General features: G+C 33.9%; 9 protein-coding genes across 11 annotated transcripts in view; 3 read left to right on the top strand and 6 right to left on the bottom strand.

The window, feature by feature from the left end:
* Positions 1 to 415, bottom strand: part of LOC116341110 (proline-rich protein 4) — a 4,385-nt gene extending 3,970 nt beyond the window's left edge. The window contains exon 1 of the mRNA XM_031767982.1: positions 310 to 415. Coding sequence (XP_031623842.1) covers positions 310 to 318 — 9 coding nt within the window. The 5' untranslated portion in view covers positions 319 to 415. The remainder of the gene's footprint in view (positions 1 to 309) is intronic.
* Positions 416 to 12,843: 12,428 nt separating this feature from the next.
* On the bottom strand, positions 12,844 to 15,054 carry LOC116341448 (major heat shock 70 kDa protein Ab-like). The gene has a single exon (XM_031768557.1). The coding sequence runs from the start codon at positions 14,890 to 14,892 to the stop codon at positions 12,985 to 12,987; it is 1,908 nt and encodes a 635-aa protein (XP_031624417.1). The 5' UTR covers positions 14,893 to 15,054; the 3' UTR covers positions 12,844 to 12,984.
* A 1,567-nt stretch (positions 15,055 to 16,621) lies between these two features.
* On the top strand, positions 16,622 to 20,286 carry LOC116341446 (prolyl endopeptidase-like). 2 transcript variants are annotated; one of them, XM_031768555.1, is made up of 8 exons: positions 16,622 to 16,735; positions 17,183 to 17,522; positions 17,587 to 17,857; positions 17,923 to 18,062; positions 18,125 to 18,284; positions 18,357 to 18,476; positions 18,547 to 18,627; positions 18,773 to 20,286. In XM_031768555.1, exons 1-8 carry the CDS (start codon positions 16,687 to 16,689, stop codon positions 19,832 to 19,834), a joined length of 2,223 nt encoding a protein of 740 aa, XP_031624415.1. In that variant the 5' UTR covers positions 16,622 to 16,686; the 3' UTR covers positions 19,835 to 20,286. The 2 variants fall into 2 exon arrangements, with proteins under 2 accessions (XP_031624415.1, XP_031624414.1); XM_031768554.1 differs by having other exon boundaries at positions 16,646 to 16,735; positions 17,153 to 17,522.
* A 398-nt stretch (positions 20,287 to 20,684) lies between these two features.
* Positions 20,685 to 23,571, top strand: LOC116341447 (prolyl endopeptidase-like). The gene is made up of 8 exons (XM_031768556.1): positions 20,685 to 20,804; positions 20,892 to 21,228; positions 21,298 to 21,568; positions 21,636 to 21,769; positions 21,833 to 21,989; positions 22,055 to 22,174; positions 22,268 to 22,348; positions 22,408 to 23,571. Exons 1-8 carry the CDS (start codon positions 20,756 to 20,758, stop codon positions 23,464 to 23,466), a joined length of 2,208 nt encoding a protein of 735 aa, XP_031624416.1. The 5' UTR covers positions 20,685 to 20,755; the 3' UTR covers positions 23,467 to 23,571.
* Positions 23,572 to 23,827: 256 nt separating this feature from the next.
* Positions 23,828 to 27,757, top strand: LOC116341449 (4F2 cell-surface antigen heavy chain-like). Its single transcript, XM_031768558.1, has 3 exons — positions 23,828 to 24,827; positions 25,590 to 25,906; positions 26,158 to 27,757. Exons 1-3 carry the CDS (start codon positions 24,570 to 24,572, stop codon positions 27,476 to 27,478), a joined length of 1,896 nt encoding a protein of 631 aa, XP_031624418.1. The 5' UTR covers positions 23,828 to 24,569; the 3' UTR covers positions 27,479 to 27,757.
* A 761-nt stretch (positions 27,758 to 28,518) lies between these two features.
* On the bottom strand, positions 28,519 to 29,785 carry LOC116340691. The gene is made up of 4 exons (XM_031767309.1): positions 29,654 to 29,785; positions 29,200 to 29,598; positions 28,968 to 29,134; positions 28,519 to 28,909 (listed from the first exon to the last, which is right to left on the bottom strand). Exons 1-4 carry the CDS (start codon positions 29,705 to 29,707, stop codon positions 28,819 to 28,821), a joined length of 711 nt encoding a protein of 236 aa, XP_031623169.1. The 5' UTR covers positions 29,708 to 29,785; the 3' UTR covers positions 28,519 to 28,818.
* Positions 29,786 to 30,155: 370 nt separating this feature from the next.
* On the bottom strand, positions 30,156 to 60,069 carry LOC116340689 (protein expanded). 2 transcript variants are annotated; one of them, XM_031767307.1, is made up of 8 exons: positions 58,714 to 60,069; positions 58,084 to 58,581; positions 39,025 to 39,158; positions 38,766 to 38,911; positions 35,374 to 35,453; positions 32,677 to 35,267; positions 32,008 to 32,543; positions 30,156 to 31,923 (listed from the first exon to the last, which is right to left on the bottom strand). In XM_031767307.1, the coding sequence occupies exons 3-8, from the start codon at positions 39,114 to 39,116 to the stop codon at positions 31,436 to 31,438; spliced, it is 3,933 nt and encodes a 1,310-aa protein (XP_031623167.1). In that variant the 5' UTR covers positions 39,117 to 39,158; positions 58,084 to 58,581; positions 58,714 to 60,069; the 3' UTR covers positions 30,156 to 31,435. The 2 variants fall into 2 exon arrangements, with proteins under 2 accessions (XP_031623167.1, XP_031623166.1); XM_031767306.1 differs by having other exon boundaries at positions 58,084 to 60,069.
* Positions 60,070 to 61,939: 1,870 nt separating this feature from the next.
* LOC116341200 (tetratricopeptide repeat protein 8) lies at positions 61,940 to 65,173 on the bottom strand. Its single transcript, XM_031768123.1, has 6 exons — positions 64,980 to 65,173; positions 64,767 to 64,912; positions 64,170 to 64,712; positions 63,970 to 64,103; positions 63,691 to 63,865; positions 61,940 to 62,265 (listed from the first exon to the last, which is right to left on the bottom strand). Exons 1-6 carry the CDS (start codon positions 65,167 to 65,169, stop codon positions 62,053 to 62,055), a joined length of 1,401 nt encoding a protein of 466 aa, XP_031623983.1. The 5' UTR covers positions 65,170 to 65,173; the 3' UTR covers positions 61,940 to 62,052.
* A 3,906-nt stretch (positions 65,174 to 69,079) lies between these two features.
* LOC116340595 (monocarboxylate transporter 1-like) overlaps positions 69,080 to 71,269 on the bottom strand; it is a 7,668-nt gene continuing 5,478 nt past the window's right edge. The window contains exons 5-10 of the mRNA XM_031767174.1: positions 71,251 to 71,269; positions 70,789 to 70,851; positions 70,485 to 70,593; positions 70,041 to 70,353; positions 69,386 to 69,625; positions 69,080 to 69,290 (exon numbers count right to left, since the gene is read on the bottom strand). The exon at positions 71,251 to 71,269 is cut by the window's right edge and continues 290 nt beyond it. Coding sequence (XP_031623034.1) covers positions 69,080 to 69,290; positions 69,386 to 69,625; positions 70,041 to 70,353; positions 70,485 to 70,593; positions 70,789 to 70,851; positions 71,251 to 71,269 — 955 coding nt within the window. The remainder of the gene's footprint in view (positions 69,291 to 69,385; positions 69,626 to 70,040; positions 70,354 to 70,484; positions 70,594 to 70,788; positions 70,852 to 71,250) is intronic.

The raw sequence follows: 71,269 nt of genomic DNA on the forward strand, positions 1-71,269 counted from the left end.
CAAACAAAAATTGCATAAAATGCACATATTCCATACGCTTGAATTTGATAAAGTGAAAGAAAACAAACAACACTTTTCGTATCCGCATTTTTTTTTTCAATTTTTTTTCAAAAACTTGAGAATAATCCACTGACTGATACACACGATCTTTTTTTCTCTAATTTTTATTTTTTGCACTTGAAAATTCAGTCGGCACAGCACAATCAAAATAAAAATTGAAGATTTGAAATTAAAAAAATGATTCAACGCTTTGTGTTAGCAAAAAAAAAAAAAAAAATAATCCACAGGCAAAAATCAATAAGCACGTACCAATCGCATTTTCGATTTTTCACTAGAGTTTTTTTAGGTGTTGTTTAATTAGAAAAACAAACGAGCGACCAAAAAATCGGTACTAATTTGAAAACGGCTCCACACTTCGCTTATATACCAATGTCGATTTCCCCTTCTATCCAAATAGAGCGAACCATTGCAATCGGTGGCAGAGCTGTGAGTGTGCGCGCGCGCGGTAGCAAACAGCGTCTCTTTTCATTATATGTTAATGCAATAAAACAGTTTTTTTCGGTGTGCACGCGGACATCGCAAACGATCATTCCGTATATCTGTGTTCATATGGATGTGTGCGTGTGTGTGTGAGTGTGTATATTTCGAACGAAACCGAAAGTGGTTTATTGTTAATGTTGGCTTTTCATTTTCACTGATCCAATTATGCTTTACTTTTCTTTTGAGATCAACAGACGGTTCTCCGATGTGATAATACATTCACTCAACGATCGCTCAGCTGATGAGACTTTTAATGAACAAATATGCGACGCGAGAAAGAGATACGCATATGATAACGAACTACATAGCTATAGCGACACATAAAACGTATACATAAATTGGGCATTTTAGTGATTATGTGCGCCGAGGTCTGAAAATCATTTCAAGTCGAAAACAACGAAAGAAGCAGAAAAATATAAAATCTATGCATTCGACCGATTTATCTTGTTATGAGCTCATTCGAGCTTGGCGAGAAGAGGCAAATTACGTTTCGGATTGCAACAAAACAAAACGTTGTTTGGCACACAAATCTAAAGTAATGGCACCAATTTTGATGACTGATATTACATATTTTCGATCACTCATCAAACTGCAACAGAACTATCTAATAAATTTGCTAACGACTCTCCATTGGAGACACTTACCCACATATTACATACATGTTTCATTGGTAATGTGCATTCGAGCTTGCCGTTTAGTTGTTGTGTTGTATGTGTTTTTTTCTTCTTGTATGTATTATTGGGGTTTTTTTTCGTGTAAAGTGCATAATTTTAATTGAGTGTATCATTTGTTTCCTGATTTTTCCTACTTATTGGCTTTAATGCAAGCAAACGATAAATAATGGAATTGAAATACCGTCTACAATATGGTTTAGTTTCCGTTGCATATCGATCTATTTCATTCGTTCGCACTCGTTTGCTCATTCACAAAAATTACTTACAATTCGCTCGGTCGATTGCTCTGAATTGTGCATGTTAGATGCGATCGAATAGTGATTGTCCTGCACTCGTTCATGCCACAACAATACGCATGCGTAATTCAAACAAATTAATTCATTACATAATACCCAATGCTTTGATCTGCTTTTATTCTTCGAAAAAAAAAACCAAAAGCAAAAAGCATACGAGTTGTGAAATTGTCAACTGTCGCTTTTTCAATGTAACTGATTGCACAAATTCGATGATATTTTGTTTTATTTGTTTTATTTCTTAAGCGTTTACGTTTCTTCGGCATTATTATTATTATTATGATTATTATTTTTGCCTGTTCGTAAATTGATTCAGATTGCGTTCATTTTGGCGGGAGACACACACAAATACATATCTAATACATAATTAGAGAACAATTAATGGTGTGTGCCCGATTGGCACTTCGCGCAAATTCAATTTGCCGGATGGGATTCAAGCCATAAACATGGAATTTAATGTTCCATGAATGACTCTCCTCGTACGAAAAAAAATGGAAAATCTTGCACATTTGCTTGGAATTATGCCACAATCATCAGTGTTCATTGTAACAGCAATTAAAACACCAAATGGCAAACAAAAAATAGATATAATCACAGCAGTAGTTGTAGTAGCAACAATAATAGTATTAGTAAGAAGATCATGGCATGTTTCACAGCCCAAGTGGTCTAAATGTGGCAAAAAAACTTTATTTTAAATTCAAACATAACCGTTGTGAGTATGTAACGTACGTGTGTTTGAATAACGTACTCAATGCAAACAAACGATAAATCTCAGAGGTCAAGCAAAAGTTAACCATTTCAAAGGTTGTGTTCTTCGATGAGTGAACGCGAGAGTGAACATGCTGAAATATTATTATGTGAAGATTATGCATCTGTTTTGCGTTCCATTACAGTTGATTCTTCTGTAATGGCACACAATTGCCATTCGAGCGAATACCACAAAGTCTGACGTCTGATGGTAGTTCCAATTTTTTTTTTCTTTATTTAAGTTTTTCGTCTAAACCATGATCCATTTATCTATTCGGTTATGCAGACAATCACAACAATATAATTTCTGTGACACACTACTCGACTCTATTTGATATTCATTATTGTTGTTGTTGTTGTTACTTCTGCTTTTCTGCATTTATTTCATTGCGCACAACGACAAACCGTACACATTGCACAATAATAATGTTCATGCGACATGATTTTCTATATATACATTATATTATATGTATATATCTCTCTCTCCAATTGCTTCAAAACTTACAACAATATTTATGCTGCCGGTTTGCTTTTGTCGTTCACTGTGCAAAAAGTCACAAGTCATTTGTTTATTTTTAAACTCAATTGAGTGTATAAGCTATGTATATTAATAACACAGAGATGAAATTGAAATTTATAGAAAAAAACCGTGGTTATACTCTAGTTTGCATTGATTTTTGTGCACTGGATTCATTTCATCTGTTACCGGTGGGAGCTACCAAGAGCAAAGCCATTTCGATGATCGCAATTAAAAAAGCGTTTGTACACATTCTGTCTCTTGTCATTTCTGATCGTTGTGTATATTTGTGCACATAAAATGTTGGTAATTTGTTTTGAAAAAGTCACGGTGTTTGACGGTGATGTGGATTGCATCAAATTGCATTTTGGGCCGACGGAAACGATGAACACTGAACGGCCCAGCCCAAGCACAGTGATAATATGATGTAATCGAACACAAAAAGTCGAGAAAGAGAACCCGAGAAGAAAAAAACACAAGCAACGAAAAATAAAACTGATATTAACGACTCGAGTTGGTTCAACACGGCTATAACAAACCATGATGCTTCGGTGCAACAACAATTTTCCACATCTTTCACGATTACGTGGCATAGCAACGGTAAAGTAAGACACATGAAACTTGCAAATCGGTTTTTTTGTTGTTGTTTTTCGTGCTGCAAAAGTAGAAAAATGGTGGAATAATCAAAATAATTTGCATTTTACAAAATAAAATCGATTTCAATTGCGCAAAAACTGTGTCTTTCTTTGCAAATTCCATTCAGAAAACGAATGGTATGTTGATTGAAAGTAACAAAGTGAATTCTCATCTACATTTATTCACACATTAAATTCCAAATGCATCAATTTCAATGAACATCAAATCATCGAAATGAGTAAGAACATCGATTTGTTTTTTTCAATTTCAGTTGAAAATGTGTGTCTATCGCTTTGGAGAATATCTATATTTGCCATTGCTTAATTTTCTCATTTCGGTTCATCATATTTAGTTGATTCGGTTTGCGGTCGTGCAACAATATTGATCGCGATCGACACAACTTGTGTCACCTTTTTATTCCATTTCAATGCAATCAATTCTAAGGTGGCTAATCGATGAAACTGTGCTCTCGAGGAGATTGTGGTATATTTCGACGAAAGCTACCGTTGTTTCAAGCATCAGGGCTTAGAAACTTTAATCTATTTACACATCTCATTTATATGCAGTATGTCATTCGTGTAAAAGAGACAATTACAATGACAACACTGGATTTAAATTACAATAGAAGCAACAGGTAGGACCATTTATCAATCAAAAATTGCATATTTATACTTTCAACAATACATGAGACATTCGTTCAATGCATTGAATCGCCATTGTCATTGAAATTTACTTTGCGGACTGTGTCGAATGGGAGCTTTCCCAAAGAAACCTAAAAGAAGTATACCGACAAAACAAAAGACTTCAACGCTGAATATTAGCAAACGGCTTCCTATATCTTGTTCAAAACCAAATGGCATAATTTCAAGTATTTAAGTAAAATTTGTGTTAATTAAATTCAACGTAATTCATCATGTTATGCAAAATTGCCTTCACGTTGACAGCTTAAGAAGCTATTGACGCTATGAGAGTTCTGTTTCCATCAAGAATGAACTGATTCATATTTTCCTTACCTTAGTATTTACATTTGTAATTAATGCTACAAACATAACAATTACCCGACTGAAAATATGAAAATTCAATTTAAAATTTATGTGCATTCATAGAGAGAGAGAAGGAAGAAGAGAATACCCTTCACTTTGTTGTATACGATTGGTCAAAATGATTGCTTTATTGCGCAATGGATGTAAACTATCAATGCAAATTATCCACTGTAAACGATGTTCGGTGCTCATATAAAGCAATCTATACCTTGTTCCTTGTATGACATTTTGGTGGTGAATAAACTTTTTTGTTGAATGTTCGCATTTTTTCGCTGATCACTGCATTCTCTTTATTCAATTACAGTCTGGTAGATATGCGATCGAAAAGCGATCGTTTTTTCTTAACATCGTGAATGAAGTGTGCAATAATGTAATAAGTAAGACCGACTGGAGATAATCAAATACTTACTGTATGTTTTTGCTGTTGTCGATGTTTGTCGTGCCTTTTTTTCGACAATCCGATAAACGTCAAATTAAACCGAATTGATCTCTTTTGATATGTTTTTTTCTTTAATGTGCATAATGCAGATCGATTTCATATTTCGAAGACGCATGCTGAACGTAAACAAAACTTTACGATCGCATTCGAAGACAAAAACACCGACTGAAAGGTGAACGGAATGAAAGAAGAATTAAATTGAAATCTATTTCAAGGTTCAAAAATGGTGTTAATATGTGCTCTCCCCTTCGTATTCAGACAACATACGTTGAGACGAATTGACTGTTGAATTGTAATGGCGTCGATCGATGACGATCAATTTAATTCAATTGTTCCAATGTCCCAAAAAAATTAGCTTTGTTGTTTTTTTCTTCATTCTTCGTATTTCTCTGTTTTATATTCTTCAACATGGTCTCAACATGAGATTAGTACGAAATCAAGTCTCTCGTGACACCACCAAATGACTCAATCTAATTATAAATTATGTGTTCGATTGTAGTTTATCCCTTTTGGTGTCTCAAATGTTTGTCGTTGTAACATCGTGTGCACGGCTAATTCAGGGTAAAATGTGTAATTTTAAGATCGACAGAAGAATTAGTGAAAAAACAAAAACAAAATGTACTTATATTACTTTGTTTTCACCGTCAACAATCGATTTTAGAATCGGTCGCGTACAATTAGTTAACTATTCAGCGCCGTTTCGTCAATTTTCTATGATTTATTATTTCGCCACTTCCAAACAATGAACCGAAAAATTAACCAAATTGAATCCTTGAGGTGAAAAAAAAAACAACGAACTTGTCTGGTTGGACTGGTCACAGCACGCGCGCCTCTTTGACGAAGCTCACGGTATTTCCACTCGTGATTATCGAATCAATTTACTTAATGGTATTGTGTCAAAAGTTTTTTTTTCCTTCTGTTTATTTGACAAATGTCGGAAGACAGTTCATCATCATTGTTATTATTGTACGATCACAAGGAGAAACGTGTGTTTTGCACAGCAAACAATAGACACAGCAAATGACTCTCATTTAAGTGTACACTGTGTTTGTGTTGCTTTTTTATTCGTCATTAAGATCAAACACAATTCATATCCGAAGACATTTGAATTGATTGATGAAAATTCCGATGTATTTCCAGCCACTCTATTAACTATTTGAATAATTTAATGCAAATTGAGCTATCACATCGATTTGATCGGCGTCACAGCAAAGAGGAGCAACAAACCATTTGCTATTTATCATCCATACATATTTGCACGTTAGTACAGCACACACACACATGATGTTTTCGTTCCGTCGCATGATAATGCAGTCGCGCGTGCAAAAGATGGTGAAAAAAAAGATAAGAGCCAAATAACGTGCAAGAAAAAATGATAATAGACAATGTGCAATGGTAAACTACTGCATTATGAATTGGCCGGATTGTACAAGCGATGATGTAGTAGTCAAGTCATAGTTAAGGCTTGAATTATAATTTGCTGACTTATAACCATCGAAAAGAGTTTTAAATCATTGCCTTGAGAATGAACGTCGAAAATGCTTCTGAAAAAAGAGAGAGAGAGATTGAAAGAGAGAGGCACTATTCGACTGTTTTTAATTGAATTCATCGCATTGAATTGAAATAATAATGAAGTGTATATTCATGCATTTGCACTAGTTGGGAGACAGCTTTTGATTTATCGCTCACAAATATTTTCACTTTCCATCCATTGTTTTTGTGTTGTCTTGAATCTGAATCTACAAACGATAAATGAATTCAAGTTTTTCTATGGCATAATGTGCAAATGATATGGAAAATGCACAAGAACACCGCATAACACCAATTTGGATTTACACTATACACCAACATTACAATTTCCAGTTGGCAATCGATGCAACGAGCAACAAGAAAAAAATTAAATTAAAAATACCATAAACAGTCTTATTCAAATAAAGGCAATAGCAGCGAGAGTAAATGAATAAAAAAATCTACGGAAACGAACACATTTTTGTACATTTCTGTTAGCTGCATTTATACTATTAAAAACCGAAAGGAGCTCGCGAGTATATTTCATTTTTATTTTGTTTATTTTCTCTATAAAATATTTTGCTTGATTAAATTATTCGAATCACTTCCCAATCACACACACACACTTTGGACAAAATAAGCGATTAGTAAAATTACGATATAGCAAAGTGCCGGCAGAAGAATAAACAGAAAATCACAAAATCGATGGAAATTTCCCAAGAATTGAACAAACTTACAGAAAGAAATTTTCAGCGTGAAATCTTGCAATTGAGTTACATAAAAAATAACAAAGAGAAACATTTGATAGAAATTCGCCAAAAAAGAGAAGCACAACTAAATGGTAAAATCGATGTAGAATTCATTTAAAATGGTAGTTTACGTATTTTTTTGTTGTTTAATTATTGCAAGACATACGAACAAAAGCAAAATGTAACAGAGCGAAAAAGTCAACCTGCACACAATTTCCATGCACATCGAACCGTGCAGCCGAAATAAAGGCGAATTGAAGACGTTGTGCAAAAAACAAACTAGCATCGAAATCAGAGACGTTGAATGTGCACATAAATAAGGCAACTAACATATAATGTGCACTAGTTAATCGAAAATCATACATGATAACCAACAACAACAACAACAACACGATACATATGTTGCGCATTCAAATTGAATGATTCAATGCAAAGTAGAAAACCGACAACAATGTTGTTCCTTTTATTGAATCGGCTCATTTGATTGAATTTATTGAAAATACCATCAATTTGTTGTTGTGCATTTTTACTTTCTCACTGTGTTCGATATATATTTTGAATATTTTCATTTTTTTGCGCTGTTTATGAATATAAAATTGAAAACACACAAAAATGAACATTTCTCCGTTTTCGATTCCTGCCCCAAAACAAGTAAATGCTGTAATGCGGTTGTATTTACTTTAATGTGTCTTCCTTGAGCATATTACATCATTTGACGTCACACGCTTGCTTGCTTGCCTGCCTGTTCGTGTGGTGTTTGCGCCAATTTTTGCTGTACAGAGATGGATCGCGTTCACCAGTAACTGAATAAACGAGTGTGAATAAAGCGTTTCATTGGTTTTAGGCCTCCAGCTGCCTTTCGTTCAATATTTTTCCTCTTCTATTTGCATTGGCCATGCCATCGCAAAAAAAAAATGTTATGATAAACCTGTGCACCAAAACTGTGTTAGTATTTATTTATAATAATCATTACCGTCGGTTGCATTATAAATCCAATATGAATTTCGGCATACCTCAATAAAGCCTATATAATAAATGTAATCGAAGCAAATCACTAATAAAACTACACCATGCACACAGAATTACTAGGCGTACAGCAATAAATTGTGCGCTACACCAAATGTGTGTAGGCAGTTTTTTTTCTTTTTCTTTTTATTTGACCAGAGACAGTTCCTTTTGTGTGTGAGCGCGCGTGCACAAAAACATACCATCAAATTATGCGCAAATTTATTATTAACAAAACATAAAAACAATATAATAAAATGAAAACCATTACTTCATAGTCATTTTTATGGTCCGCTTTGGATCACCTGTTTAATCTGGCTACATGTACTTGTACATATATGTTCGTTGTTCGTTCGTTGCTGTTGACCAAAGAATTGTGTAATTTGTTAAAAACTGCGCACGTAATCCGTGTAATGAATTTATGCATATCCCGATCATTATTTCATTGCTCTTCACTTTTTTGCTTTGTGTGTGCATATGTAATTTTGGCTGCGTTCTTTTTCTGATCTTGGTAAAAATCATAGCCAGAAAGTGCGATTGGATTTCCTTTCCATTTACTAGCTTACACAAGGTATGTTCACACATATGGTTCCAAATTACAGAGAATCACACTTCAAAAATTAAAAAAAAAACCATTTATTGGCTTAAAACCGTTTCTTTTTGCTTACAATACATTACAAAATCTCTGCATACTTTCAATAATAATAATTAAAGTGAATTCAATCCGATTTTGGAATATAGACTGATTAATTTCCTGCGTTATGAACTATAAATAAATGAAATTATTTACATTGGGCCACATTTTTTGTTTTGTTTCTGTTGCATATTAATTTATGGTTATGAAAATGAAATCAATTACACTTTGTTACGGCCAATGGTTGTCATTTTATAAATAATTACACCGCAGAGATAAACGTGACAAAAAATATTTTTGAATATTGTATTAGGTAGCACTTGTGAATGTTCATCAACTAGCTCATTATTTAATGGTGCGCTAATAAAACAAAAAATTACTGTCAAATTGTCAGCCATAACAATAACCACAACAACAGTGGTAGCGATGACAATAAAATATAAGACACTGACAGACAAATAAAATAGAAATAAATGATAGCGCAAGTGCTAATAAATAGCTTGAAAGCGCAAGTTTGAGCAGGCCCAATTATGCTGCGGATGAACATGAAGGTATTTTGGTTGGAATAGCTTCGTTGGTAAAAAGACATAGTTACACAAACGTATGTCATATTAGATTGTATATTTTTTTTAAACCTGAAGCGAAAGCAAGTTGAGATATTCTGTGGTAATAATTGGGAGCAATCGACAGACGTCCTCAAAGGCCACAATGGCGAAAAAAAAAACAGCGAAGAAAATCTCACGGAAAAATGCGAGTCGTTTGAAATAAAATGTAATCAATAACTCAATCGCAGGGAGTAAAAATTCAACGGTGATTGTTTACAGTTCCATTCCATTCTCAATGAGCTATTATGCAATTCGATTGTTAGTTCAGTGTTTCCATTAGAAATTCACTTAATTATGATGTTAATATTTTCACGCATCGCTGTTCTTAATTGTCCATGAGCTGTGCACAGTATACATGTACGCTAACGTACTCCATATATGAAACAATTTACTCGTGCTCACGCTTGTCGATTGCCACACTTATTATACCGATGTATAAAGCGGTACGGTGTCGATTCACATAGAATCGAATGCATAAAAGGTGCAATTCGAATCAGTTCAGAAAGAAGAATTGCTTCATTGGTGTTGCAATCGTTTTTTGGCTTTGTATTCGTTCATGTTTGTGATTTGCGACAAAAAAAAATCCATAGCATGAAACACTTGTTCACCAATATCGAAATTGAATTAAACTTTTTAAATGCCACGAAATTCGTTGGCGCATTGACCGATCACATTGATTCCAACGTAGAGTCTTTACTTCTAACGAACATTAGCAGACGTGATGCAATCGCAAACGACCTTTGCCCATTATAATTATTTTTTGTGTTCAGGCTATTACACGGTATTTTACGTGTTTGATTAGAAGTATTTATTTCATCTATCACGATTTTGGCATCACACATACACACACAAAAAAAAAACTCCCAACATCTCTAACTAAATGATGACTAATGAGATAAATTTTATGGCCATGAGTGCAATTTTAACTAGTCTGTTTTTATTTTCGTCATGGAAGACGTACTACTTTTCACACGGTGTGCGTGGCCAAAAATATTCCCACATCGTTTTTACGAATTCGTCTGGGTTGTTTTGTGTGTGTGTGCGAACGATATTGTCTTCGCTCATTGTACGCACACTTCGTATTTTCAGTAATTGTCTTAAATAATTCAGCATGTGTCGATGGTTTTCAAAGGCGGCCAAATCGAATTTGCAAACAATTGTTTCAACCTTTTGGAAAACATTTGTCCATTCATACACTCATTGTCAGTCAGCACACTCTGGAAATTGGCTAATATTTGGGACACAATTTAAGCGCTTACATTGTACAGTCCAACAATTCGATTTTTGTAAAAAATATCACACCCACCGCGTCCAATTGAATTACCATAAATCACGTTCAGAAATCTTCAACAGCGGCCAAGGGCATGCGGAATTCAGTGTGTCTTCAATTTATTAATTTATGACCAAAGGAAATTATATCACTGAACTTGAATGTAAATCATATTCAAAAATTTAGTAGATGCGTAATTTGGTCCGCATTGTGGGTTTCCCGATTTGTATAACCCAGCGCGGTCGATTGAAATGTCAGACTCATTACATTTCATTTCCATACAAAGCAACACCTGATATCAGATCGCGTCAACATTTTCACTGAATCATTCAATTTGCACTTTTTTCAGTCCCATTGCTTCGGTTGCGTAATCCGTCATTTCAAGTTCAAAGATCATGATTCATTCAATGCATAACATTCAACGGGGCATGCCGAACGCCATCTACTGCTAAATAGGAAAATTAAAATTGGAAGCTCGTCACGTTTCAATAAAAAAAATTGCTCGGGTTGTGTGAAGCTATATGTTTCTTAAGCATTATTGGTGAAGCATAAAAATGCGATAAATCTCATCATTGAAATCAAAACACACTTTCCGATAAAAAATGTGTGCGTAAAAGTAAAAATAAAATTTAAAAAAAAAAATAATATAAACAAAAATGTATGGCATGTACAAGATTAGATTTGTCAGACGAAAGTAAACATGGGATTTAATGTACCGTGAATCACTAGAGACCAACCTCTAATTATACCACAATTGCCAATGCTCATTGTAATAACAATTAAAAAGAGGAGCACTTGATCTATGCCACAATGTGTCCAAACACAACATAATACAATTTTCAAACTGAAGCTACTATTCGACCACAATTTGATATTCATTACTAATTTATTTTTGTAAGGACTGTTGGACATTGCATAATATGTTCATGCGGCATGAGTTTAAATCATACAAAAATATTTAATTTTGTTTTGAATGCAGACAGTCAAAAGTGATTTGTTTATTTTTTAAACACATCGAAGTGAACATGTATATACTCCAATTTGCATTGAATTTTGTAAAGTGAATTTTATTTTATCTCTTAACACCTGCCAAGCGCAAAGCAATTTCGATGATTGCAATTAAAATGGAATTTATACATTTTATTTGTTTTTGAACGCTGTATGTCTGTGCGAAAAGTGGTTAATTTATTTTTTAAAAGACACGGTATTTGACGTGATGTGGATTACATCAAATAGTATTTTGGGCTAATGAAAATAATGAACAGTGATCAGCCCAGTCTTGGCACACTGATGATATGATGTAATCTTAAATGCAACAACAACTTTCCAGATCTTTTACGATTACATGGATGAAGCATGCAAATATATTTTCTTCGTGCTTCAAATCGATGGTGAATCAAAATAGTTTGCATTCCATGAAATTGTTTTAAATTGCACACAAACTCTGTCTTTCTCTATAAGTTCCCACGGCAAATGTTGCAAGTAACAGAGCAAATTGTAAATTGATTGTTACATTCTTGATTTCTGAATCACCGATTTTTGCATTTTAAATTTTCTAATATTTTATAATTATGTACTATTAATATCAAATTATTCTTTGTCAATAAGCATTTTCCCAAAGTATTTCTTTTTGAATAATATATAATGGGCTGAAAGGTCTATAAGAAATTGCAATCATCATTATTTCTTGTAAGTTTGTATTAAAAAACAGATGCAAATAATACTCAATTAAGTAGATGAAAAATTGAAGTTAATGTGTTGTTTGAATTCGTCGAAGATACTATCCCAAAATTGAGTTCGTTCACGGTGTGAATAATATTTCACAATAACACCATAGTAATTAATCAGTTTTCTGAACTCGAGTGGCTCGTTCCTAGAAATCGAAGTGCTAATTCAAACATGAATTTCATCAACAATAGTATTTTATTAGAGTTTTTTATGAATCCTCTGCTCTTTTCATCCATTTCACCGACTTTGTAAAAGTTTTCTATGAGTTTTGAATGGAGTAATAAATATGCCAGCTGTTGGTGAAATTGTGTTCTTGGAAAAAAAAAGCCCCCGTTTTGTAATTATGAACCAACATTTACTACTTAAAATCAACCAATCAATGATTTATAAGGTTCGCATTTGGTTGAAAACTCTTCATAATAAAACACATCGGTTTTTAATTTTCAACATTTTAAATGTTTTTAATTAACATTCTTAGCCTATTAACAATTTAATTCTTAATCGCTAGTCTTATCTAATCTCTTATAAGAGACGAATTAAAATATTTTCACAAATCATTCAAATTGAAATCATATACTTGTTATTACTTGACTTTTTAATCGACTTCTTCAACAGTCGGACCATTCCGGGATTGATAGTTGTTGTTGCCGGCCTGTTGACCACAGCTACTTGCTCCGCCAGTATGAATTTTCGTCATGATTGGTGAACAAATTTTGCTGATTTCTTGCATTTTGTGTTCAAATTCGTCCTTTTCGGCCAATCCATTGGTATCAAGCCATTTGATTGTTTCCTCGCAGCAATTGCGTGCTTTTGTTTTTTCTTCTTCGCTTAATTTATCGCCGGCTTGCTCGATTGCTTGTTTCACACTGAACACATAGCCTTCAAGACTATTTCTGGCGGTGATCTTTTCACGTTGTTTCTCATCTTCTTCGCGATATCGTTCGGCTTCGGCCAACATTCGATCGATTTCTGATTGTGATAGGCGACCTTTGTTATTTTTAATGGTGATATTCTTTGATTTTCCGGTGCTCATTTCCTTTGCTGTTACATTAAGAATACCATTTGCATCCAAATCGAATGTCACCTCAACTTTTGGAACGCCACGTGGTGCTGGTGGTATGCCGGTCAATTCAAAGCTACCCAATACGTTGTTGTCTTTCGTCATTGCTCGCTCACCTTCAAACACCTGAACTGAAACGCCTGGCTGATTGTCAGCGTAAGTGGTGAATGTTTGTGTTTGTTTGCATGGAATACGAGCATTTCGTTCGATGAGTTTGGTCATCACACCGCCAGCTGTCTCGATACCAAGTGAAAGTGGTGTCACATCGACCAATAGCACGTCTTGAATCTTACTGTCTTTGCTGCCGGTGAGAATGGCTGCTTGAACTGCTGCTCCATAAGCGACGGCTTCATCGGGGTTGATGGAGAGATTCAATTGTTTGCCGTTGAAGAAGTTCTGCAATAATGATTGAACCTTTGGAATACGAGTCGATCCACCGACCAAAACAATTTCATCGATTTTCGATTTATCCAATTTGGCATCGGCCAGTGCTTTCTCCACGGGTTGAAGTGTAGCTCGGAATAAATCGGCGCACAGTTCCTCGAAACGGGCTCGAGATATTTTCGTATAGTAATCAACACCTTCGAATAAAGCATCGATTTCGATGGTGGCCTCAGTACTTGCCGATAGTGTTCGTTTGGCTCGTTCGGCAGCTGTTCGTAAACGTCGCAATGCACGTGGATTTGTTGTAAGATCCTTTTTGTATTTGCGTTTAAATTCATCGGCGAAATGAGTTACCAATCGATTGTCAAAGTCCTCTCCACCCAAATGTGTATCGCCGGCTGTTGAACGCACTTCGAATAATGAACCGTCGTCGATCGTTAGAACTGACACATCAAATGTACCGCCGCCCAAATCGAAAATAAGTACGTTCTTTTCACTCTTCAAATTCTTATCCAATCCATAGGCTAATGCAGCCGCCGTTGGTTCGTTGATGATACGGAGCACGTTCAAACCGGCAATCACACCGGCATCCTTTGTTGCTTCACGCTGTGCATTGTTGAAATATGCCGGAACGGTTATGACAGCGTCCGTGATAGTCTCGCCCAAATATGCTTCGGCCGTTTCCTTCATTTTTACCAGAACCATCGAACTAATTTCTTCTGGTGCGAATCGTTTACGCTCTCCTTTAAATTCGGCCACGAGTTTTGGTTTTCCATTCTCACTTACTACGGTGAATGGCCAATGTTTGAGATCGTCTTGAATTTTAGCGTCGTCGTATTTGCGGCCAATCAATCGTTTTGCATCGAAGATGGTATTTTTCGGATTCATTGCGACTTGATTTTTGGCCGCATCGCCAATCAAACGTTCCGTATCGGTGAATGCGACATAGCTTGGTGTTGTTCGGTTGCCTTGATCGTTTGCAATAATTTCCACTTTTCCGTGTTGAAATACTCCAACGCACGAATAAGTTGTTCCCAAATCAATTCCAATAGCAGGCATTTTTAATTGATTTTTTTTACTTTCAACTTTTCTCAATTTAAATAAATTATTCACTTTTCAACTCTGGTAAATTACTCTTTATCTTTAAACTTTTGCTTTGAAATTCACTGGATGAATATTCTTCGCTTCTATCTTTTACTTTGTTGTTCTTGCTTTGCTTGTAGTTTTATGACTGACTACGCTGTGTACGCTGCACGGCATTTATACTGTTTTCAAGTTTTCTAGAAAATTCACCGTAGAAACGTTCGAATGTTGTAGAGTTTCACGAACCATCTCGAGTGTTCTATTTGTTTCGCGTTGCGTTCAACGAATATACAAGACACATTTGGAAGGTTCGATTTATACAAAACCTTACACATATTAATTGAATGAAAATTCAGTTGATAGGTTTTCTGGAAAGCTCGTGAAACATTTCAAATGTTCGAGCAAATAATACTCTTTTTATGTGATTCAATGGTAAATATACAGCAATGGTTATAAGCATTAACAAGAAACTTAAAACTTCTTCAATTAGGTTGAAACATTAAATTATTCATAATTGGAAATGTTAACATTCAAGTAGGAATTTCTACTTGTCTTCGCATAAATAAATAAATAACTGTTTTCAACAAATTCATATAATTCATTTATAGTCAAAATCCCTGTCTCGAGAATAGTTTAGGCTCAAACAATGTCGATCAATTGATATCAGTCAGTATCAAATTCGTATTCAAATAAAACCAAATACACTTTTGAAAATATTTTTCACTATTTCGTGGTGAAGGTTAACAAGTTCACAGAGAGTCCGTATCACTGTTTCAAAAGTTCTCGAATGGCTTGGGCAAATTTAAATATATTTGCGTATAAACGCCGCGTCTGAACGCAATCGAGAATTTATCTCATTTCAGGAATTTTACTTTCGGTAAATTATCCGGTATCCAGACGTCGCAGTAGACCTTGCAAGTCATGCGTTGTGAATCATCCAATTAGCTAAATTCATTACTACTTTGTATATATCAAATCGTACCTGGAAGTCTATAGACTCTATTTTTATGAAGCACCGACATTAATTAAATACATCAAAAAAATTCTCTTGAGTTTTATTTCATTTGAACTGGATGAATTGTGCTAAATCAGTGGAAATGAAAACTCTATCCATTTTTCTTTACATTTTAAAGATCAAGCTTGCTGCTAACAAATTTCAAGTGACCAAAAGTGCGTTTAAGAGAAGGTTACATTAAGCAAAATATTTTTTTTTGAAAAGTATAGAATTGCTAGTATTTTTAATTCTTTTAATTAAATGAGCATCGCGAAAAAGCCCAAATGGTGTTAAATAAATCGAAAGTCATCATCGAGTCACTTAGGTTCGAATATGTTAAAATTTAATATGAATTTAAAGTATTTTCGTTATTGCAAAATGTATGCATATATAGTATAGATTGCTTGTCACGCGTCGCGCCATTTTTAGTTTTATTAGCAACAAACCATAAACATGTGATATTTACATCTAAACTCTGATGAGTATGCTCAACAAGATTTGCATGAGTAAACAATATATTTTGACATAACGTAATTTCGCTATATTTCAATGTTTGTAAATTTCAATTTATGGGTCATGTAACACACTTATAAGTTCATTAAGAACTTTCTTCTCCAAACTGGTATTCTATCTATTAATTTCCCACTCCGGCACGCTTTCGGATGGTTGAAATATTGGTACAACATATAAAGCTGTGAGTTCTGTTTGAAATTTCAGTATAGTTACAGCCGGCATTACAGCCAGATTAATATTTTCGAAGTCAATTCATATAAAAAATGAAATTCACCACATTTTTTGCACGTTGCCTATTCATAGTTTTGTTCGGTAATAATTTACTTGCGGTTCGTTTATTTTCTGTTTGTTTTTTATGTTTGTACAAATATTCTTGATTTAGAGCAAGATAATGACAGTCATTTCCTTTAATTTCACGTCATTACTTTTATTTTGAAATTTTAAATTACATTCACTAACCAAATTGAACGTTGATAAATCTAACTTAATTTTAAATCAAAAAATTTGAACAGACCTTGAAAGTTCAAACGCGAAAAAGATATCTGTAAAGTTTGTCATACTAAATGAATTGAATAATTACAAACGAGTAGAACCATATGTTTGTTTATAATAGTTTTGCAGAGTCACTTAATAAGTGGTTTGCAAATATAAATATGTCACATGTATGATAAGTGTGTTTTACAGATTTATATTTTCAAATAATAAGTATGAATTTTGAATTTGGTCTAGTTTCTTTTATAATTTTTTATGCGTCGAAAGTTTTTGCAGTGAAAAGTTTTGTGTCTGGCAACAACGTCCCGAGTGTTTTTCGTAATTATACATATCCCGCTGCTCGACGTGATGAGAGTGTTGTCGATGATTTTCATGGAACGAAAGTTTTGGACCCATATCGATGGCTCGAAAATCCCGATTCTGATGAAACAAAGCAATTTATCAATGCTGAAAATGAAATATCTCGCTTGTTTTTGGAAAGTAACGATATATGGCCAAAAATTAAGAAGAAATTAACTAATTTTTGGAACTATCCAAAATACACTGCACCAGTACGGCATGGAAATTATTACTATTTCTATCAAAATTCGGGCCTTCAAGATCAAGAGTTCGTAAATACAATGTTTGATCAAAAATGTGATATTTATTAAAATAGTTTTATTCGTTTGCAGTGTTTTGTATAGACAGAGTTCATTGACTGATGACCCAATTCTATTTTTGGATCCAAATACATTCTCAACCGATGGCACAATTTCATTACAAACTGTGGATTTCTCCAACGATGGCAATTTATTTGCATATGGTGTCAGCGAATCAGGTTCAGATTGGATAAAGATCAAAGTTCGCAATATTGAAAGCGGTGAAGATTTTAAAGATTGTTTGGAACAAGTGAAATTTCCATCGATTGCATGGACACGTGACAACAAAGGCTTTTTCTATAATGTGAATTTTTGCCACTTTTCCTCTGAAGTACTGCTGATTGATCATTGACGAATTATTTCTTACAGCGTTTCAATCAAGAAGGAAAAATCGACGGTTCTGAAACTGAAATGAACCAAAATCAAAAATTATATTATCATCGCATCGGGGAGCCACAAGAAAAAGACTTACTTGTTGTTGAGTTTCCAGAAAATCCATCATGGACAGTGTAAAATGTTAATTCTGATTACGAATACTTGGAATTTTTCAATTTTTTTCTCTTCAAAACAGCAACGCAGAAATAAGCCACTGTGGAAAGTACTTAATTGTAACGAGTACCATTACAACAAGTGATAATTTGGTATTTTTTGCTGACTTAGAGCAGAATGGCCCGATAAATGGAAAAATTTCACTCATACCAATAATTACGAAGTTTGAGGCTGATTTTATTGTAGATTGCTTAATTTAATTTCTAATGAAAGTTTTTATTCTCATATTATTCCATTGAATGCGTTGATTTCAGTATGTAACCAACACTGGATCAAAGATGGTGTTCCATACGAATAAGAATGCGCCAAATTTCCGACTTATTACAATCGATCTCAACAACTATGCGGAGGAAAATTGGAGTACTCTTATTGAGGTTTATAATCAATATAAAATTTTCTTAATTTAAAGTTTTTCATTAAATTTTTATCATTCTGAAAGCACAGGAGCATCAAAAAGATGTACTAAATGCGGCTTATTGTGTAGATGGAGATAAAATCGTCATCGAATATTTTCGCGACGTTAAGGTATACTCTCGTGATGTTTTCTCTACTAATTTACCGTTTGCAGGCAGTCCCACTTGATTTACGTGTGATCTTTTATGCGAATCATATGTCAAATTCTTGAAAATACTATGCATCCATTTCATTGATTTATTCCATCTACCCACAGAGTGTGCTACAAGTACATTCCCTTGAAACGGGCCGATTGATTCGAACATTGCCGCTTGAAATCGGTGAAGTTGTTGGTATTAGTGGAGATAAAAAGCACTCGGAAATCTTTTATCAGTTGGTGTCGTTCTTAACGCCTACCGTAATCTATCGATATGATTTCTCAAAACCACACATCGAACCTTCTGTATTTCGTGAAGTAAAGATGAATTTAAAGGGATTCGACAAAAATAACTTCAAAGTAGAACAAATATTTTACCCCAGTCGTGATGGCACCAAAATCCCAATGTTCATTGTTCAAAAGAAAACTATATCAAAAGGTCCGAAGGCAGTTTTATTGCATGGATATGGTGGTTTCAATATTTCATTGTTGCCAACATTCAGTGAACTTATATTGTACTTCATCGATGCATTTAATGGCATGTTTGCAATGCCAAATATTCGTGGTGGTGGAGAATATGGAAGCTCTTGGTATGACAGTGGCCGTTTACTCAATAAACAAAATGGATTTGATGATTTCCAAGCAGCTGCCCAGTATTTGATCGATCACAAATACACGGAAGCCAAGAAGATAGCCATTCAAGGTGGTTCAAATGGTGGATTACTTATCGGTGCCTGCATCAATCAACGACCAGAGCTATTTGGTGCGGCTGTAGCTCAAGTAGGCGTGATGGATATGTTACGTTTTCACCAATTCACGATTGGCCATGCATGGATTTCTGACTATGGCAATCCGGAAGAAAAGGTTCATTTCGATAATCTGTATAAATTCTCACCAGTACACAATGTACATTCACCGAACAGCACCGACAACCAATACCCATCAACATTGATTTTGACTGCCGATCATGATGATCGCGTCAGTCCATTGCATTCGCTGAAATTTGCTGCTGCTTTACAGCATGCTGTTAAAGACAATGAATTTCAAAAGAATCCAATCTTATTGAGAGTCTACAGCAAGGCTGGACATGGTGGTGGTAAACCCACCACAAAGATAATTGAAGAGTCCACCGATATTCTAACGTTTTTGTATCAAGCTCTTCAAATCAGTACTGATCATTAGGTATTATGGTGCGGCTAAGAGGTTTTCGCTGCTTTATATATTTATATTTTTCAGTAATCTTTATTAATATTTATTAAAAGGAAAGTACTCTGAAGGGTAGAATTCAATATATTTATTAACATGTTTTATTTGGTAATTTTAATGCATTGACATTAACAGTAACAGTTTCGAAATAAATTGCAAAGAATTTCGGAAATGTGCTACAAATCACTAGAATGTACAATAACATTTTAGAAAGTATTTGAAAATAAATTCTTTGTGTCTCAGTGTCTCTAGCCTTCATTTTTGTACTATAGGAAGGAGACAGGAAATGCGGCTTTTACAAAGCACTATTTGTAGTTTTTATGAATTCATAACATTTTTTTTGTTATTCACTTCATCAACCAGATCCTAAAGAGCGATAAAGCAAATCTAATAAAATAAATAAAGCAAAAAAATCAAATCACCAAATATGCCACTTTTGTTTTGTGTACTAAAACAAATTTCTTTGGGTTAATAAATTAAATATTTCTCTGAATGATTCATACTGAATCGATTCGAAGTTGAAAAATGAAAATCGCAATGTTTGTTATAAAAAATGTGTTTTAATTTCTTTGAAAAAAAATAAATAAATATTAAAATGTAGGTCGAAGCTTTGTCTTCTTCTTGTTTGTAATTGAAATCAATACAAATCAATCCACATTAAATAAAATCAAAATGAATCCTATAAATCGGTGTCTAGGTCTACCCCCTAACTCAATAAGAAGAACATTATTATTGATAAGATAAGGTTTGTTAACACAACCATTTGGCATACATTCGAACACTTTTTTTCGAATTCTCTCTCTAATACTTCACATGACGGAACAATATAAAAGTGTGCATTAAAGCCAAAACATTTTAGTTATTTTACAGGTCGCTCGTTGACAAGATAGGAAAAAAATGAAACACTTCACGTTGCTTGCATTGTGTTTAATCACAGTTTTGGCTGGTAATTAGTTATTATCGATTATTGAAAGTTTTCTTCAATTCGAAGTTCAATTGTTTTGTTTTTCTAAATTATATTTTTTTTTTTCAGAAAAAGTTAATACGCTTAGCGTGGGTAAAAATCGTAACTTAATCGAAACCTCAATTAAATACCCAGATGCAAGACGAGACGAAAGTATCGTCGAAGATTTACATGGAACGAAAGTTGCCGACCCATATCGATGGCTCGAAGATCCATTCTCGGAAGAGACAAAACAGTTTGTAAATGCTGAAAATGAAATATCACAATCATTTTTAAATAATAGTGATAAATGGAAAAAAATCAATACAAACTTAACCACACTATGGAACTATCCCAAATACTTTGTTCCAACGCGACACGGAAAATACTATTTTTCATTTAGAAATACTGGTCTACAAAATCAAAAGTAATAATAAACGATCAACAAAATAATTTTTAAATCCATTGACCGACTCCATTTGGCAATTAATTTCAGCGTGCTGTATAAACAAAACTCATTGGATGATGAGCCGACAGTATTTTTAGATCCAAACGCATTCTCATCTGACGGCACGATTTCTTTGCAACAGCATGCTTTTTCCAAAGACGGCAATCTACTAGCATATGGTGTCAGTGAATCGGGTTCAGATTGGATTAAAATCAAAATCCGTAACGTTCAAACTGGCGAAGATTATTCTGAACTTTTGGAAAGAGTAAAGTTCACATCGTTGGAATGGACACATGACAATAAAGGATTTTTCTATAATGTAAATTCAGATCAGTACAAAAAAATGTTCCACACATAAATGCACAACGTTTATTTGTTATTTGCAGCGATATGATCAAAACGGTGATGGTTCTGAAACGGATACGAATAAGAACCAAAAATTATATTATCATCGTGTTGTTGATGTACAAGGAGAGGATGTTCTTGTTGTCGAATTCACGGAAAATCCGGATCGGCTGATGTGAGTAAATTAAAATATATATATTTTGTATTTTTTTCAATAATTTTGTTGCTCAAAATTCAGAATAGCCACTGTTAGCTCATGCGGCAAATATTTGATTGTGATGCAGAATTATGGTAATCAGAATTCATTGCATTTCGCTGACTTAGAGAAGACCGGACCCATCGTTGGCAAGATTTTACTTACGTCAATAGTAACGAAACTCGAAGCTAGTTATGAAGTAAGATTTTCATTTCAAAATATATCGTTTCATATATCGCCAAAGTAATAACACGTTTTATTTAGTATATTACCAATACCGGATCTAAAGTAGTATTCCGTACAAATATCAAAGCACCAAATTATCGTATTGTCGTAATCGATTTCAATCACTACACTGAAGATAATTGGACTACGCTTGTTGAAGTAAGATTTTGATATTTAAACCTTATCTAACTAAACTAAACTTACAAAAAGAAAATGAAAAATAATTTGAAAAATAATTAAACCCATTTAAAGGAAGACTCAAGAGATGTGTTACAATGGGCAAAACATGTTGATAAGGATAAACTTGTGATTTCATATCTTCAAGATGTAAAGGTATGTGTTTATTGCTTATAAAACATCGACAACATTTTGCAATATAAATACAATTTCAGGATACTTTACAAGTACATTCTCTCGAAACTGGAAAATTGTTACGTAAATTCTCTCTTGAAATTGGAACTGTAGTTGGTTTCAGTGGAAATAAAAAGTACTCCGAAGTCTTTTACCAATTGGAGTCATTTTTGATGCCTGGAACTATCTATCGTTATGATTTTTCGAATCCCGATGCTGAACCAACCGTTTTTATTGAAAACAAATTAAATTTGAATGGATTCGATAAGAAAAACTTTAAAGTCGAACAGGTGTTCTATCCAAGCCATGATGGTACCAAAATCCCAATGTTCATTGTTCAAAAGAAAACTGCATCAAAAACCAAACCAGTTTTATTGTATGCATACGGTGGATTCCATATTTCAATCCAACCAGAATTCAAGGTGCCATTTTTATTTTTTGTCAATGCATTTGATGGCATTTTGGCCGTAGCAAATATCCGTGGTGGGTCTGAATACGGGCAAAAGTGGCATGATGCTGGTCGATTGTTAAACAAACAAAATGTATTCGATGATTTCCAAGCGGCTGCAGAATATTTAGTTGCGCAGAAGTATACGATAAATAAGAAAATTGGCATTTATGGCCGTTCAAATGGTGGATTGCTGATTGGAGCTTGTATCAATCAACGACCGGATTTATTTGGTGCGGCTGTAGCTCAAGTGGGCGTGATGGATATGTTGCGTTTTCATAAATTTACCATTGGCCATACATGGATTTCTGACTATGGCAATCCAGACGAAAAGGTTCATTTCGATAATCTGTATAAATTCTCGCCGTTACATAATGTTCATGTGCCAAATAGCAGTGTTAGCCAATATCCACCAACAATCATTTTAACGGGCGACCATGATGACAGAGTAAGCCCATTACACTCGTTGAAACTCACCGCTACGCTACAATATGCAGTGAAAAATAATAAATTCCAAAACAATCCAATCTTACTTCGTGTATACAGCAAGGCTGGACATGGATCGGGCAAACCTATCGCAAAACGAATCGAAGAAGAGACCGATATTTATACGTTTTTGTACGAATCGCTTCAAATTGAAACTAACTTTTAGTTTCGTTTCGACACACAATATGTAGACATATGTTAAAAGGACAGTTATTATCATATAGAATTTGAGCAGTTTGAAAATAAATATACATATATTATGAACAAGAAATGCGTAGTACTTAAAACCGATAATAAGATGATACCATTGAAAGTAATTGTTTCGTCATCTTTTCTGCTTCCAAACGCACCACATGCCTGGCGCTATTGTGAATAGGTATTGTGCATGCACAATGATACGTTTCACATAATGTTTGGGCTCTATGCATGCATGATTACTGTCTACCGCTATGCTAAATGTCAAAACTAATAATAGAGAGATTTCTGCGCATGTGCCATTATTGGAATATTACAGTGTATTTTGACATAAGCATGAGCCACATTCATATATTTTCGTATGTGGCCTCGATGTAATGTTCAAAAGTCCTATTCAAACATTCACGTCGACATGTTTCAGCTGTTTCATTCACATCAAATCAACTCCTCAATTTACACGAAAATACTCACATTTTAATTTCATACAACGAGAATAAGGGAACTGTTTGGTGTTCATGATAAGTAATTTGTTTAATAAACACCGCATATTGTTTTGTCGACATTCAATTAAGAAGGAGAGTTCTTGTGCTACAGTGTTTGTTCAATTGACGACTTCAATTTCGATTTGATATTATAAATACGTCATTCAATTTAATGCGGACGTGTTTTGGCGACACAATATTGATATTATCTTTTCAAATATCGACCAGTGTGGGATTCATACCATATGTGAATATGTGAATGCAATACACATTAAACGAAACGAATCAAAATCAATTAGTGGAAATTTTGTTGAAATAAATGTTCAAGCGATTAATAAAAAAACGGCATACACTGTGTATGTGTGTATGAAAGTATTCAGACTGACTAAATGTAGTGCTAATGTCTGTCGTATGCCTGCGACTGACGACAGTTTAAAAATAGACTTCATTGCAGCCATACCGTTTTTCATGGTGCAGTTATCGATATTCTTTCCTCTGTTCGATGTCAAAAATCAAAAATAAAAAAGAAAACTCTCTGAACAACTAAACTAAGTGTAACTAAAAACAAAACAAAAAAATACATTGTGAAACTATGAACAATTTAGAAATACCAACGAACAAAACACCATTATTGGGTGTGGATTCATCACAGTCGTTGAATACATCACCATCGTGTTCGACATTTTTACCCGAAGAAGATGCATCCACTTGCCCTCTATTACCGAACACACCGTCACCGCCGCCGCAAATGAACTTCAACGATCCACTTACGCCAAATATTCTTAATGAAAATTGCTCACAACCCGGAACCGATGATTTTGTCAACGATAATCCAAGAGCAGCCGACAGGGTATACTTACTTTAAAATTACTATTCCATTATTGAAGAATGCTATCCATTCTTTCGATTATTTTTCCATTACACCCATTACATCCATTTCAAAAAATCACAATATCAATATCTATTTAGTATGTAAGAAAGTAGTAAGGGTTTGATCATACACATATACACACATAAATTAAAAACAATTTGCAAATGAATTGAACGAAGCTGGGTTAGCAAACACTTTGCTCACAAAAATTGAGATTTGGTAGTAGTAGTAGTAGCAGAGCAGAGCAACGAAGGAATCATCGTTGGATACACACTATCGCATAAACGTTGCATCGACAACATGGCTCGGCTAATGCTGCCGCTCATTAAATGAATATCCTCCTCGGCCGTCTCCCGTAGTTTACTCCGTCTAAGAGTAATTTACGTGTGTGAGTAAGTGTCGTTTGGTTCCATTCATTGTAGACCGATTGATATATTAATGGTGATATTTTTTTTCATTCCATTCTTTTTTTTTAAATTGAAATAGGTAGTGGCCTTGGCACCAAGTGCTATTCTATAGTAAGTATTTCGTTTTTGTTTTTCTTCCACAGCAGAACGCGATTCTCAACACTACTACCAAATCTCAAATTAAAGCAATGTTGTTGCAAATGTGTGACGATTATTTTGCTCTTAGACTATACATATTTGATTTTCATTATATGTTTCCATTACTTCCATTACGTTCCATTACATATTGATTAATTCCCATTATTTCCATTCTTTTCTTTGTGATTAACCCTAGGCAGCCGAAGAAGACACAAGTTCATGTTCCGGCAGCTCTGGATGCATTGATGGGCAAGTCGTTGCTGGTACTACGACCGTTTTTAATCCAAACGTTTATCAACATTTTGGCAAAAATGACGAAGTTATTCCAGAAAGTGAGACACAATTACATGCCCATTTAAATTTACCGGACAGCAAAGACGTGCCATCATTTGTTTATTGGAACTGGAAACTCATTCGAAAATGTTCGTTTTTCTTTTTTGTTGCCGGTGTCGTTGCGATTGCGGCCACCGTTGTTTCAATGATTTATTTATTGCCAAAAACATGCAATCCAAAGTAAGTATCGGTTCCATTTCTCTCTCTCTCTCTCTCTCTCTCTCTCTCTCTCTCTCTCTCTCTCTCTCTCTCTTCATACGTGTTTGAAGTCACGTTATTCAATCGTTTTGTTTTGACTATGTGATTAAAAAGTGTAACAAAATATTTCAGATTTCAGTATAAAATGATTTTGAAATGAAATATGATATATTTTTTTAAATATTTGATTCGATTCAATTTAACAAAAATTGAATACATTTTTCTTTTCGCAGAACCGTTTGGTACGAAGGAAGTGTTTTTTATGAGATTCATCCGACTCGGTTCCCTGATTCAAATGTTGATGGTTTTGGTGATTTACGCGGTCTGGCTGATCGTGTTGATTACTTAACAAAACTCGGCGTTGTTGGTGTTCGTTTGAATTCAATTTTTCCAATGAAAAATTCACCAAATCATTTTCAAAACATAACCTCGCTATTTGAAATCGATGATGTACTTGGCAATCATACCGACATGATAAATTTGATTCGAATATTTCACAAGAATAATCTTTCGCTTGTTCTTGATTTGCCAATTTATCCGTTTATGACAAAGCTTGATCCCGTCACAACCACAATTGAAGAGAGCACAAAACATCCGATGATCATCGAACAAGGTGCATTGCGTGTTTCAAGAGCACCGCTTGAAACAAACAAGCTTATTTGTGCGCTTAAAATGTGGATAGAATGTGGTGTCGATGGTTTTTACATAAAGGGCTTGGAAAACATGTATGAGGATCCATTGCTTTTGCCAAACATTCGTGCATGGAAAGCGGTCATTGGTGACAATCGAATTTTAATGGTAAACAATCAATTACTTGAGAATGTGAAACAACCACTAGCTGAAGAAATTGTACGACATGTCGATTTGGTTGATATTTTCATCGATGTTACGAATAGTACGCAGCAAATTGCAAAACAAATCAATCAACATTTGAATGGAGTTTTAAAACCAGGTAATGATGCGGCTTTCATTCAATGGTCGATTGGCGGTGTTTCAGAGCATGAAACACAAAAATCATACGAACTAACAACAAACGGAACTTTGGCTGCTACACTCATGTCCTTAATGTTACCTGGTACTCCGAACGTTTATCATGGCGATGGAAACAATGAAGGAAAATCTCAGCAACAGTTCAGCAAAGCAATAGATTCACAACAATGGCATTCGTCACCCCAAACTAATACTGAAAACGGTTTAAACAATTCAAGTCGAATTAATCCTGACGATCTTGACACAATTACCAGAATGATTACTCTGCGCGACATTTCACCATCCATTCACTTAAATAAATATAAGAAGAAAGATAAATACGAATCAAATACATCGGCAATGTATCATGAAAATGGGAATATATTAATTTTAGTGAGGTGGTATCCACGACGAAACACATTTGCATCAATATCTAATTTTGGCATTACAAATATTACCATGGATCTAACAAATTTCTTTTACAGCGGTCAAATAATGATCGGTGGTGAAGCACACGAAAAAATCTATTTCGATCGATTCGAAATTGGGCCCAGCAAAACGATTGTTATTAAAATTGATAAGTAATTCGGTGTGATAGCGATTTAAATAATAAAATAACGGTATAGTTTGCGAATAATACGGTTCAAGCTAGATTGAACAATGCCAAGAGAGAATAATGTTTCGTAGTTTTTAACACATCATTCACAGAATTTATTTGCATATTTTACAAATGGTAAAAAATTTGATATTTTAGTCGATTTATTTCAATATGACTAAGATGTTACCGTTACACTAAATGTAGACATTTCTAAAATAAAATTTATTTAGCATTGAATGCCAAATTAATTATGATGTGAATTTTAATAATTGCATTTTAAATTCTTTTTCTTTTCTATTCAACCATGTTTACTTTTTCAGCAAGTTTTCAATTGAAAAAGAACGTGTAAGTACTTACAGCTTGTTGACATCTGATATTGTAGGCATTTTGCATAAGAAATGAAAATAAATGCTTTATACTCGAAAAAAATTCAGACCCAGCAATAATTCGATATAACTTTTTTTAATACATTTTTTTTATTTGAATATTATTGATTATCAATTTGAAGAAAAGTATGGAAAGTTCTGAATTAATAAAATTATTCAAATGTACATGCCTTGGCCACAACTATTCCGGCAAACTGTGATAAATAAGATTATTCATTTTTCTTTGTCGTCACATAGACAATGTTTTAAATTGAATGGTATGACAAATTGATAATCATGCGATATCTATTGGTGAGATCTAAAAGAACGCAAGTGTGTTCGACTTTGTCGCAATAAAGGAATGTATGTTTTGCGCCAAGTAAATTTTGAAAAAAGAGAGTATGAATTACGGCTGAATCAGTTATTGGAAAAGGAATGCATGTTTCGCACCAGATAAATTTCGAAAAAAGAGAGTATGTATTTCGGCTGAATCAGTTGTTGGGAAAGGGATGCATGTTTCAGTTTTGTTGGTTTGGATAAAAGAACGTAAGTGTCTTTGTTCTGGAAGTGGGCTTTGGTGGATCCTTAGGATCATCAGAACCGCTCCCAGTTCTGGAAGTGGACCCTCAGGATAGGCCAGGGCATTGTCAAACCATAGTCTGGTCCATCCTGAGGATCCACCAAAACCCACTTCCAGAACTGGGAGCGTTCTGATGATCCTGAGGATCCATTGAAGCCCAGTTCCAGAAAAATCATCGTTAAACATGCATCCCTTTTTTAACAACTGATTCAGAATCACTTACTTTCCTTTTGCAAAATTTATTTGGTGCGAAACATACTTTCCTTTTAGTAAGACAGAATTGGCAAAACACATACATTCCTTTTCCAAAATTTATAGCGAAAAAAAAACATACGTTCTTTTAGATCTCACCCATAGATATGGTTTTTGTGTCAACGTGGATTTATTTTAAACCGACTCTTTTCACCAAATCCTTAACCTTATTCACATAATCTTGTTTTGCCTTTTCTTGATTGGTGCCTTTTTTGTGGTTCCTATACGGAAAAAGTTTTATGAAATGACTAAATCTATCGATTTAAATGAAATACCCACCATGCATCCCATTCGGCGGCTCCTTTCGATTGTGGACGAGCAGTTTTACAATCACCAACTGTAGCCTGCATACGTAGTGCATATAATTCATAACGATCACCATCGGATATTTTATTCAAATAAATTGCATTATGTTGTGCTTTTTTGAATAAATCTTGCAAGTTGTACTGTTCAATTGAATTAAAGAAATAGATATGAAAATGATTTCAAATTATTATAGACTAATGCTTACCATGTAACTTGTGTTCATTGGTTTTTTTGCCATGACCTTAGAAGCCGACTCTTGCGATGCTTTCGCTTGACCATGTCCCTTCAAAATTGGTGTGGTTTCCGAAATAGGCGCTGGTGAATTTGACTCAATTTGGTTTGAAGATGTTGGTGTATAAGATTGAGAAGTGGCAGCAATTTGGGGAGATTGTTCTTCTTGCGTTTGTGACACTTCAGGTTTGCTTAATTCAGTACTGGGAGTAATTGGATTAGTTACACGTTTGTCAATTTTACTCGCCATTTCTTTAACTGAAGGTGATTTCCTTGCCGGTGTGGTTTCATAAGAACTACTTTGTTGATTGTTTTCTCCTTTTAAACGTGCCTCATATTGCTTTGCCAACTCTCTTACATTGGCGGAGCTTATCTAAGTTATTTGCAGAATTAAAAAAAAAGTACTACCAAACTAAATAAAAGCCTACCTCAGAAATTAGGATGCCAACAAAAAACAACACGAAGAACTTACTGCCAAACATTTTGTCACTTATTAAAAGATTCTGAAAAACGAGCTTACTTAGAGTTTTAACAGATAATGACTTCGTTTTATATACGCTGTTGGAAAGGTTTTATTCAAATTCAATGAAATTTTATAAAACACATTTCAATATTGTGACACATGTCACATTTGATAACATTTTCAGACGAAGATTCCAATATAATTCTAGTTGTAATTATTACTTTCGATTTGATGGAAATATAAGATATTTATGACGCATTTACATTTGTTGCCACTAACTGTGTTTGATCGCTGTCATATTTAATTAGAAAGAACGATGAGCAAATTGGGTACTTACTTTCTTAGTAAAGTGGCGTTGAAAACGACAAAAAAATCCAGATGTGCCGTAATAGATACTTACTTGTTGCTAACTATAGTTTTATATCGTCATATCACAAATGTAAATGAAAAGTCATGATTATCATGAGTACGTTTTTTTATGAATTTATTATTCAGAACAAATTAAAATTCAATTACAAGAAAAGTATAAAACTAAAGAAACATGGATTTAGTCTTGAATTGTTTTCGATTTCATTTGTTTAAATCTGGCAATTTTGTGTTTTGAACATCAAATGCTTGAGGATTGGCGTATGTATGCAATTGAGCGAGTTTTATCGATAAAAAAAATAAATGAAAAAAAATTAGCCTTATAATCGTATATCAGTTGGTTTTTTTTTGTCAGAAATTTACAGTGAATAGATTGTGGCTACACAATCGCTCTTCGTATATACACAAGTAGCGCCTGCTATAGCTGTAGTCGCGATCTATTCACTCGAAATTTAAAATAAAAAAAAAAGTGGGAAAAAATAAATTTGCAATTTTGCAAATGGCAAATGACCAAAAAGTAAATACAACTTTACAAAATATGTGTGTTTCACTTGAGGGTTCAATTTATCGCTCTGCCTATCTCTAATAAATTTGTTTTTAATTTTGTCGATGTTTTTTTTTTTTGTTCGTACGAATTCAGCCCCGCATACGATATATTTATATATAATTTAGATTTGTTATACAACAATTTTTCGTTTATTTAAGCTTAAATTCTAACATAATTATTTCGAAATATTTGCGAACAGTAAAAAAGAATTAGAAACACGGTGTGAAAACATAATATATAATATATGTTTTCGATATATCTTAAATTCTAAAATCGCGATTAATCCAACTAAACGTTCAAATCTAAAATAATTTATAAACATAAAGTTGTAAATTCCTGTGAAGCCGTGTCGGTGTTTGAACTAAACAATATACGTAATATTTAACATTCTAACATCAGAATTTCTAATTACGTCTCGTATTTTATCCTCAACTAAAAAAAAACATATTCATTCTCTACATTTTCGTACAAAGTTAAAGCGAACACAATTCGAACTGTCGATTCGATTGTGTGTGCGTATGAAAACAAACTAAGCATTTGTAAGTCTCATCGCTTTAAAATACATCTTATAAAATTAAACAATGTGTCCATAGTCATTTAGCCATCCTCAATTTTTTATAGAAAGTGTATCTCGCTTATTTTCTACGTAGAAAGGCACATCTTCTATTTTTCAATTGTTTTTTTTGTTTGTTTTTGAATTAAATACAAAGTAAAACGACTTTTCTTATTAAATTTACTAGCTCATTTTTTTAAAACTGGAAATGAATTTACTTTTGCAAATTCAACATATGTTCAATTATCAAGTATACATTTCATTTTTGTTGTTTGCACATTTCATGCTTGTTTCAAGTTCGGTTGTGAACTAAAACTTTTATGTTTCATGGCTGGATCCATGACGTAGTTATTTTCCATGACAGAAGGCGTTGGTAATGGTGGTAATTTATCGTTCGGATGACGATGGCTGATCGATGTTTTTTGCCGCGATTTATGCAATTGTGTGGTGCTTAGGCCCGAAACGGGATATTTACCTTTTGATGATTGTAATGTATTTTGCTTAAAATTCGATGATGGGTGTTTTGGCATCACGAATGCTGTTTGCTTCAATAGTGAACGATCGTTACACAAAGCTGAAATCAGTGGCAAATCGAAATGTTTGCTGTGCTCACGCAGGATATTTATATCGATTGCTGTTGATGGCGGTATTGATGTTGAGTTTGTTACACTTTTGATTGGCTCATTTGTTACAAATTTCATTGATGCATTCGTTCGCGGCAAAGTTGTCGTAATCGGTTGAGTTGAAAGCCGTGATTTCTGAATCATCGCTAAAATTGAAATGAAATGTTCATGTGAAAAGTGCAAAATTACGAAAAAAAGGGGGGTTATATTAAAAAATTAAATCTGCTTACGCGTTGGTATATTGACTGATTGTTCTTCGATGGGTGGCGGCATCGGGGGTTTTATTGATTTCTTGTGATATGGTGGAGGCGGAGGAGGTAGTCGTTTGGCTTTTGGCAGTGTTTCGATGGAATTCAAAATGTTGTCGTCCGATTTCGAACGTGAAAACATTGTTGCGGTTGCCATTGGTCTGGGTCTCAATGGTATTGGCGGTGGTGCATCATATGATGAGCATAAACTAGCTATTGATGGACTATATAATGGTGAATAAGCGCCAGATGGCAATTGTACATATGTATCGGATAGATTTTGTGTTGAAGCATAATGCGAATGCGTTGAATATGCCATCGATAAATATGGAGTGCTGCGGTAAATTGCATGACCTTTGCATGCATCCCATGTGCCGTGATTTGTATGAATGAAATACGGCGGCGGAATAGCAGCTGGATTTTGAGCCATTGCTGCTATAATTGAGCCTTGCTTTGCATCCAAATACTCTTGTTGACTGATGGCTGGATCTTGTAACGGATAAATGACATAATCGCAACTGTTTTTTTCGGAAAATAAAAAAAGAACAATAAAACAATATGTTAGTGTAAATCATATGTTTTTCGTTAAATATGATTATCATTAATGATGATTCATCATACTACATTCAAAAGAAAATTACAAATCCTTACCTGTCATACAATTGTTTTTGGTACAATTCAATTTGTGATTGAGCCAATTGACTTGTATAAACCGTTGCGAGTTGAGCAGGTTGCGGTGGTGGTGGCGGAGGTTGACGAGGCAATGTTGGTGGTGGTGGAATGTATTGTCTAGTTGGTTTAATAACTGGTAAAAGAACACAAGCACGTGGTGTTTGTGTTGCTGTTTTCACATCTGGATACGGTGATGAAATGTTTGACAAATGATTTTTATGAACATTGCCTATGTTATATGGGCCGACTGGTATCCCAATCGAAGTGGCCAAGAGATTTTGTGATGCGGAATGTGGTACTTGTGGAATGACAGGCGGTGGAATGGTTGGTGCTGCATAGCTGGGTTTCAATTGATTCTCACCAACCAAACTGGTGTGCGCTTTCAAAATATTGATTTGAGGCCGAGTTGTAATGAATCGTGCGGCTGCCTCTTCTGGTTGACTTGTTTGCGATGACATCACTGACGATGAATTGGTCGATAGATTCGACGTTGAATTCATAAGAACTCGACTTGATTGCTGTGGATATGGCGGTGGATCACGTGCATGCATCGCAGGTACTTCATCATGATGTTTTTCCACAACCTTTGTTGCAACGGGTGTGATTTTATGATGAGCACTATATGGTGGAGGTGGCATTGATCGATTTTTATTGATCATTCCGGAAAACACTCGATGCGCATTACTATCAATACGAACCGGTGGCGGTGGTGGATTTGACGATAACAAATCAACATCAAATGTATCATCGGATGGTGCGGTGTCTTCGTGACCAGGCAAGAAACTTTCACCCTCTTTCAATGGCAATGGCATCGTTACATAGTCACAGTCCGAGTCTAAAGTATTGCTAACAGTTTTACGTGATGGATACGAACCACGGCCAACAATTAAATCCGTTAACTCTTCCGCACTCAGTAATGTTTTCTTATCCGTTGGATCACTGCCATCACCACGAAATGATGTTGAACTAACATTCGAATCGGACCGCATTCGAAAATCATTTGCACTGCTCTCTTTTCTTGACTGATTAAAATTTCCATCAACTGAATCAACATTCAGCGTTGACTCGTTGATTTCACTTTTCGGTTGAAAACTGCCATAATATGAACTCTCATGACTTTCTGATTCGGCAAGCTCAGATGATTGTCCCGTCAATTCGCTATTGCTCATTGTATATACGCCACTTGTTTCAGTCGGTGCTGGATTGTTTAATGTATAAACACCAGAAATATCTTCTTCATCAATTGCATTATTACCATAAGCCACATCTACCGATGTTGTCGTCGATTCGCTTATTGCTGAATTTTGGGCTGTATGACTGAAGCCCAATTCCATGCTGCTTGATGTTGATGGTCTTCTTCGTGAAGCGGTCGTACTTGACACTTGTTGTGGACTATTTTCCGTTGCAACAACAATTGTTGAACACGTTGATGAACATTGTGAGCCAATGTTGTGCTGTGAATTTGGCGAATCTGATTCAGATAAATCGTGTTTACGTTCTGGTTGCTCTGGCGTTGATTCATTGCTGGCCGATCGTGCAATTTGTCGTGTTGACAAACGTTTTATTGATTCATCAAGTTCTTTCATTGACATCCGGCTCACCGACGATGTTTGTCGGCTAACGCTCGGTTTGTCCAGTAAATGTGCAAGTGCCAAACTTTCCGTTGATGGTGCCGCAATATTTGCGGCTGGCGGTGTATTTATCATAATTTCCAATTCATCTTCCGAATGTACACGATCGCTTACAATACCTGATGTTGTATTCGAACTGGTGCTTGATATCACCGAAATTCGTTGATCGCCTTTATTTTTGTATGGTAAATTCAATGCTCTCGAATACATGTCACACACATGCATCGAACTACATTCTTCCTCTTCGCGGCGTATGGCATCGTTCAGTCTCGTTGCAATTTTCATTGAAAACTGATGTGTCTCCTTACACAATGAAAACAATTTTTTATTCTTAATATCGGAACTTGAATACAATATGGTTTTATGTTCGCCGTATTTAATTTCAAACTTTTTCCGTTCGAAACATAATTTGCTGATGTTTGGCCAGAGAAAATTGGCCGTTTGAAAATTTTCGCCAAATATTTTGATACCCTTTGCATATACAACAAACCATATTGATCCGGGTCCCGTTTCATTTTTAGTCAATTTCATTTTGAATATATGCGCATTGATCGCATCGTTTAGTGCACATGATTCTTTAATATAATTGGTTTCAGCATCAGCACGTGACATGCCACGATACTCCTTATGGCACGAATACAAAGCTGTTGCTCCCCATGTCGTTCGTAAATTACTTGGTACATAATCGTCTAATTTAAAATAGTCATCGTTTGTTTCGTTGGGACAATCGCCAAAATCGGCTTGTAACGCAAGCGCTCCAAGCAATATTAAAGATTGTTCCGAACATTCTTTTGGAATTTCTTGATTAACTGTGTTCGACTTTAGTTGCAGGTAATAGTTGTGACGTGATGTTTCGTCTCGTAACATTAATGGGCTTTCGATGTAAAACTGCACTCGAAAGTGAAACTCTAGCAACGGTCGACCATTTGCATCCAGACCCTACACACATTTTTGAAGAGAAATTTATTTTCGTTAATTAATTAGTAAACAATAATCAAAGATAAAAATCATCACGATTGACAAAGCCAAACTAATTATGACTTACGTGTGTGTGGGATGAGCGCCAACTTTTTGGACCATATTTCGATAATTTGCTTTCGGGATCGGCGAATAGATATTCGCCATCTACAAGAAGAAAAAAATATGACAAAAAAAGAAATCAATTTGTTAATGGACATAATATAAATTGATTGTGGCTTCAATTTTAATCGTCACAAAGTTGAAAAATGAAATAAACGGTAAAACGATTAAAACTTGAAATAACTTAAAATGGAATAATGAAGCAATAAATGTAAATTATATTGATGGAATAATAGGAAACAATTGAGGCAATTGATCTTATAACGGTATACCATTAAAATACATATTCATTTTAAGATGTATAAAAAAAAATTAATGTTAATTTCTGTCATTTCACTCAACGAAATTCTTTTTCTTTAAATGTCGGTGCCCGAAATGCTGGCCAAAACGGCGATTATCATTTCGAAAAGACATTTCATCGAATCAAAAATAAATATTTCTTCAAAATGTCGTTGATATATACAATTTTAAGCTGTGCCATGTTTCTTTCATTTATATCCATGTTTATAGCGTCTGAAGTAAACCGATTAGCTTTCAGCTTCGGGGCAATTTTCAACAGATAAAAAAAATTGTAGATGTAAATTAAAATGATCCATCTTAACGATTCGAAATTGCAGTGACTGCTTATCTCTTGCATCCGCCTTGGCAAGCCATCGTCCGATCGTTTTATGAAACAAATATAAGAATGTTATTTCCAGAATAATTCTGTTTATTCCCATTTTTTTCCGTATGTAAAATAGTGTGTATTAAATCAAAAAAAAAACGAAAGAAAAAGAGAGAAAGAAGGAAAAATTCCATACATAAAGTTAAATGAAGTGAATAAATCGAATTCCTCAGTCGTCCGAAATGAATACCTGCACGAAATCATCGTATGCATCAGTAGAAAAAAAATGAAATGGAGGAAATGAGTGGAGAGAAGAAAAAACACACACACACACACCACAGGCTGGAAGAAAAGACTGAAAGCGGCTCGACGCAGAATGAAAAAAAAAAAAAAAACTGAAGCAAAAACAACAACACTAATGCCAAAATAATAATAAAATGAAAACGAGCTTAAGTTTGTGTCAGCTACCTGAATTACTAAACACGCGTCTTTCATTTTAATGCATTCATGCTTAATACATCTCTTGTTTTTTTTTATTCGTGCATACATACAATATATGTTTTATGTGCGCGTTTTCTCAAGTTAAGCGCACAACAAAGTGAATATAATGAGTGGGCCTGTTCATATGATACGTGTAATTTTTTTTCTTCGTGCCGCACTCTTCCATCGCTCGTTGGCAGCAAATGTTTGTGTGTGTCTGTGTTTTTTTAAACATTTATTCGAATGCAGTTTAAACCATCGCTAACTTTTTATTTGTCGCTTTATGTGTAGAACAGAACGCATTCGTCGTATAAAACGACATTGACGTTGATTATATGCTCTTCTTTCAATTTTTTTCGTGTTCAAGTTCTCTCGTTGCTGTTGTTGTTATATGCACAAGAAAATATCATTTTTCTTTATGATCGTAGGATGAATATTGATTGAATTGGTCTGTGTTATATACATGTATTTGTTCAATGTTATTGCGCAATACACATACATACAGTTTTATTCTTTCGTTTGCTTTCAGCGTCTTTCAATATATTGTGGCAGCTCTCCGTCTCATTCCCTTTTTTCATAGCCTTTTGAGTTTCGTTTCAATGTGTTCTTGTGATATTGTTAATAAACTTTGCATGTTTCATTTAATCTTTTTTTCCAGAGGAAAAAAACTGTGGTCAAGTGAAAAATGTCGATTTTTTCTCATTTCTGAATTGTTTTTTTTTCATCAAGAGAATATTTATTGATTTCAATTTTATTTTATTTTGTTGTTGTGATTCGCTTTTACCAAAAAAAATGACTCCCATTTATGCACATATCAAAATGGTTATTTGGCACGCAAAATTCATAAAAACGATGGAGTGTCGGAGTATCGTCATAGTTGGTCATTTGAATATAAATAGCACTTGAAATAAGCTTTAAACGACTATATACTTTGAGTGCACACTGCACAGTCACTCAATATCTCTTGCTCAATCTAAAAAAGCATCAAATACGAAAAAAATTCGATCGCGCCCAAGTATGACCGGGCAAACAAGAGCGTCAAAAATTTCGATTGAAAAAAAAGAAGGCCTGACACAACGAATAAGAGAGATCATTTTTAAATGTTATATACAAAGAATGTATAGATTAAAATACCAGGTCAAATGTATTTTGATCATCTAACTCGCGTGATTAAAATGGCGTTTGCATGCATTTTTAAAATATTATTTTATTTTTCAATCGTTGTTTGTCCCATTTCCACTGCTTGTGTGTCTATTTCGAAAATTGTTTACACGTTTGATGATTGTTCTCTTGTGTACGCGCACTTACACAAACATACTTTAGAATTTGTTTGATTGATTCCCTTTCAGTGCTTTATTTTTTTCTTCTTGTTATTCGACGATTTCCATGTCGTTTTGGTTTGAATCAAAAAAATGACAGGCCATTCAATTATAGTTGCTCTGTTCATGTTAGTTGTGATGATGCTGGTGGTGTCGTTGCACCAGTATGCTTTGAATATTTTCTCTGTCGTTTCGTGCAACGCAACATGACTGGTTCGATCATTTGTACATTGTTGTTGTTGGTCTGAGAATGGTATGTGAAAACATCACTGAATCGAATTTTTATTGATTCATTTCGATTGATTTGATCTTCAACATTTGCATTATTTTATTATCCATTTTGATTTATGTTATCTCCATTCAATCTGCGTGTATTCCAATTTTTTCAATCTGTTTTGGCTCGTTTGTATCGGCCAAAGAAATGGATGTTTTTGTGACATGTTGAAATACAGAAAAAAATTCTTTTTCGATAGCTTCTTTTTTTGTCATTTTATCGTCGAAAATGAATGCTCACACACAAATAGTTTATTGTTTTATTTGAAGCTTTGATATCACATAAAAGCTACTGCTTCGACGTGAAAGGAATTCCACAGCTTCACAGAATTCTTTTATAAGATGCATGAAATCGCAAATCACCACGCGCTAATTCACGAAACACATTCGATCATTCAAGTTTTTTTTCGCTCTTTCTTTTATTTTATTTTTTTGAAAGGCAACTAAAATTGACCGATAAATTATTTGACTCCAAGAATTTCAGAACATTGCGATTTCTTTCGCTCTTTTTTATACACATACGTAAAATGAAATGAAACTTAATATATTCAACGCAGGATACATGTGTGCCTTATCCATTGTTTCCCATTACATGAAAAATACTTTGTTGCAGTGCCACCATGTATTTCATTACAACAAAATGTTTTAAAAAAAAGAAGAAAAACGTTGAATCGCATTTACCTATGAGAACAGCCAGACCGAATAGTTCGGTGTCGAGCATTCCTTGTTTGGCAAAGTGAAGACATGTTTGTGAATAAACTTCGCGAACACGACTCTTTGCTTCGACTAAAAAGTACAGTGTGCGTGGCTGGGGAGTTCCTAATAATCTGAAAGTACAAATGACATTTAAAATGAACGTTAATACATTTACACTTTGAACTGATGACGGTGCTTCGAATAGTTGGACAAAAGTGATAAAATCAAATGTATAAATACGTACTTGAGAGCAAGAAAACGGCTTCCTGGTAACAGTGGTCTTGTTGGTGGCGCGCAAACCTCTAAGGGCGCGCTGACGGTGCAAAAAGCTCGCATGCTGCATTGTTACCAGCTGCAATTACTTCCTAGAATTAGTTCCTGAAAGAGAAATAAAATGTTCATTAGTTTATGATCAATTCAGTTTTGCTTTTGGTGAAGCCCAAAACATATTTTAAATACGTTATAATAAGCATGGAAAAATATAGATAGGAGATATTATTTGTGAACACCTTTGTGCAAGAAAATGTTCCGAGTAAGTATCTCTTTGGGAGTTTTCACACATTCTTTTTGTTCACGTTTTTTGAATAATAATCATTGCAGGCCTTTTTTACATTTATGTTATGGATCAATGTGCGAAAAAATGTGTATAAGTTCTTATTTATTTAAATAACTGGCTTTTAATTTTGACATAGTGTTGCCGCGTGCACCAATTTCGATAAGAATATTCAAAATGTCAAGTCATAATAATAATTGTCATTGATGTTTTTTTTTTTAAATGCATGCTGTTAACAACAGAAAAATATCGAGTGAATATATACATATTTAACGGGTGTCATTATATATCCAATCTCACTGTAAAGTTTCAGTCTGAAATTGATGAATCACATAAAGATAACGTTCGTTTGGTTATGTGTGTTTTTTTTTCGGTTTACAAGTGAGTGCGCACCAAAGAAAGAGAAGAAAGAAGAAATATAGAATTGGAATTTTTATACATGTAAATAGCTGCGAGTTGATATTTTTGCGCATATTTCTGTTCTTTCGACCTCGATTCAATGCATTTATGATTTCTCTCTTTTTCTCTTTTTTTTGCGGTTTGCCACACTCTGAATATGCATAGCTGTATGACTTGTGTATACAACGCACAACGATGTACAGAGATGCAATATTATCGCAGTAGCAGAAACCAAAATTATTGGTTTGTGTGTTGTTGTTTTTTTTTGTTCGTTTTCTGTTACAAGCGAATGCAATAATTTCGAATGTGTCAATAAAATCAAACCACAAATAAAAAGAAAATGACGAACCAAATCAAAATTAAATGAAAATGTTGAGTTTATTGGAAGAATTGTTGTACCACAGTTGGTTTTTCAAAGATTGATCGAAAGTTTAGTTTAACCAAATGTCTATTTTCACTTTTTTGCAAAATAAAATAAAAGGCATACAATTTTTTTTTCAATCAACACCAACATATTTTGCAAAATGAAATGTTTGTCTGAAGGTTTTGACTGGATGTGTATTTATATTTGTATTTTTTCTCTCTTTTTTTTGTTCCTTAAATTTGGTATGAGGTAAAGAAAAGAAATCGCATTAAAAAAGGAGCCACAGCGAGAGAAAACAAAACCATTAAGCTCAAACTAAAGGCCATGATTAAACAAATATTTATGATCGTGCTTAAAATGCCCCGGTTGAATTTCATGTTCTCTTTAAATGTATCTGCATAATGTTTGTGTCCATTTTTGACACTGTAACGTAATTTACTCGTTACAAACGAAAATGTAACGAAATACTTTGCGGGTAAATTACCATTCATTTTAACCAACGGTTTTCGGTTGTTGACATTTATTTCAGCACTTATCAATAAAATAGATGTTAAAACAAAATCATCACTCCACACGCTTTGGATGAACAAATGTCACAAAATCGGAATGTGATAAAAAGTCAGCGTATGTAAAGTATTTCAGCTTATTATTCAGTCAGATTCATTCTTTTATGTGTAAACAAGCGTATGATGCACGAATTTTGTGACGTTGTCTCATCAACAGACGTTTAAATGATAATGTGATCAGACGGTGAAATAAATAAAATAAAATGATATCCAAGATTTTTCTCGTCTCAAGTATCGATGGGCAAAAAAACCAGCTAAATCTTGAGTGTGTAAATTCACATTTACTACACTAGAAATTTTCAATGTCACAAGCAATCTAGAAAGCAATAAAAAAATGTGTACAAAAATATTTTGATACGAAAAAAAGCACACAAAATCTAAACACAAAAATTATCCATAACGATTAGAGAAACTTGTTTTCCCCACTATTCGATGCGCGATGTCGATTCAACACGCGAGCTACCATACAAATTCTTTCATCAAATACCACTACCACGCCAACGAATATCATTCACAGATAACATTCCAATGAAAGCACACATTTAATTACATATACATTTCGATTAAATTTCATTAACGACGATTTTTCTTCCAATACAACTCACTGATTACCTCTCGCTTGCTTGATTCTCGTTTCTCTCTTTTTGTAATCGCGCTATGAATTTCAACCGAATTCTATCGTTCGACTGCTTCTGTTGTTGATAACACTAATATAGATTTAAGCCAATGCACATTTATATTAATGCATCGCAGTTAAATATGTGGATAGACATACATTAAAATAATAATAGCTACAAAATTATCAAACGATAAACTAAGTGTTTAGTGAGTGTCTATCTTTAAGTGTGGATTTTTCTGATTTAAGCTTCAGCCTCGGCCAGAGCGCACAATGCAATATCAAACGAAAATTTCTAACGAAAACATCAGCAGCTCTTCCACTTTATACGTGGCCATAAAAACTGCTAATCAAAATGCGAGAGCGAGAGAATAAGAAAAAGAGAGAAAAAAAGGGAATGACCAGAATACGATATAAAACTTAATAACCAAAACCAAAGAAGAAACTAAAAAAAAAACACAAGAAAAAAAATATGTGAATGATAATGACCAAGCTCACAGAACGATACCTCTTTTCGACAAGCAGAAAAACACCGAGATATATTATATATATAAAAAAAGAGAACTTGTGTTTTTTTTTAATTTGCTGTTTCTTTTTTCATTTATTACCATTATGATATAGATCATCTTTTCCGAAAAAAAAGAAGAAAATTGAAAATGTGGCCAATTTCAGCGAAGGAGTTTACAAAATTGGCGGATTTTTTTTCGAAATTCGAATGAAAACCGCAATTTTTGTAACTTAAGACGCGAAGCAGTTCTAAAATAATCGAAACCACAAATAAATTCAAACAAAATCCATGGACCATACAAATAACACGAGCACATACACACCGAAGATAATAAACTGATATACAAAACTTGATGTGGCTTTTTTAGACGTTTCTTATATTCATTGAAAAACTTCGATCCGACTATAAAATGCCAATGAAAGAAGAGAGACTATATAAAACCATAAAAAAAACTAATTTCTTGTTTGCTTTAAATTCGTCGGGTATTTAAATTATGCAATTATAAGTGTCTTTAATTGGTCGGCTTTAATTTTTATTATTGTTGCGTTTTTATAGTCTCACTTTCCAACGAACTAATCACTATTCTAAACCAAACGTGTAATTTGTTGATAATTTGAATAATCCAGCCTCCAGAATATGTTTGTATTTGTGTAGATGGTTTTGAGCACAAAGTGGTAGCAATTGAAGGGCATGATTTCTCAAGGCCAGTCACATTCCAAACTTACTTATCAATAACATATACAAAGAAACACACAAGCACACGCACACTCACAATACGGCTGTTTTCGCGCATTCAAAACCGCCTATCGCTTCGAAATTTCATCTCCTCAACCTCAATGGCGAATTTCAGCTCCTTAATGGTAATTTATTCGGTTAAAAAAAAGTAAATATGTGTTTTTAAATTAATTTTCCGCAAGCATTCTGAGTTTTATTGATAACATGCTACTTTTAGAGACAGAAAAGAGCATTTCACACACAAAAAAATTCCAAACCGGATTGATTTCTTTCATTGGATTTTTTTATTTCGATAAAAAAAATCGATTTAAAACCAAAGAATTTAATAAAGCAACAGCGGTAAGAATAATCAAACTCTTGAATAGATGCATTTTTAATTTGAATTAATTCTCTATCCATAGATCATCTATTCACCAGCATTTCTATACAAGATGAAAGACAATGATGGAAGAAATGAATTGAAATTGGTTAACCAACTAGTTAAAAGATGTAGACACCATTATTCTCGAAAAGGTGAAAAATTGAATATTGAAATAGAAAACAAAATGTCTGAAACCAACAAAAAAAATATGTGAATACTTTGAATGGACGAACATGCCGTTTGCGTGACAATCAAATTTCATTAAAACCCAAAGAAAATAAAAACAATTGGAGTATATTGTGCACTTTCCAAATTGACAACGCTGTGTTTAGCCGTTGAACGGATCCCGCCACATCAAAACCAATCATACTCTCAAACGGTCCGGTCCATCCAAACAAACACGCACACATACACACATCTATAGAGAAAGAAAGAGAGTAAAGGAGTTGAAGAAGTAAAAAAAGCTAATATAAAATAATCTACAGATTTATCTCGAGAAACATTTTTCTTATAGATATGAGCATACCAAACATACTGTGGTTTGTATCGTCTCTTTTATTCCATTCTTTTCTTTGGGCCGTCGTCCTTTACCTCCGAAATAAATGTTGTTGTTGTTTTCGTTGCTAACGAAATACGTTCATGTACATTTTTTCGAAAGAGATGGAAAAAAGAGAAGAAAAAAGTGTACACACAATAAATAGCAATAACAACATCGGCAACGGCTGCAATGTTCACGTTGGAATTCTTCACAAAAACCAACAAGGAATGAAGAGACAGAGATTCAATGTAGTCTTATGTGTGAATCAAAGAAGAAGAACATCATCATCATGGTAATGAAGCACCAAGAGTGAATGCAGCGACAAGAAGAACGAAAATGAACGAAGAAGAGAGCAGCAGAGCACATAAGCAGCAGCAGCAACAACAACAACAAAAAATTTATAAAACACCTAAAGGAAATTCTTTGGCCATCAAATAACAATTTACATACCAAAAAGGGCACTCTATTGAAACAGACGAATGGATGAACAAAAGAGCGAAGAGAATCAAACACAGAATACACTATATAGCCAGTCTACGATTTACTCGTGCACATAAAAAAAGGAAATAAGCAAGAAATAAGAAAAATCTCTCTCTATGAATGCATGCACAGAGCAATAGCAACAACACCACACAGAGAATACACATGCCGAAGCTCGAGACACTGATCTCTGCTGTTTCCTATATTTTTAAGTGATGCGGTTTGTCGATCAAAACTTAGTCGTCTCTCTTACCACGACCTTATAGTTCGTCTCGGTGTTCAGGTATTTTGATCTACCTACTACCAAATATCTTTCGGTTTGTGCATAGCATTCGTGCCGCAATTCACAACTGAAAAGAAAAACCACCAATACTCCAAGCAACTGCAAATTCGAACAGCAATAGCGACAGACTTGTGCAATTTCGATTAAAAACTGAAGCAAATGCACCGTTTACGTTCGCTATGCGAGAAATTTAGAGTTTGAATTCTTTCACAATTCGAAAATATCTTTATTCGATTTTTGTGTTCAATATATCTTGAAGTTTTCGTCATGTTGTTTGAAAATTTTCCACAGCACCAATCTCATGTGCAAGACACAAAATATGAACGAAAAATGAAAAATACATTCTTTTTTTTTTAAATAAAAGAATGAACGAACAATAATTGTGCATGTTTCAAGTCCATTTATGAGTCGGTTTTTATTACTTGTTCTTATTATGAAATTCTTGCCGCAAATTTGACTTTTGCATTTATTTTTTCGGTGCATCCAATGCATATCTTCGGTCTTAATAACCAGCAATAAATGAAAGAAAAACCGATTCTGCTTGTATGATCGGTTTTGCCATGTGAAAGAGAGAGAGAAAGTATGTGCTGTTGTTTCTTTCGGTGTCTGTATTTGAATGATGAAAAATCCAGCAATGACGATGACATCGAAATTTGAACAGCAGGGAGAGAGAGAAAGAGCGAGAGCAGCAACCATAAACCGTGTGTTCATTGCTCCACTGATTATTATACATTCATAAAATGTACGCCTCTTGAATGTTCGTCCGCGTACAATCATTTGAGTGCTACATTCTTCGTCCATAGAAAAAGCATTGCATGCAGAGACCACGAGAACTCTCTGCTGGATGTGCTTTATCACTAAACATTCGGATTGTATAACGCATAAAATATGCTGCGCGCATGACGAAGAGGTAAAAAAGAGCCTTTGAAACGATCAAGAAAGGAATTGAAAAATCACACTGAAAGAGCAAGAAAAAACACAACGAGCAATGAAATAAAGGAACGAAAAAAAAAAACGACGACGATGATGATGATGAAAAAAACACACGAAGAGAGAAAACATAACAACAACAGTGATACGAACGAAGAAAGAGAAATATTTGAAGCCAAAAGAATTTCGAACAGTAGCCGATGGCCGGTCCGGTTTTATCTTCACCATTGCGTCGTTGTTCTTTTTTCTTCTCTTCATCGTGTTTTCTTTTTCTCGCTTTTAATCAGAGGAAGAATGAGGAATTTTTCTTCATTTCTTTTACGCTTAACATTCGCTTCGTTCTCTCCCATATGTAAATTGGATTAGACGCTGTAATTATGGTTATATATATTGGTGGCCAGTGTTCACTTCTACCAAACTAATGGAATGCAATCGCTTCTTTAGTTTTTTTCTACCTCTTTTCATTTCACTTCTCTCTCTCTCTCTCTCTTCCTCTCTATCTCTGTGTATGTCTTCTTCGTTGCTTGTACGCAATTCATTTTTATGTGAATTAACGTATTTCAAGCGAAGAAAAAAAAACAAATTTGTCTCTTTCCTTCAAATTGATCATCAATTTTTTTCGGGTTTTAATTCTCTAGATTCATTAAATAGCCGAATCTTTTCTTGTTCCGATTTCAAAACACGAAACACTCACAAAATGCTCAAAAATCAAAAACTCGCCCTTTACATTCAACACACTGCGGCAATGCAACCGATCCTTAAGCAATGCTCAAGACAGGTAGCACTGTTGGGATACGCATATACTAATTGTAACGCTTTGTGTTTTTTTACACGCGATTTTATCGATGATCGCGCAACTTGTTTGATTGCCATGTTATATACTTCATCAAGATTTTTTTGTTGGTTTTCTTTTTTTTCGAGAGGTTTTCATTATACATTTTTTTAATCTTCTGAAAAATTCTTCAATGCATATAAAAATAGAATAGAACAGATATTTGTACACGAAGAGAGGAAAAAACATTTGATTGAAATAAAAATTTTGGTTTTTGTGGCGGATTTGGAAGAATTGTGTCGAATTTTGACTACGTGCGTTCGCGCAACCAATTTGAATATTTAAAGAAAAAAAAAATGTGATGTCGTTTAGAAAATCAAAATAATATTTCCATTAATGTAGATTATATTTTGGTGCTTTGAGTATGTGCGCACAGCATAAAATATTTAAAGTTCAATCTCCGGTTAAAAATGCGAATGGAGCAAAAAACGGCAGAACAACAACAACAACAACAACAAAAACGATGAAATGGCGAATGGAACGAGCGATCGCAAGCGCGCGTAAATGGAGAGAGAGAGAGAGAGAGGGAGATACCATGTTGATCGAGCATGCATATGTGTACTGAAGACGAAAAATTACGAAATTACATGAAATTCTCAGTTTACGATTTATCGAAAAAGAAGAAGATTGTGCAAAAATATTTCAGGCGAATTTCAAGAGAAAAATGCATTCCATTGAAATGAGATGCACACAAGCACATGTATAAAGCGTCCGTGTGCAACGCGTACCAAAGGCAATAACCGAAGTTTAAAAAAAAAAAAAACGTAACAAATTTGGAATGTTCCTCCAGTTGTGACTGATTTGACTTTTCGCGTATAATTTTCGCGGCTCTTTTTGGGCCCCTTTTATCGATCCAATGAATCGCAAGAACCATGCGCGCACTCATACACACGAAAGAATGTATTGACGGTAACAAAATTCTGCATTCCATTTGTATATTCGAACGTGGTTATTTTTTTTCCTTCTCGCCGTCGATTATTATGTATTTTTATTATTTTATGTGTGTATATTGAATTCGAGCGCAAAAAGCCGCCCGATAAATTGTTTATGACATACGAGCACAATGGAATTCACGATTCGAACATTCCGTACACATACCGGTAAATTTATGATTTATTATTATATATTTTGTGTGTGTGTGTGCTTCGAAAAACTTCGGATAGAAATTCATAAATTCGTCAGGGGAGAATGACATTGTTTCTGACCCCAAATCCAATGAAAAATGGCATTTGGTGTAAGAGATTCAGTGCTAGTGAATTTTCATTTAAATTTTAAATTTACCACAATTACTAATAATTTCCGACGTCAGCATTATAACGCGATCACACCAAAACCTCATTTCCTGCTTGGAATTTCCGAAATCGATTCAATCGAAAGCAAGTCTGCGCATTAAAGAAGTGTTCAGTTTCATAAATTTTCGATTAAATTGTTTGACCGATCATTTTGGTACAATGTATTCATTGAGGACATGAATATTTTCACCTAGGCGCCTACGTGCCTCTAGCTCAGTTATTGAAATATATTGTGAAAGAATTTGCATGGTTCGCCGTGTGTCAAACTGGTTTTGTCGCAACTCGAAATGCTTTTTCTTCTTTTAATCATTGGAATTCTGCCGATAATGATTACATTCACAACATTCCATAGCGGCCGAAATCAACGAATCCACCGATTCTCATCCATTTTGTTCAAAATATATATTTCACATCGACACTCAGTCAGCGGTGATTTACATAAAAATTTCATTATAGCATTTAATTTATCATGGATTACTACTAATCAGCCGTTGTTGCTTCTGATGATCACTTTTCAATGAAACAATTGATTTTTGTTTGTAAATCCAGTCAACAGTTTTACCGATTACAAAAGTGTAATCATTTATAAATTTGGATATGTTGCCCATTGATGTTTCTAAATCAAGTTTTCACGAGAGAAAAAAAAAACCAAAAAAAGAAGCGAGGAGTTGAAATTCGATCACATATTAAAATGGTATAAAAAAATAATGCTCATTCGATCAATAGGAGAGATAAGATTTTATGCGAAAAGAAGCCATAATGAAGCAATAAATTTATATCCTTCATCAGCCAGAAAATATTTCAGCATGAAAAAAAGCGCACACACCAAATTCGATCGCTCTAAAAGACCGTGCTCTTGTATTCTTGTAGAGAATCTTCATATTTACATCATTGTTTGCCTCAAAATCAAAACGTCTATCGTATACGTAAACTTTCTTTTGCCAAACGTCATCCAAATACTTCACACATTTTCATTATGTTGTCGAGTCGCTTATATTCAATCATATTCTTTTTTATTCGTCTTGAAAAAAAAAATCGCCCACACTTTTGAACAAACGAAATGCTCGAAAGGAGAAAACAGAGAAAGAAAACCAAAGCGAAAAAAAACTTAGGAATATTTAGTGAAATAACTCTTAATCATTGAATCTCGACGACGAAGAACGTGATATTGCTTAATGTGCGGTTTGGTCTACCTATACAAAGAATAATAATAATATATCACGATATTTCAACAATCGCTTGTATCACTACCTAAAACGGTATGAAATCAATATTTACATACGTTTGCAACTTTTCGTATAAATATATATATAAATCGTTGCTTCTATGCCAACGCATTCGCCAGCTGCGTTTGGAATTTGATGTCTACATAAAAATCCAGAATGAACGAAGAAGAAATAAACGGCACGATTAAAAATTTCTCTCATTGGCAACAGCCGCTGTTGCAGTTTTCTTTATATGGAAAATATATTACTCATTTGATGTCTATAAATACATAGTTAAATACAGATGACACAGTGTCTTTGAGTCTCGTTTTAAGAACTTTAAACGTTCAACAATAATTGTAGTTTATACTCATTGTCTGAAGGCTGTAGCAACAACTATTTATGATAAAAATGCAAATGTTTCGATCATATTGCAGGAAATTACTCATAGAAATAATAAAAGACATCGAACTAAAAAGCCAGTTGGTTTTAGTGTCATTTTAATATCATAAGGTGATAACATAATATTCATATTTCATTCAATGATACATACACATTCAAAATGCGGTAGTATTTTGCTGTAGTCAGCACATTGGAACAATGCAACATGAACTTTGCCGAAATAAATTGTGAGTGTGGTGGCGTTTTCAACATACGGCTTTTTTTGTGTACAGTCAAAAACGATGGAATTGAAAAAAATGTTGAAAACATATGAAAAAATGTATTCACACTTAATTCCTTCAATTCTCACGTAGGAATTCTGGTTTGTCACCAATTGATGAGACATACATTCTTTGATTATATTTGCACAAGCAAAATGAATGCGACAACGTTATCGAATTATTATTTCATGTTTAACAAGAAGGCGTATCAGTTGAATACATGCCTCAATGAGCATAGTTCATTGGTTTAAGCCTCCACAAGTGTGTTTACATTAGCCCATCGACTCATTTTTTTTTTGTTTTTTGCTTTTTCAAAGAAACCAAATTGTCTGCTGTAAGCATGTGCAAAATATGACGAAACAAGCAATATATCTCAAGAAAATGAAGAAAAAAAAACAAACGACATATAATCAGTTTCCGGTATGGATAGGAAGAGGTCTTTGCACCATTACATCAAAATTCATCGGAATTTCGTATGGGTTCGATGAAATAAGACAATTTTATCTCTTTTTCGCCATATCTTACAGTTATTACGATTTTACATCCAAATGTAAAATATCTGACGACAGCATCTTTTAACTTATGCATCATTTCAATGAATTTGAATTTGCGTCACAAAGTTCATATTGATTATTTAAAAATAAAACTATTGGCCATTGTTTACTGGACACACTTTTATTCCAAATTTGTTTTCACATCAATGTTATTTGGCGCTGAAAATTTCCCTTGAGCAATAATTATGAGAAATTTTCATAAATAGTTTGGCAAACACACCAACTGAACCGAATGCTGTGTGGCAACAATTTAGCTGATTGTATTTGTTTCGCTCCATTGCAATGGCGCAAGCAAATTCATTAATGGTTATGTCATTTTCAAATGCATGATTCTTTTTTGTCAAGAGACAAATTGAAACCATTGCCATAAATCAAGCATTCCACATACGCACTTTTTGTTGATTACATTTCTTGCTGACGATTTTATTCTGGGTGTTATTTCAAACTGAATGTAAGTATGTAGAGCGCAACATTATGTCCGAATCAATGAGATAGCACAATGTGTGCATTTTCTTTGCACCGGAGACACGACATTTACAATTTGTTTTTTTTTTTGCATTCAACAATTTTTCACAGTAAAATGAAAGGTTTCATGAACACAATACATTTTTCTGTTTATTCAAGTACACTGGATGAATGAACATACCCACACACACAAACACACGAATGATTAGCATAAGTAAATCACCGGGCAACTATGTTGCATCCAGATAACATTTTTCATTGGTCGTACGTTTAAATAGAAGCGTTCGCGTACACAATCGCTTTTACTCAGTTAAAATGAGCATTTCATCTGTGCGTGTATAGTGAAACGGTGTAACGAAAGCGTAGAATGCTTTCAATTTTCTGTTCACGCAATCAATACGTATACAATGGCCTGTCAATGGCGAATGTAAATGCAAACGACGAAAAAAAAAAAACACAAGAACGAACACCGAACATATTGTGGCACAATGTCTTCTTCTCGATGTCTCCTGGTTGGCTGCATTCCGAACGCTCTCTAAATAGTTTTGCACAATCTTTTTTCTGTTTGATTTCTGACTTGTTGATACTTTAGTATGTTTACAGGCAAACAAGTTGCAATGGCATAAGCAATTGTATCGATTAGCGCCCCGTCTTTTATTGAATTTTCTCTACTGGCACATTCGTGTCAAGTCCAAATGATTATACTAAAAAGCTAATGGGCTGAATTGAAAGAGCCTCTTCGTTTGCTCTTGAAATACATCTCTTTCTTTTGGCCAATACAAACCTAGAATTGTATGGCATTCTTCAACGCATGATGTCATTTTGATCTTTACATCATGTGTTAAAGCTTGAGTTTTCCATCATTAAGTTTGCTTAATCCCGAATAATGGAACGTTGAATAGGAACCACTTTATTATTCATCCAAATGAAATATTTCACAGTCCATTCAAAATGGATTTTTATCACAAGTCATCAAATAGTTCTTAAACAACTTATAACAAAATATGTTTCCATTTATAGTGAAAATAACAACACATTTGGGATGAAAAAAAAAAAATTAATTTAGATTCAAAAATTTGCCGATGATTCCATTTCTACGAATGCATGAAATTAGATGCCAAACTCAATTCTGCGTTTCCTTTATATCAAGTTATTCTTCTTTTGATGGGACCATATGCTTGAAATCAAATTTTGATGTTGGCGTACATTGTCTAACCGATTTCATATGAAAAGGGTTTCAAATTAAAGAAGTGTGTGCCACTTTTTTGAAGTTTCTCGTGTTTTATACAATAGTAGGCAGAACCGTATTTGGGCAACAAAATTAAATGGATGTTCTATTATAGAACCATTTGTTGATGTTTAAAACCTCGCAAAAATGTATACCGTCATTAAATATCGCTTAATAAGCAATAAAAACGTGCAAAGAACCTTTGATGACATTTCTTTAATAGTGATATTCGACTAAGAACTAGCCGCAATTCTTTAACCTTTTTAAGTCTTCAAACTGGGCGCAATTTACTGTAGAAAATGTGTATTTGCATCGAATTGACAATTTGGAGAAACTTAATCGTATTTAATATCAATCCAACTCCTTCATTTCACCAAATTGCTCTTTTCACATATCATCGGTATCAATTTCTTTTGATCGCTTGCTTCGGTTTTGCTTGATTCAAGGAGAAAAGCAAAAGATAGAGAGAAAGAAATTGAGCATGCGCACGTAGACTCGAACAGGTTGTTTTGAGTTCGCTTTGAGTTCATATGTGTTACACATGTGGCGCCATCGGAGAAAATAAATAAACAATTAAAAAAAGAAAAGACTGAACGAAACGAGCGCATCGATCGGTGAAAGAGGGGGAAACTTTGCCATGGAGCAGTGAAAAAAAAGTAGATACACACGCATGAGATCAATTAAAAATGAATGACATTTTGCATAAATTAACATAATATACCGTACACCAAAAGCACCGCAAGAATTGCTTTTCAATAATGTTTTCATAACAATCAATAAACATTTCATACAACAATCATCCCCCATTTCAAATTGAAAACTCACTTTTGTTTCTGATTTTGTGTTCATTTCAACTTTTTCAAAATTTTGATAAATTTTTTACCATTGAATCGCGATTATTGGCTGCTGTGTTGTAAATTGATTATGTGTTTAGTTCATTGATGTCATTGGTTTTGAAAGTGAGGTATTTTAATTGAGCCCGAAAAATGTCTTCAATTTATCACCTATACTACCAAATGTCATTGGATGTTTTACGAGAGGTTAACAGCTATTGCCAACATCGACAAAAAAAAACTTCATCATTATTCGCCTCTGTAGCGTTAGGCGCGTGAAATCGCAATCACCTTTCTTTCGTTAATGATTTGTAAAGCGCTTTTAGTATCGACATGAAATACATATACTTCTCAATATGTGATTTGAATTGCAAATTTTTTTATCTTCTTCTTCTTTAACGAATGCATATTCCGATACGCACGCACTCACAACATCGCTCAAAAAAAATTATGCGTGTTGAGAGACCAGATCTATCCGGTCGAAAAGAGATATTCAAAATAAAAAGATGCGTAGATTTTAGAAATTTTTAAACATTTCTCACTTCAAAAGAATGCCACACCGCATCAATATTCATCAGGCAATTGACGATTTTAAATTTATAGAACTGGTTTGATTTAGACTTAGGCCGAAGAATAATAAATTTGAATTAGGCAAAAAAAAATGTGTTTTTTCTAATAAGATAATAATTTATCTTACACGCATTTTGCGTCGCTGACATTTTAAATCGAGATTGGTTACACGTGTACAATGCATCACACAGTATAAAATAACAACAGATCACATTTTGAACAGTAAAAGTTAGAATTTTCCATGAAACTCCAAAACCATTTTAATACAACGATATGCCGAAATCGAATAAACAAATGACCAGCCATCAAATTGGCTCACAAAAGCAATTTAATTACATGAAATGTATAACGACAAACTTTTGACGTCATCAGCATCAAGAAGAACAAAATAACATTAAAAATTGATTATCACGTCATTCCTTTTAGATAGCATTTAAGATTCACTAAATGGAATGAGGCTACCAAAATTATGTTTTCATGGAAAATTTTAAGTTATCGGAGAACAAGACATAGTTCATATTCCTTTTCATTTGCCATTCATCCCATCGCACTGCTGTATTTAGTACGCAAATTGAATATTGACGCATGATGCTGAAAAATCATTTTATCAGTACAAACTTGAAAGAATGTATTTTCTGAACGAATTTGGTGACTTTTTACGTTACAACATAATGGTAACTATCATGATGGAGCGAATTTGATGAATAAAATTCATAGTTGTTCCCCTAAAAAAGCAGTCAAAAGTCGAATGAATTCCTCATTTTTAAGTTTCATAAACACAACAATTGATATAAATGCGATTACTCATAACACAAGTTAATGTGTTGGTCTTTGAACGTCGATTTAAAATGCGCAACACTTCTGCCAAAAACAGAACGTTTTGAAACGTTTTACTTTCAAAAGAATTGGTTTTTTACAGAAAAACATCTTTGGAATAAGTCGTTTTCTCTTTCAAGTTTATCTTTTCCATCATCTAGTAATTTTGACAACATTGTATGAAGTGATTACAAGCGGATCATGGAAGTCAGCAATATTATCAATTCAAAACGCCCACAATGAATTTTCATTCACTTGTGCTGAAAAATTGATGGTTAATCGCAATGGATCGCTTGATAACTTCCGTCATTCAAATGACTCATCGAATGAAAAGAATATAAACGCACAATTTTTCTAATAACAAACAACTGAACAACCAATTAGGCTTTTATTTTCAAGCTATCATCGTACTTGAGTGGAAGAGCACTATTTAAAAATATGAACGATCAATTCGTGCCATTTGTAACCGATCATTAAATCGGAATGTTAATTTCATTTTGAATTTGTACACAATCGGAAACATATGAACGTAAAATTGGAATGTGATTCACCGCAATCGACTTATCATCATATCGTTACGAGTCTGTAATTTCGATTTGCTTACGTGTTTATAGGCTTGTGCGTGCTGGTGAACGCGCATACACAAGCCCATTGGGTCGAGGTGAAAATGAGCATAATCAAAGTGGCAACTATACAATATTCCTCCATTTCTGTATACAGTGAGAGCAGGCAAATGCCGGAAATGCTTGCGAGTTGATTCAGTCGCTCAATAACATATCGTGATCAAATGTATACCGTTTATCTCAATTTTCGGTACATGAGTATTTCTCTCTATTTTTTCAATTGAAATATTTCAGATGATAAAGAGAGAGAAAAAAGAACCAAAAACTTCATCTAAACGAATAATTATAATAATGTTGCAAATATCTACAAATAATAAATACACACTGTCAAATGAATAATTATATCAGCACATTACCAAATCCGTGTGCGTCTACATATATCGATTTTAAAATGGTTTGTTAAAATTGTAAATAAATCACGGCGATAAGATACATTATGACAATTCACATTAGAGTTTTTTTACCTTGATTATCTCTCTCTCTCCCTGCTAACAATTCTTACACATAACAGTGTAACCAACACCATTGACCAAGTATGACTGCATACAAGTAATAAAAGAATCGTTTTTTATGAAAAAAATTCTCTGTTTAAGACATGGTGCTACAAGGTTTTTAAAAGCGCCAACATTTTTCAGCTCATTCATTAGTCATTCATGTTGAACGATGTTTTTTTTCTATTTCCATATGTACTACAAAGTAACGAGCTGTTAACAGTTCTTTGCAACATCAAAAAAACCATAATTGTTTTCGAAGCAACATATTTCTGTGAATATTTTTGCCAAAATATTTAAAATATGTGCGAAAATGAAACGTTGGATTTCCCATTTGATCACGTCCAGAATAATGGCAACTTTCAATAATACTTAATTCGGTCGCGTGTTTGTATGTTGCACGACACACATTGAAAGCATCATAAATTCATTCAAAATCATAAATTCCGCGTATTAATCGCTATTTATAAATTGGCTCAATTTCATGGAATTTACTATTTTTGTTGTCATACATCATACTGTTTTATTGTTTTAACAGACGCATTGATAAATAGTGCGTGCGAAATAATGTCAATTATCGTGCTAAAAAAATTGTTTTTTTTTTGTTTCAAAGTCACATTCCACATTCCAGTGTAATTATTGAAAGTACGCATACACTTACGCATGCATAAACACGGTCGCATTGATGCGGATGTCACATTTGCCCTTTTCAAATTAATGGATGGGTCGCGCAACCATATCAATCGACCTGCTTTTCTTTTGGCCAATCAACCAAAATCAATTGTTTTTAATTTTCTTTGGGTAAATTAACACAAAAATAATTAACACAGTCCGCTTGCACAGATTTTACGAATGATTGCATCAATTATCATAAAATGTCAGCCACATTTAATTGTTTACATTATATTCATTTTGAAAGATTTTTGTGCATTGAAATCAGTAAGCGATCTTTCGTAAAAAAATTGTGATGGAATGCGCACGCGTTAAAAGAATTAATAAGCCAAACAAATAACACTTTCAATTTAGGTAAATGTATTCAGTGAAGAGAAAAACACAATTAAAATGTATGCGCACGTAGAACACGATACATCATTTAAGTGTGTATCCTAATTAGTCGCTTTTTAACACATTCAAATCGGCACAACAATATTTGTGTCATGAAGGATTGCATTAATATCTTAAACAATTCCCTATTAAGCCGTCTTTGTTCATTGAACGTTCAAATTACCACACATTTTACTTCACTTAAAATGTGGCACATTGTTTGAAAATATGTTTGTCAAATCAATTAAATCATCAATTTTACAACTGTTGCTAGATTATTGCGAATAGCGGCTGAGTTTTGACCAAATTCCTAAAATGTTTGTTTGCCACAAGGGAACTATATTATCGGCTTATCGCTCGCTCAATTTAATCAAGAATATTATCAGCGATAGCTGTGTGGTTTTTTGTGTTATTTAATTGTGTGAATGTAATATGCTAATAGCGTAATATGTTCGTAGACAAAAAAAAAAGCTTTAACCCAAACCGTGAATAGACTGTCGCTTTGAAATCCGTCTAAGCCGAATGTTAACTGTGCGACAAATTGTGAAGAAGAAAAAAAACATACACACATTAATATTAGGCCGTTTGTATTTATATAAGTCATTTATAAGTTGTAGGCATATGACAGTCGCATATTCGCATTGGTATGCACAAAATATTTCGAAAGAATTACGGTTTGTGTCGACGAAAAATATGCATAATTGTGAAATATCATTGAAATTACGCGTATGCAAATATCATAATCATGTATCGAGCACGCGCAGAACAAAAATAGTTGGGTATAAATTCATCTATTTGTGGTTAGCTATTTAATTTGTGTTTAACACGCGTCGTTTGCATTTATTTGGCCCAGAAATGAGTATGCATTTTTTTACTCATTGATTATTATGGGGATTTGATTAAATAGTATCACAGATGTTGATTTGTTGTGTAAATACATCAAAATATATGCTCAATTGAATGAATATTTTGATGGAAAAAGGTCAGCTCATTTGAATTGCATTTCTAAAATTCGTTGTTATTACTTCCATGGGCATTCCGGCACAATAATCAAAATTTAATAAAAACAACACACAATTGGATTGAACACTTTTGATAAATGAAACACACAAAAAAAATGCTTTGATTCAAAGCAACAAAGAGTTGAGCGCGCTCATTGCATTGAATTGTTGTGCATGCTCTTGTGGAACACCCATCAAAAGAATGTGAAACCAATACAACAACAAAAACGCTATTATATTAACATGGATACGTCTCTTATTCAATGTACGTCATCAATGTATGGGTAGAATGTATTTAAAACAACAAGCTATTCGATCGAATTTTTCAACGTTATTCAAGCACAGAGCATATTTGCTCTCTGTTGCACGTTCACATTTATATACATATATCCATTGCGGTCTTTCTGTGTGTATATATGGAATTAAAGTGGAATGGAATGGTTGTAAACGTGTGGATGTATAGTTTGTAGTTCACATATATATTGCCAAGTGAACGAACAGAGAGACACATAGAAATTCCACAGCCATAAGCGACCATATTGCCATAGCTCAACGAAGAGGAGTAGAGGAGAGAAGAAGAGAGAAAACATACACACACAACATAAGCAGCAACAGCAGCAGCAGAAGAAATAGCAACAGAAATACATGCTCGATTGTACGTAGAGAGAAAGAAATGAATCAAGAAAAGAAAAATAAAACGAAAGAAACAGATATTTATTTTAAACGCCAATAATTCGTTGGAATGTGACAGGGTGCACTGAAAGTGCGTTCAAGCTGCGCAACTGTGATAAAAATGAGAAAACGCGTTTCAAGATCTCGCGTACATCGATATATCCACAGACCATTTTATAGAATGGTGCATACATTTTTTCTTCTTCTTCTTCTTCTTTCGTTCATATTGAATTCATCTTACTTTTTAAAGCAGCATTTATGTAAAAGAAGAGACTCGTAATAGGATGACGATGATGATGGTGGCAGCGACGAGATTTTGAATTACAGAAAAAATCACGACGTTAATGAAAGTATGTGTGAATACGCCAACGACCGATTTTTTTTCTTCATACAAATCAACACACATTTCAATGATGACGAATAGTTGCGAATTTCAAGTCAACAGAATGAACATTTTCTTGTTGCATTTGTGACCACTTTTGAATGCATTGAAAAACCGTTTCTATTGTGAATGTGTGTCTCTTTTTTTTGTAAAACACACGTCTTCTTATTGGAATATACATGTATATAGGTAAATTGAAAGTCATTTGTTGTTATTTCAAATAATAATGAGAAAAAATTAAAAGCCAATTGTTTCTATAAAATATTAAAGAGCCAATTCAATTGATTCGTAATTACTTACCATTTATGTATTTTTTAAGCCCGAAAATGTCAAATAATCCAATAATCCAGTGGTATTTTTATAATTGTTCCAAGAATAACCAATGTTTCGATGGTTATAAATTTTCTTTTTGCTTGTGTTCACACTATTTTAGTCAAATCGATATATTCAATTGCCAACTGGGCCACATTGAATCAGCGTTTAATAAGAAGGAATCGTTTCCTTGAATCTCGGAATTCTTTTAGTTCTCACGATATACGATTAATTAAAACGATAAGTTTTAGTTTTTTTGGGGGGTTTCCTTTGCACTTTTAATTCACGTGGTTTTTGTCGCCGTCGACGTCGTAGTAAATTGGTTTTTTTTTATTTCACTCAAAGCCGCTTGAGAAATATATGTTCGTTGAATATCCCGCTTAATTTTCTTCAATGTTTTTTTTGTCTTAATTTCGCTCTCTCTTTCTGTCTTTCGCCCTTTTTCGATAGCTCTTGTTCAATTCAATTTGTTTACGCTCGGTGTGTCTTTTGTGTATCAATGTGATATGAAAAATATGCTTATATTATTGAATGCAGTAGTAACTAGACGCGAGTCTCGCGTGCGCTTTCGTGTGTGTAAATATTATACATATATATCGAGAAAAATGAGAAAATAACCTGTTCTTCAAGTAGTTTTTTGAACGGTGTTGTTGTTGCTATTTCTTCACACAAATCGAACGATCGGTGATTGCTGTTGCTGTTGTATGGGATGCGTGAGTGTCAGTGCAGCTTGCAACCCAGCCTAATTTAGTTTAAATAAAAACGGCGTTACTGCGAATGAATGGTGTAGAAAGAGAGCGGAACGCAATATCAAACAGAAGAGAAAAAAATGTAACTAACAAACAAAACACCGTGGCATCGACGACACAATCTATGCTCGGCCTCACTTTAATTTCTTCAAATTATTTTCCAAAGAAAATTGCTGTTTTTATTCCGTACACTTTTTTTTCTCTCTTTTCTTTTTTTATACACTGTAATGTGCAATTTTCATCGAATGCGAAAAATGAATTTTGAAGTAAATTTCGTTTTTTCTTCTTCGTTTTCTTTGTTTATGCTGACATTCACAGAATACATAAATGCAAGTGTTATGTATTCAAGTTGAATGTTGGAAATTTCACTGTTCGCAAACGTTCAAAGTCATAAATATTTTGAAAACCCGAAAAAAAAAAACATTCACTTGAATGTAAAATGTTTAGTTGTTTTTGTTTCCCGAATTTCGATTTCTAGAGGAATTCAGCAATTGAATTAAATAACCGAATGATAACGATTTCAAATCAATTGTTTAAAGATCACATCAATGAAATTTGGGTCATCGATTTTTGTTCATTTATTTCGAAAAGTTTATTTTTCCTCTCAGCAAATAATATCACTTTGAATTTTGGCCGTATAAACAATTTAATCCAATTTCATAACACGTGAGAGTGATCACTTGTAATCAAAAGTTGATTTAATAAAAAAAACGAAAATTTTCGATTTAAATAAGCTCAACAATTACTTGCTACCAAAATGGAAAAAAACACCAATAATGTTTCGATGTTCGAAGTTTGTTTTCCTAGTTTTTTTTGCACAAATCGAACAGGTTGTCGAACGAATTATCACAAAACCAAAATAACATAATAAAAACTACACAATTAATCCAAATGGGTTGAAAACGATCCAACTTTTGCCGGCAGTCACTTTGAATCATTTAATGTTGTCAAATACACATAGACATTATTCGTAATTGCAATTTTAATTATTATTATTTTTTAGTTCTTCACTCATTTACAAAGTGAGAAATGCATCGATTATTTATACTTCGATTGAAATGCACTGCAACGATATACGGTCGATGTAATTGTTGTTGTTGTTGTTCAGTATGTGTTTCCCTTGGTGTGCTTTTTTGTGCTTGACGTACATCGATCGTAATCGCGTGTCTGCTTCATTCGACAAACTCACATCAACTGTCCGTATGTAGCAGCTACGCGACGCTTTGTTGTGGTTCTTTTGCCAATAACACGCACCATACATTGGACGTTTCACTATGCATGCAATGTTCGTTGCCGTTGCCAGCCGTGTGCTTGTGTGCGTGTTTGTGTATTGCCTGTATTTGGTTATGTCGTTGTGTTGTTTTTGGTTATTTCTTTGAGTATTTCTTCGCGGTGGTGTATGTTGTTCTTCGCTTTTGAATGTTTTTTTTTCTCTCTTTCTCGATGTTTGGTATCATTTTATCTTCGAAATATTTTGTGGAGTTTTTTTTTCTTCGTCGTTTCTGTGTGAATGTTTGATTGAATTCACTGTATGTGTTTTTTTTAGTGTGCCTCGGTTCGCCTTAGAATACTACAACAACAAAAATGAGCAACACACTGAGTAATTCGAAAACTCCAAACACACGGTGTGTATGCACATTGGGGCGAAGAAACGGAGGAAGCGATCGCGCGTCGATCGGAATAAATGAAGCGCAATGAAATATGTAGAAAACAAAAGTACAAATAGTCACCATAGTTCGAACTGTTTTATATATACGACAGCATACATGTATACATACACATATATTAATGTTTATGGAATACACGTTACTCGTTATGTTGCACATAGGTAATAAAATTCCATTCGATGTTCTTCTCAAGACATTGAATATTTGGACAGTGAAGTATGCACACGTACAATTTGATATGTGTTCAACTGCTCTCTCTCGCTCTCCCTCTCTTATTCTCTATCGTTCTCTTTTTATCTCAAAGGCTCGTTGGTGTGATCGCGCAACTTGCGAGCGCAATCGTGAACACGCTCGTTCCTTAAGTGCTTGTTAAGCTAAAAGCCAAAACCGAAAATTAAATGCATTTACTATCGCGCCGTTCAAATTTTACAAATATCTGTACGATGAGCGTGAGCAGTAAGATTCTTCGCGCGCGAGCGCGCACGACCGCTCACCACCACACTCGTGACTGCTACATTTAAAATGCATTGTCATTTTGATCAGAATTGCGTGGATTTGTACTCACGATAATCATTACTTTGACAAAAATTCAACTAAATCTCGAAATGATAGACTTTTCACCAAAATTATCTCTCTCTCCCTCTCTCTCTCTCTCATTCTATTTGATTCGAGGTTTCCTGCGCGCATTTCGTAAGACCGTCATTAATTCAATGTACAACGAATGTTTTTTGGTCGAAAAATGGGAGAATGAAAGATGGAATTTAAAATTTGTGGCGGCCATGATTTGCTCTTCTCCGCTCAGTTCTTCTTCGTTTCATTCCTTCTCTATTCTTCTCATTCTGTGAGTTGTTTCATGTGTGCGCATGTGAATGTGTATACATTGCATCGTTGTTATTGTTCATTCTGTGCTACGTTGTGTCTCGTTTTACCTTTTTAATCGATACTGCTTTATACACATTCAACGAGCTTCAATGTGGAATGGAATGCATTTTTTTTTCTCGTAGCAGCACCACACTTGTACATACGTATAGTATGGATTTTTGTTGTTTTTCCTCTCTTCACTTCATTCCATTCCTGCTCCTAACTTGTCGTTTTCTTATGCTCCTTTTGGGTTTTGTTTCTCTTTTACGTCGGTGCATGTGTACACGAGAACAAAAACTCGTGGTCTTTGTTGTGTAGTACAGTGCAACTTACGCATGCCTGTACTCTTGTCGCACGCATCATTCCGATATGTGAAACACACCGATTTTTTTTTTGGAATCATACAGCCAAGAGGTGTGCTTCTGTTTTCAATCGAATTGTGTAATGAACATACCATAATCTTCATATTGTTGTCAATATTATGATCGAATTTATAAAGCAAATTATTGAACTGCGATAAATGTATTTATTTTCATTATTTACTTCCGACCTAATCAACAGGATTTATCTTCATTATAACATAAATGGTGTGAGAGAGAAACAGACTAAAAATAAAGTAAAACAAACTGAAACATCAATTAATAACTAATAAAAATGATAAATTCATTTTCATAATCGATTTATGCATATTTCGAAATTAATTTAATATTTTGTTCGACCTCTTCGCCATTTGATAGCACCGCTTTGGCGGCGGTTAAGTAAGATTTTGCTTTTGTAAATTGACCCAGTTGAGTGGATATCACTGCTAAATTATTGAGTGCCGCACCATGCGAACCGTCCGAACTCAAGCACAAACGCAAACATCGACGTGCCAAATTCAAATCGCCACTAGTCTGTTATAAATAAAAAAAATAACAACATATTTTTCTATCATGAATCATATTCAATTCCATCGAACTCAATTTATATATATTTGTATTTTTTATGAGTTTTCTTAAAATATTTAATGTGTTGCATATAACAAGTTTATAAATGTTTTTCTATGATACAAATGAATAATATCGATTAAATAAATCAAGCCGAATATTGCGTTAAACATATATTTTGCTACATGCTACGACAACGCCATCTCTGTTTCCCCATGTGTGTAGAGTATGTTCAATATTGACGTATCATTCAAACGTGTCAATTTTGTACCGCAAAAATAGCTGTCATCGTGAAAATATGTCAACAATATTATTCATTGAAATTTTTGAAATTGACTGTGCCGTGTTTATTTTTTAAAACAATTTTCAAATGCATATTTCTGTAAATCTCATTTCAACGTTTTGAAATATTTGTACAATTCTACATGAATAATATTTTAAATTTTTTAAACTGAAATGAAATTTTCAGCATAGAAACAGCTTCTGCTGCAAGACCAAAGATGTCGTTTTCGGGAGAGATTCGTGTGACGTTTTCATATAAAACATATAGCGCATTACTCGGTTAAATAAATCAATGCGATTGGACATATTTTGAATTCAAAAGATATATTCAAAAATACGAACAATGATGATGCATGCATTGCTGTAACAACATTTTTTGGATCATCACTCAGCAAGATTAATATGTTGAATACACTTATACCGTTACATATTTTCTACTTTCTTAACTCATTACAATGCTACACTGCGAAGAGGAAAAAAAATGATTGATCAAAAATACAAATCAATGAAATTCAGTTCAATTCATTTGTTCATCTAATGCAAGTTGCACCGAAGAAATAGATTTTTTTTTGTTTGTTTCGTTATTTATTTTAAGTAGTAGAAGATGACGATAGACCGAAGAAGAGAAAAAAAAAATCAAATTCCAACGATTTATCGAAATTCGAGCGTTACAACCGAAAGATTCTAATGGTCGATAGTTTCGCTTCACTCTTATATTTGTTCATTAATTATACAAATTGAAAACTATTCAAACATGCGTACATGTTGTAAATGGACTGTTAATTAAACGAAAAATTCCTCAGTTTCTCAGTTTGTTCTCAATGCCATGGAATTAGAATTACGTAGAAAGTAGGCTCTCATTATTATTATCGAAACAGTAAGATTGACTTGCATTCAATCGGGTAATTGCAGTGTTTTAAATTGACTTTCGATTAAAATCGATCGAATGCCACCTTTCAAATCGAATGAATGTGACCGAATATTCTTTTGGAAAGTGTCATATTTATTTCCGAAGCAACTTTTCTAATAATGAGACCATCATGAAAATGAGAGAATGCTTTTTTTTATTCTTTTACCAGACCTTATTGCAAAACAAAACAGACGACATACCAATGCGACGAAGCTTAAATTGTACCATGTGTCCGCACGTTGTTCAGGTGTTGTGGCCAGTCGAATTGCACGTTGAAAACACGGAAAGACCAAATCTAATTGACCACCATATAAACAGCACAGACCGAGATTACAGAATAGTTCGCAGCTGTGAGCGCCCATCGAAAGGATTCGTCTGACGGTAAATAATAACGATTTCAATAAATTCTTTCACTATAATTACCACGATACCAAAAGCAAAGAAGAATACCATAAAAGCAAGCAAAAAAAATGGCTCACCGATAATATAACAAGGCCATTTCAGGTTGATTGCCATAGAAATGATGGACGGCAATACATGCGAGTGCCTCACTGTTAATTGGTTCACGGGTTGCAATTTGTCGATGCATTCGGACTGAAGTTTGTAGATTGCCCTGAAACGTATACAACCCGAAGAGTAAAAAACAATTTAAAGAAGAAAAAAACATCCACTCTATTACCATCAGTTCGAGTATTCTAGCTTGATGTGTCATGAGGGAAATTTCTGCGGGGAATTTCTTCAACGAATCTTCAAGGATGTCTATTGCTGCAAGCGGTTGATCAATTTTCACATACACTCGAGCCAATAATAAGGCTGTGTCGACATGTGAGAATTTCTTCAGTGAATCGCGTAAATATTTTTCAGCACTGCGTGGATTGCCCAGCGCAATATAACATCGACCAATTTGAGTGTGCCACCACCACGAAACTTCACCTTGTCGTCGATCAACAATGGTTTTGCACAAATCAAGTGCTTTTCTCACGTCACCATCATGATAGTAGAGAAATTGAAACAACGGTTTGGCAAGCGGCTTATTTATAAAGTCGGCAGGATTTAATCGCGATGTCTGAAATAAAGCGCCGCCTGGATCGCCCAATGCAAACATTGTCGCTGAACCCAATCGAATGTTTCGAGCTGAATCAATGCGACTTCCACCGGTACGAAGTGCCGTTCTACTTTTCATTGAAGTGCCAGGTCGTTGTGACATCGTGCCTGGTCTCGACTTCATATAAATTCAATTAAAATCTATTCTTAATGGTTGCAATGCAACACTTACCATTCCCGAGATTGGTCTTCCGCTTAATGTCCTTGGTCGACTATTTATTAGTAATTGTTGTGGATTTTTAGCCATTGTTTCGGGTCGCAAAGTTGTACCGGGACGAGGAGCGGTTGCCAATCGATTCATATCCATGTCATCGCTTTCTAATTAAAAAAGACAAAGAAATGAATTACATTTCACTAGAATATGAAATGATGTAATTCCAATTACCAGGCACTCCATCTTCGGCTTCAATATCATCTACGTAAACACGTTGAGTCATTGCTCGCATCTTCAACTCCCATGGTCCTTTTTGCTGTGGATTTGCTTGCAACAATTCATTACACACACTTATACATTTTTCAAAGTTTTTGCGTCGAAACAACGAAATTGCAAGATAAAATTGATCCATTTTCACCATTTATAAACTACACAATTTAAGAAAATAATGAAAATGCCTTTTGTTTAGACAGAACAGTTGAAGTATATTTCCATAGTGACCGATGACACCGAACGCCATCTGTCAACGAATAGAGATGTTTAAAGCTTTTAAGTAGCTGGAGAATATTTACATGAAATCCAGTATGGAGTCCGTTTAAACATATGTGTGATGATGGAACATATGAAAGCTTCAACGTGTTTACCTTTTCAGTGAAACATATTGATTTTGGATTTACATGAATCCCTGTATCTCTGCAGATACTATCAGAAAAACACCACAAATATTGAATAAATAAATGCGCGCAAATATTTGTTACCTCTTTCAAAAGATTACCGTGAGATATTTGAGATGCGTGATTTTAACAGCTTTCCTCATTTTTGTTTGTGGCATTGTCATTCCCTAATGGTTTTTCTCCCCATATTTATTTACGTTGCTGATTAAAATCAAATGGTTGCAGGCATTTTTCAAAACATGACAGCCATAAATACTGATCAATATTGAAGAAATTAAGTGCTTACTTTCTTCAATCAAAACCCAATGAAATGTAAAATCAATCTTGAACAGTTTTGAATTTTTCCAATGTACAAAATAAAATGTTGAGATGAAATAATCTGAATTTGTAATCGATTTTGATTGCATTTTCAGATTGAAGCCAATCTCATTGAAGAATATATATATATATATGGAGCATGTGGTTGTCTATTATTATTTGAATGAAATACAATGGCATAAATGCGCAAAAGCATATATCTATTATGTAGTCAATTGATATGCTTCAATCGATGGAATCCAATCGAATTCGAGTTCAATTTCAATCATTCCATTGAAATGTAGAGAAATGGAAAAATAACCACGAACTTATCTGTTGCATTTCAATGGCTGATAATCTTATGGTTTGAGTGAGAAAATTGAAAAATATATTTGCATTTTATCCCGAAGGTGCACAAAATGTAAATATGAATAGAAATTGGAAATTCCAAAGCTGATCATGTGAATACATCGAAATTATTACGAGTCAACGCCTTTGATTCAATATGTTGCCAGATGCAAGGGAATATTGAATTTCCAACGGTAGCATTAAATATTAAAAGATCACTTAATTTGTGGTAAAAACTTGCACAACCCAAACAGATGCGTTTCTCTTGCATTTATTAGAACAGTTTTGTTAGCTAAACTTGTGTTCTGAAATTAAAATCGTTTGCCGTGCAACTTACACAAATTACATTTTTGTTTCTGGTTTCGGCAAAGTTTTAAGCGTAATTAAATGAAGAAAAACACTCGATTAAATCTATTCTTTGTTTATTTATTAACTTCGTTTTCAATTGCATTTATTTTATGCTAATCCATCATAGTAATTGAATCTAAAACTTTATTGTTACCCACAAAATCATATATAGATTTGACAATTAACAAAACTTTTAAATCTGTGTATTTTTTTTTATTTTGTACATTATCTAAATATGGATGACAAAAAGCAAAAACTCCATCTTTGTAAAAAGCAATTTATATTAATTTACACAATAAATAAATGGAAATTTCATAACTATATATTCAAATGTTAATTTAACATTTATGTGAATCTTAGAAGGTTTTTAACATATACATTAATTTTAAACTTTAATCATTTTTGTGGGGCTGAGTATCGTTTAAATGGTCTTCATTCAATTTTCATTTTGTAGAATTTGACACCATAATTTCGATATTTGAAAGATAAATTGATTTTCGATAATCTACTTAATTAATCAACTTTTCGGTTTACCAACATTACCGCACATAAATAATTGCGATACCTTTTTTGGGTAAGGTTGAATAAATGCAAGAACTGTATTAAATAACAACCATTAATCTTTTTTTTCGTCCTGTTCAACATCTAGAGATTCAGCACGTTCAATATGCGTATCACATCAATCGCATTTTTACTAATCAAATTTCCGAAATTCAAATCAATATTATCCGGATACAAATCATGATTAGCAAATACCTCGTAGGCAAACTGAAATTCTATGTATTGTATGGTGTCAAATTCCAAGCCAATAGTATTATTGCTATATGAGTTTCTTTTGTTTCTTCAAATTCTTACATTCGATATTAAGTTAATACAATGTATGTAAATTCTAAAGTTATACACGAATTTTGTTCACTCAAATACATGAATTTCACAAAAGCACGATAATATTCAGAAGATTTCCAAAAAAAGAAGAAAAAAAAGTAGGAAAAATCAGCAATCTGATTTGATAGTTCGATTGGAAAATGTATGTAATATTTTTGTGGTGTTTTTAATTGAAAAGCAAAAAAAAAATATTTGAAAAGTGGAGATTAGTACTTTGGAAAGGAGAAGATTTTCAGGAAAGGATAAGGAAAATCAGAAATGCAAAGAAAAACAAGTGATTGAGTCCAAAACGTGCTTTGAAAATCTTAGTACCATTAAACATGGCACCCTTGTTAAAAATGCTCCTAGTTAAAGTTCCATAGAAATGCTATTTTGCGTGTTACTAGATTTGGGAATTTTTCCATTATATGTATTTAAATACTTTTCGAATGTGCTTATAATCTAAGAGTACATGGATCGTGTAATATTTACTTTCTTTTTTCTGGCGTTGAATTTTTCAACTGTCAGAGTTGTTCTTCGAACATTGATGCATTCGCCAAAAATGTTTTACTCTTTTTTTTGAAACGAATTCAATTCAAAAGTGATTTTGTTAAACCCGAATACAACATTCAACTAAAGCGAAACAGAAAACTCTGTTCAGTCTCAATATAAACAAAGTTTCATTTTAAAATAGAATTTGTAATTCGGGAAGAAACGCTTGTTTGCGATGCTTCTTTTTTTATGGCGTTTTCCAATAAACTGGTGTATTTATCAACTCAATCAATTTTGAATCAAATAAATTTTATGAACCTTTCTCTTGTCTACCGTTAAAACTTTGTAGAACATCTTGAATAAATCAATGTTCGGAGAATGACATAAGGAATTGTTGTTGCCGTGAAAAACATCTAAATGCTTGCGATTAGTTAATTTTGCATATGCATAAGGTCTTTTATGAATGTTATCAATTAAATAATAATGCAGGACCATTTAATACATTTCTAATATTATGAGCGTTGATAAAATATTCTAATAAATTAAATTACATTCAAAAATTGTTTTTCTTGTTTTAAATATATTTCAATTTTGAATTTTATGTCCATATACAGCCAGTGAGAAGCTTTTTTTTTCATTCGTTTCATGTAGTACACAAAAAGTGACATGTGCACCTTGTACCAAATCAAATATTTATTTAATGTTTAAATGGAGGATGACATTTCCGATAATGTAAAATCGATTTAACAATAAAATACACATAGAATATTAAATAAACTCTAAAAATGAAATTACAACAGAACAAAAATTGGCACATTACAATAAATTGTTTTATATCCTAACTGTTGTATAGTGTGTGTGTGTGTTTGTGTGTGTACCTGTGTGTATGTATAACATTCATAAAATGCGCAACTTATTTTCAATTATAGATTTTTGTTATTATAATAGTAAAATGGCAGTATTTGTTGATCGTCGTTTATCGCAAATGCTAAATGATGGAAAATGCAAGGCGAAAAATGTATATGCTTGAACAGGGTTTTGTCATGTCCGTTAAGTGAAAACAAAATGCGGTGGCAACTTGCCATCATGGGTGGTCATGCAAAGAAAAATCAATCAATTCAAAAGCGAAAGTCGCTATTTCAAGCTTGAATTATCCAATGAACAATGATCAAACACATTTTTGCCATACAATTTTCAGATGATTCCTTTCATTTGACGAATATACGTGTTTATGTACATTTTAAATCTAAATGGTCTCGTTTTTTAAATGAGAATTCTCATTCATTACTTGCATACTTACTGAAAGCATTAGACAGATGTTGTAATTTGTTCGACGACTTGCACCGAACGATTCGGATGTCGAAAACTTTGCGATCTCCAGCGATTTCGACTGCAATGACATTCAATACCTTGATTTGATACATGCGCCAAACCCTCGGGAACGCTCCTACTGCGAGACGGATGATGTTGCAATCCATTTGCAACCACTTGATTATTGTATTGACGATGCAAATCACACCTGCACAAGAAAATGTAAAGAAAACACAGAACCGCATGATAGAGAAAGAATCAAAAATGGATGAAAGAGATTAGGAGTGTTGATATAAGTTTTACCTTGAATGTGATCTACCGGTGGTTGCATAGCTCGGTGCACCATGGTAACGATAGCCATCGTTCCACATCATTGGCGTTTGGAATGCGAATGAAAGGCTTTTGTGCAAGCGACCGTGTCCATTTTCAGCTGGAATGCGGTTAACACAATGATTTGAATGACAGCATCGATTCATTCCGTATTGTTGATGGGTTGGTGTAAAACTCACACGATGCCGAAACGATGAGCAACCATTAGAAACACTACCAAATGCATAACCGCATTACTTAAAATAATTACATTTCAAATTGTAAGCACATTTGTGTGTGTGTGCTTATGTTCATATGATTAATTTGCGATAAACCGTATTTTACTCCTTGTTCAACACTTAATCAAACAGTTAACAAAACGATTCTTTTTTTTCTTTTCGATAAATTTTAATGTGCGTCATAGGACCAGGAAATTAAAAGTACAAAACTTCATGGATTAGCTTTCAACCTTTCCACTTATCGGCTAAAACGTTTCAATGTCATTACCATTTGATTAAATAGAAAACAAAGCTAACATATTGTTAAGGGAGAAAACTTTGTGAATGTTTTTTTTTTCATTGCTCGTCTAATCTTCAACCGAAAACAGTTTGGGTGAAAAAAAAGTTTTTTTTTGTTCGTTCGTGCTTACCATGAGGTGCATTGTGTGCCGCTCGAATACCAGTTGTTATAACGCGATGAAAAACTTCGATTTAGCAAATCAGGGCAATCAGTTGTTGGTACTGTGTAATGCGATGTAATCGATCCGTTTGCCGAATATTTTGATAAATTCTGTCGACCACCCATCGGATAACCGATGAAAAACATTAGAATAGCCGAAATTGCTGTAGATGCTGAACAAACAAAATAACCGGCTCGCCCATACCGATGAGATTCATCATTAAGATATGCAGTCAGTGGAACGCCAACCAACACCGGTATTGATTCAGCACAACGAATAAAGCCTACGGCAAAATGAATGACGTCAAAATTCACACAGCAAACAGTAATATCTTCATTTAATTCTTATCATTTTCTCTCATGTTATTTCTTCTCTTCTTTTGGATTCAACCGCATTTACATTTTTTACACTTACCCCATGCTTTCGTGAAATGTTTTGCTCGAACTCGTTCTAGTGCCAGCATTTTCAATGTGTACCGATAACAACCCAACGCAACTCCATAACCCCAAGACGCAACACACAACTAAAAAAGACCATTGATAAATATTGTATATGAAATGTTTCCTTAAAGGAACTACAGCGACATCTGGATCACCATGAACATTGTTAATATGGTGAATGGCGCTTTCATGCAACTATTTGGTAGAAGACAAGATTTACAGAAAACAGAAATCCAAGCGCTACCAGACTCACACAGACTCTCATCTAAGTTACTTACACTAGTGTAGCCAGCAATTCCGGAAATCACCAATGTCGAAATAGCTACCAATGCCAAACCCATCTGTTTGTTGTCGTGGCGAATGAAAAAAGGATAGAGAAAAACGGGAAAACATTACAAAAATGCATTCGCACAACCCAACACACCAACAACAGTGACCAAAACCGAAGTGGATGTGTTTGGTAATTTGTGTTTTTCATCTTTTTTCATTTCGTTGGTGTACTGCTTTATTTATCAAACATGGTTGCACGACAAACAACATTTTTTCCAAATGGTTGTTATTATTTAAAGACCGACCAAATGGAATATGTACAGAAATTTTCTCATATTATAATACGAGCGATAAAAATGAATACACGGAATATTTTGCAATGCATTTCACCACGAAAATGAAACGACATGTGTTGGACAGAAAACGAAAATTCTTTGGGATTGCAAGAAAATGCCATTGAATGTGCTAACCTGACATACATACTGCCTT

This window comes from Contarinia nasturtii, unplaced genomic scaffold (genome assembly GCF_009176525.2).
Source record: "Contarinia nasturtii isolate CC-2019 unplaced genomic scaffold, AAFC_CNas_1.1 Cnas_scaffold_695, whole genome shotgun sequence".
NCBI lineage: Eukaryota > Metazoa > Arthropoda > Insecta > Diptera > Cecidomyiidae > Contarinia > Contarinia nasturtii.

Bases quoted from the DNA above. Each gene is read 5' to 3' on its own strand.
- LOC116340691 (XM_031767309.1), bottom strand. From the start codon at position 29,707: ATGTTTGGCAGTAAGTTCTTCGTGTTGTTTTTTGTTGGCATCCTAATT. The intron at 29,135-29,199 runs GTAAGCATTAGT...TCAATTGAACAG, and splicing joins CAATGAACACAAGTTACATG to TACAACTTGCAAGATTTATT. The intron at 28,910-28,967 runs GTGGGTATTTCA...TTTTCCGTATAG, and splicing joins GCCGCCGAATGGGATGCATG to GAACCACAAAAAAGGCACCA.
- LOC116341448 (XM_031768557.1), bottom strand. From the start codon at position 14,892: ATGCCTGCTATTGGAATTGATTTGGGAACAACTTATTCGTGCGTTGGA.
- LOC116341447 (XM_031768556.1), top strand. From the start codon at position 20,756: ATGAAACACTTCACGTTGCTTGCATTGTGTTTAATCACAGTTTTGGCT. The intron at 21,229-21,297 runs GTAATAATAAAC...AATTAATTTCAG, and splicing joins ACTGGTCTACAAAATCAAAA to CGTGCTGTATAAACAAAACT. The intron at 22,349-22,407 runs GTATGTGTTTAT...ATACAATTTCAG, and splicing joins CATATCTTCAAGATGTAAAG to GATACTTTACAAGTACATTC.
- LOC116341449 (XM_031768558.1), top strand. From the start codon at position 24,570: ATGAACAATTTAGAAATACCAACGAACAAAACACCATTATTGGGTGTG. The intron at 24,828-25,589 runs GTATACTTACTT...GATTAACCCTAG, and splicing joins ATCCAAGAGCAGCCGACAGG to GCAGCCGAAGAAGACACAAG. The intron at 25,907-26,157 runs GTAAGTATCGGT...TTCTTTTCGCAG, and splicing joins CCAAAAACATGCAATCCAAA to AACCGTTTGGTACGAAGGAA.
- LOC116340689 (XM_031767307.1), bottom strand. From the start codon at position 39,116: ATGCGAGCTTTTTGCACCGTCAGCGCGCCCTTAGAGGTTTGCGCGCCA. The intron at 35,454-38,765 runs GTAAATGCGATT...TTCTTCTTGTAG, and splicing joins CGGTCTGGCTGTTCTCATAG to ATGGCGAATATCTATTCGCC. The intron at 35,268-35,373 runs GTAAGTCATAAT...AAATGTGTGTAG, and splicing joins GGCGCTCATCCCACACACAC to GGTCTGGATGCAAATGGTCG.
- LOC116341446 (XM_031768554.1), top strand. From the start codon at position 16,687: ATGAAATTCACCACATTTTTTGCACGTTGCCTATTCATAGTTTTGTTC. The intron at 17,523-17,586 runs GTTCGTAAATAC...ATTCGTTTGCAG, and splicing joins TCGGGCCTTCAAGATCAAGA to TGTTTTGTATAGACAGAGTT. The intron at 18,285-18,356 runs GTAGATTGCTTA...CGTTGATTTCAG, and splicing joins AGTTTGAGGCTGATTTTATT to TATGTAACCAACACTGGATC.
- LOC116341200 (XM_031768123.1), bottom strand. From the start codon at position 65,169: ATGGTGAAAATGGATCAATTTTATCTTGCAATTTCGTTGTTTCGACGC. The intron at 64,713-64,766 runs GTAAGTGTTGCA...ATTTATATGAAG, and splicing joins GAAGACCAATCTCGGGAATG to TCGAGACCAGGCACGATGTC. The intron at 62,266-63,690 runs GTATGTCGTCTG...TATTTATAACAG, and splicing joins ATTTAAGCTTCGTCGCATTG to ACTAGTGGCGATTTGAATTT.